The sequence below is a fragment of the Mobula birostris genome, chromosome 13 (assembly GCF_030028105.1).
Source record: "Mobula birostris isolate sMobBir1 chromosome 13, sMobBir1.hap1, whole genome shotgun sequence".
Taxonomy (NCBI): domain Eukaryota; kingdom Metazoa; phylum Chordata; class Chondrichthyes; order Myliobatiformes; family Myliobatidae; genus Mobula; species Mobula birostris.
This window is the reverse complement of record NC_092382.1, coordinates 8650627-8722715: the sequence shown is the minus strand read 5'-3', so window position 1 is coordinate 8722715 and position 72089 is coordinate 8650627. Positions and strand designations below refer to the sequence as shown.

Here is a 72089-nt window from a genome sequence, read left to right as displayed (position 1 = left end):
GGTTTGCTGAACACCTACGCTCCCTCCGCCAGAGAAAGCAGGATCTCCCAGTGGCCACACATTTTAATTCCACATCCCATTCCCATTCTGATATGTCCAACCACGGCCTTATCTACTGTAAAGATGAAGCCACACTCAGGTTGGAGGAACAACACCTTATATTTCGTCTGGGTAGCCTCCAACCTGATGGCATGAACATTGACTTCTCTAACTTCCGCTAATGCCCCACCTCCCCCTCGTACCACAACCGTTATTTATATACACACATTCTTACTTTCTCTCACTCTCCTTTTTCTCCCTCTGTTGCTCTGACTATACCTCTTGCCCATCCTCTGGTTCCATCCCGCCCTTGTCTTTCTCCCTGGGCCTCTTGTCCCATGATCCTCTCATATCCCTTTTGCCAATCACCTGTCCAGCTCTTGGCTCCATCCCTCTCCCTCCTGTCTTCTCCTATCATTTTGGATCTCCCCCTCCCTCTCCCACTTTCAAATCTCTTACTCACTCTTCCTTCCGTTAGTCCTGACGAGGGGTCTCGGCCCGAAACATCGACTGTACCTCTTCATAGAGATGCTGCCTGGCCTGCTGCGTTCACCAGCAACTTTGATGCTTAATGCAGAGATTGATAGTTTCTTGATTGTGTCTGACATCAAAGGTTACAGGGAGAAGGTGGGGAACTGGGGCTGAGGAGGAGAAAAAAAAGGATTAGTCATGATTGAACAGAGGAGCAGACACGATGGGCCAGATGACCTAATTCTGATCATACGTCTTGTAGTCTAATATATCACTGGTCTATGATGACAAACACCATGGAGTCTAGGAACGGACAACATCAACAATAACAATTATGAAAGTGAGAGGTGAGCCTGAGAGTGTTTCACAACAGCATTCACTGACTTCCCGAATCGACATCTGTCTGAGATTTTGCAATTCTTCATCAATTTGGGATTTTACTTTAACGAGATCATGTTTATTTTTACCCCAGCTGTTGGAAGACACGTCAGCCTTGTGTAGTATTGAATATTCAGTGTGCTGGAGCAAGTGTAAATGAATGACCGCGGAGATTCATCAGCTTAAAGTTTTCTCACCGAGATCGCAGGCAGCTGCAAGAGGTTGAATCTCACACAACATGCTTGAAATATTTTACCGTGTGAGAAAGATATGGTTCATGGTCATTGCCGTCATTGGTGTTCCTGGTAAGAACAGAGGCGAATTAACATTTACTCATCCATGTGCGCGGTCTTTGGACTCGTTCGGTTACTGACAGCGTTGTGATGCCGGTGTATCCGTGAGTGCGATGCAGCCATTGTGACAAAACCCTGTGTTCCTTCAGCGATTCCCTTCCAGTTTAATCGGTAGCCTCGACTGAAAGTAGACCGGCATTTGAAACAGATGTAGAGTGGAAGCTCGGGGGCATGGATACATTTAGCGGATTCACGGCCGGCAGTTTTGATTTATCAACGGAAAGCCGCTGTGAAAGTAAATTCTCATCATCCACTGTGCTTGTCACCTCTTGCGGGCTACATAGTGTTATTCTGTATCAATAGCGGAACGTATTTTAAATTTTAAAGAAACTGATGCAAGCTCGAAGGGAACAAGGAAAGCGAAACCCCAGTGAGATGGAGGGGAGAAAAGTAGACATCACTTCTGTGTTAAACGTGGAACTATCGGGAGATGTCAAATTTCAAATAAGCTGCATGTGTGTTTTACTGGACCAGGTTTTGCTTCCGCACCCCATTATCCATGAAGTGAAGTGAGAGTTCAGAGCCAACACAGCGGTGTCCTGTAGAGGTCACTCCGCTCTGGAAAAAACAAGCACCGAAGCAATTACAGTAATGCTGCAGTACTGGAGCAATCCTTAAAGATGCAGACGTTTTAAAGAACTCATCTTGTCTTTCCTTTGGAAATTGGATGGTTAAGCACTAACATGCGCAATACATGACACAAACCCGGCAGACCCTTTGGAAACGAAATTGAGAACTTTCTGAACGGACATGGTCTGAAGGAAACCCGAAGAATAGCAGCGCAGATTTGAAATGAACAGAGGGTCCCTGTGGGGTGGGGGAGGCAAACGGGGAGTCGAGCAGGAGTCGAAGGGGAGAAAGAGACTTGATTTGAAATTTGTAGTTTGTAAGTGACAGGAGCAGAGGGAGCAGTCTATCACTGTCCGGGGAGAGTGCCAGAGCGGAGGTGACGGGAACGCGGCAATCACCATCGTTGAAGAGTTTGCGGAGGTAACCTGGCTTTACACATCAGTCGAAAACCTGATGCTGGGAGATTTATACTGATTTCATCAAAGGGCCCCCGGCGATTAGATGACAATTCCTCCTTCCCAAACACTGGTCCTGTTCCGGTAACCAGTACCGTACCACTTCACCCAGCGTACACGCATTTTCGGCATCAGCAACTCACACTCTATAACTTTCAAACCTCCAGAGATGAGTTGTCTGCAAAGTTTGATTGTTCTCAATTCCCAGCTTATCTCAGACCTGAGACGAGCACCACAGCAAGACAGTAATTCACTTTCTTTCTTTCTTTCTTTCTTTCTTTCTTTCTTTCTTTCTTTCTTTCTTTCTTTATTGTTCCTGTTTCCCCAGTGAATTTAGTGGCGATTGTGATCCTGTCCCGTGGAAAGTGCGGCCTTTCCACCTGCACCACTCGCTACCTGGTGGCCATGGCAACGGCGGATCTGTTAACCATCATCTTTGCCGTCATATTTTGGCGGGTCAGTTATTATTACTTCCCCGGAACTTTCCTGGACATCACGCCCGTGTGTAGTGTGATCTCTGCCCTGGGACAGGCAGCCACAGACTGTTCTGTCTGGTTCACTGTCATGTTTACCTCTGATCGGTTCGTCGCCATCTGTTGTCAGAAACGGAAAGCAAAGTATTACACCGGGAAAACCGCGGCTGTGGTTTTGACAACAACCGGCGTTTCACTCTGTTTTAAAAGTGTGCCCTACTTCTTTCGATATCGTCCTGTGAAAGTGATTGACAATATACCCTGGGACTGTATTATAAAGCCCGGCTCCTTTACCGATCCCAGGTGGGTGGGATATAGATGGTTCTCTAAAGTTCTAACGCCATTACTCCCGGTCGTGTTAATACTCCTGTTCAACGCGCTGACAGTCAGACACATTTTAGTGACCAGTCAGGTCCGTAAGCGGCTGAGGGGGCAGAGTAAGGCGGAGAACCGCAGTGACCCGGAGATGGAGAGCAGGAGGAGGTCTGTGATCTTACTTCTCACCATCTCCGGCAGCTTCATCGTCCTGTGGTCGGTGAGTGTTGCCGAATTCCTTTATTATATCGTTGCCGGATTGGATCAGAATAATTACAGCGATTCGGAATACATATTTCAACACACCGGATACATGCTGATGATATTAAGTTGCTGCACAAACACGTTTATTTATGGGGTAACCCAGTCCCAGTTCAGAGAGCAATTCATCAGCGCAGCGACATATCCGCTCACGTCAATTATTCTATTAATTAATAAACAAGCTATCTAAGTTTTTCTTGGAGGCGGTCGCAGTACCTACCACGTTCACACGACAGCACTGGCCGTGTTTGAAGAATTGGGAGCGGGGAGAATGAAACTGGTTTGAACCCGATGGAGACACAGCACACGGACAGACTTTTCGGCACCGGCATTCCGCCACCACAGCCTCGTACCAATGATTAAACTCAACCCAGCTTTTGTTTTTGTTCTCACCAAATTCCGCTCTCGTCACCGCAACTCGCCTATCGATAATAATAAAGCGGGACAGGATCTGAGGACATCCCAGACCAAGTCGGCAGAAATGCAACTTATTCGTTACTTTAGTCTTTCGGATAAGAATGAAATAAAAAAGAAAGTCAACAATCTGCACGAACTTACTTGCAGATGGACTTCGCATCAGATGAACCTGTTATGCAAAATTATTTAACTGTGCAGAACTCATGCAATCTGATCATCGTTGTGCAAATTTCTGTGGAAAACCCCAATGCTACTCTGCTTTCTGATTTCTAATAAATTTCCATCCGAGCATTCTGAATGTTGAATCGCCTCAGCGTTCACTCCTGTACAATCGCCTGTTTATTACTACTTTCATTTTTTTTTCTCTGCTGAAACTGGTAAAACGTGAAGTATGAACATTCTTAATTGCTATGAACTTTCGGATTATTCGAGTGGTATTTAGTAGTGTGGCTTTCTGTACATTAATGATGCCGGGTAGGCCTAAGTGTGTAATGTTATTGTGAAGGGACTATGGGATGAAACCAGTTGTAGATATTACTGTTTGGACAATGTATGGCCCGTTCTTGAGACATACTCTTTCAATTTCATTTTTCACGTCGGTATCTTTCTGTTGTTTTCAACCTATTGATGTCTGTACGTTCTATGCGTTTAGGATGGCAATATCTATTAAGTATGTAGTTTTTGCATGTTTATCCTGGAATATTATATCCAGACGAGTATGATGTATAATGCATAGGTCGTAATATAATTAGAGCATAGAACATAGAACGTAGCAAACCTACAGCAAACACAGGCCCTTCGATCCACCAAGCTGTGCCGAACAGGTTCTTACTTTAGAAGTTACCTAGGGTTACCCATAGCCCTGTATTTTGTCCAACCTCCATGTACAATTGTAGGACTCCGACCCTTGAACTGATCAGAATTGTATTTATATTAATGTCTGGTATCTTTCATGACTTTGTATTTAAAGCAAAATTTTGGTGAACAATGCTTGCCACTAGATGGCGCTCGTGTAGGTCATCGGATTGAAGTAAACAGCAGCAGGATCCTGGAATGTGTTGGATCGTTTTTAGTTTCTCTTAGCGTTGTTTTTTTTTTGTTTTAATCGTCTTTTAATGTGTTGTTTTTTTATTGTGTAATTCTGATATTTTTGTGATAATCTCCTCTTAGGGAATTCCCTTTTCCACACAAGACTCAGATCCAGGTATTCGTTAGGAGTCTGTTTGTTTACGTGACCTGGAGAGTCGTCCCTCCGGAGAGAAACAACTCCGGTTACAGTCAGTACACGCGCCTTGTTTATTGTTGATTCTAACGGATTTAGTTATTCAACATTCCCATCTTTGGTCTTGTTCCAAGGAAGCTCGAGGGAAACACACCGAAGTCACGTGGCCTGGTGGTGTACAGCTGCAAGCTGGAAGACAGTACCATGTAGTCTCATGTCTACAGCGGGAGGCTAAAGGGCAACGCCAGGATTCTCTGCTGATGCAGGCATTCAGCAATACAGACACTCAATTCTATATTCTCGCAAAGGTAGTTACCAGATCCTGTTGGCCAAAATCCACCACAGTCCCCTCCTTTTTGATCATTCTGATCAATTCTCCTCCTCGGGACGGGGACGGGGGTGGGGGTGGCGGTGGGGTTCATATGAAGGGGAAAAGGACACTTGGCCAGACAGGTTTCCTCATCATACTCCAGATCGCTGGTCTGTCGCTGGTCGGGCAGCTCGGGTCCCCTGGTTCACTGAGGAAAGATACCTTTGGCGGAAGTGTGCGCGAAGGAAGATGTCAGGAGGGGCACCGCGCATTTTAATAAAGTAACCACCACCATGATTAAGAACGGGATTAGGCCGTAACGGGGAATTGTGGCCCACTGCTCCCCCAGGAGTCCATGAAAGGACCACCACCATCCTTTTTTGGCGAGTATGCCATCTACGGCCATCCTATTCTGCAAACTACTTCAGCTGTGATGGCTTCCGTTTGTTGCTGGGTTCTTTCCAACGTTAGCATATTCGTCAGTCATACGCATTAACGTATTAGGTAGTACGTGTGATATGCTCTCCTGTTTCCCCCTCCCCCACCAATGTTCTCTTCATTCCTGCCCATATCAGCAGGGGGTGCCAGCTTTGTTCGAAGTCGACGGGTATTTTCCTCTTGCACCGAATATCATCGATCCAATCGGCCTTCCCTTCGAGTTTGACCGCAGTTCGACTGACGAGAAGTACCTGGTACGGTGTTTCGCACCGGGGAGAGAGATAGAATTATTTTTTGAACGTTTGTACGTATACCACGTCACGTGGCATAAATGGATGAGTGTTTCCCTCCCCCGGCGGAGGTAGTCCCCACTCTACATGTTTCTGGTTCATTCAAAAAATCTCCCCAAAGGCCTTCGCTGCTTCAATGATCTTTTCATCTGTCCAAATCCGAGTGATGTTACCTCCTTCCAGTGGGGGATGGGATCCGGCAGGCATGGGGCGTCCCGCTTGGAGCACAAACGGGGTCAATTCGGTTGTCCTGATTTCGTAAGGTGTACAGGACGATTGGCAGCGCCTCGGGGTTTAACACAGATACTTGACCTGTTTTAGCCAGAGTATCTTTTAATACCCCGTTCAATCGTTCCAACAGGTCAGGGACCGTGCTTGATACGGGAGGTGTGATTCCCATCCCAAGCCCAGAGCCCGACTCAAGTCATTAATTAACCTCCGGGTAAAGTGGGTTCCCCTGTCCCTATTGTTTTGGTGAGGAACCCTGAAGCGGAGAACGATATCCTTCATCAGGGACTTGACCACAATTCCGGTACCATCTTTTCGGGTCGGAAAGGCCTCCAACCACTAGAAAACATCAACTGCCAATTATTCGACCCGTTCCCGAGCCGGCATGTACACAAAGTCCGCCTGCAGCTAGGCGAAAGGAGCCTCTGCCGGGGGAAGATGGTCGAATATAGCGGGCGAATCCCCTGTATTATATATTTGACAAATTTCACAACCTTGTACAGTGTGCTCGCCCGCTGCTGATAGACCTGGTGACACCCACTGTTTTGATACCTGGTGTATAATATCTGCTTTCCCTACATACCCCCGCCCGTGACTTACGCGAACGAGGGTGGGTCGGAGACTCTGGATGCAAACCGGCCGCCAGCAGGGCGGCGCCACGCAGAGTCAGGAGCACATTTAGTTTTCCCTGCGGTGGGGCAGATCGTCGGGCCGCTACTGGGTCCTGTGGGGTGGGTCCGGTGGGCGGTGTAACTTTACACACAGCTTGGACAGGTCTTTGTAGGTGCTCGTCTCCCGCAGCGGCCTGCTTAACTGCTTTATCTGCTGCCGCGTTGCCGCCGTCGCGCTATCCGCGGCATCAGTGCGTGCGTCGCAATTCATTATTACTAAACGACTCGGCACCTGCACCGCCTGTAGCAGATTAGCCATCAAACTGGCGTGTTGTTTAGGCTTCCCAGATGATGTAATAAAACCCCTAATTTCCAGAGGGACCTAAAATCGTGTACCACCCGAAAGGGGAAAGCAGTGTCCGTATCGATCTTCCCGGCGGCCAAAATACAGGTTTTAGTGATAGCGAATAACTCAGCTGCCTGAGCAGATGTGCCCAGGTGATCGGTGGCCAGCTCCAATGTCTCGTAGGGTGTGACAATCGCACAACCTGCCGGGATCGTATGATCATTGAACTTGCAGGAGTCGTCTGTAAAAAAAGATTAATATCGGGATTATCTGGGGGTGGGGTGCTGGGGGCTGTTGAGAGGCCGGGGTTTGGTAGCTAACAGATCGGGCCGGCGCGAGGTGACCATCTCGACAACTTTCCTGTACGAATCCAAAGGCGTAACAAGAGTCAATGTAGTTCTTGCCGGCGGCCCGAACACAGGGCTGGGTTAAAACGAAAACTCAGCTGCCTGAGCGGATATACGTAGGTTTTCGGCGACTACCTTCAGTGTCTCGTCGGATGTGACAATTGCACAGCCTGCCGGGATGGTATGATCATTGAGTCTACAGGGGGAGCCTTCCGTAAAGAGAGTGACATCGGGATTATCCAGGGGATAGCTAAGAGATCGGGCAGGGGCAAGGTGACCACCTCGACTACTGTCACGCAGTAATTGGTTTCGGGAGGACCAGGGAGAGGCATTAAGGTGGAAGGATCTGGGGCTGGTGCTCTTTGAAAAGAGAGTTTCCGTTTACTTAGCAGCATCATTTATGGCCCGTTCGGCGAGCCGTGGTAAAATGCTGCGTGGCTGCTGAGATGAGTAGCGGCAGCGCTGCGTGGGGAGTCAGGACAGCAGGGTCATGATCCAAGACCAATGGCCTGGCCTACTCCACCACAAAGGCGACGGCGGCCGCAGTGCGGAGGCGGCACTGCAGGCCGCGGACACGGGGTGCGGAGGGGTCGAATAGTAGGCTACAGGCCGCCGAGGTTCACCGTGTTTTAGGTCAAGACAGCCCCAGCATAGCCCTGTTTTCCATGCACAAAAAACTGGAAGGATTCCCGATAGTTCGGTAGTCCTGGCTGGTGCGCTGGCCTGCGTTAACGCCTCTTTGGACGGTGAAGGATATTTTTCTTTTTTGCATTTGCTCCGTCCATTGGATGATTTCCGGCACAATTCGTATCAAATCCTCCCGAAGGGTCGCGTCGCAGATCCTGTATTCGGCGACCCGGTGCCTACCAGAGTTTGTCATGCCTAGAAACGTCATCATTTGCTTTTTGCTGTCTACTCAGGAACCCGTGTGACGGCAGAAGTAGGTTCGGCGCCCGCCTGCGATGTACACCCCAGGTAGGTGACTACTGTTTGTCTGTACTGGAACTGAGACAGGGAGGCTGGATAACCCTTGGCCGCCAGGTGATTTAAAACTATAATGGAGCCCTTTCTACATGCGGCCAGAGTTTGTGAAGCGAGTAGCAAGTCGTCGGCGTACTGTAACAGAGCGCTACCTTCAGAGAGGGGTATATCAGCCGGACTGATTCTGACCGCAGCGGCACATTCAGCCTGGCATTCCGTGTGTGCTTGAGGAAGTCCGGTCAGTGTACGGTGTTGGCCATTGTCACTGAAGGCAAGTAGGTCCTGGCTGTCTTCGTACAGGGGGATGGCGATGAGGGAAGAGCTGAAGCCGGTTACAGTGTACAAGCGGCTTTGGGAGGGATTCGAGTTCAGTGTAACATTGGTGTCCGCACAGCAGGCCGAATCCGTTGCACGACTTGATCAATGGCCCTCAGGTCCTGTACGAACCGTCATTGCTCAGGGCTTCTCAGTTTAGAGACCGGCAAAATAGGTGTGTTGCAAGGGCGCTGAGTGGGCCGAAGCACCCCTTGTTGTGGTAGGGTCTCGATCGCTGGCCTGATGCCCCTCAAGGCGTCCAGCGACAGGGGTACTGTCGGGTAGGTAGGCGCCTAGTCTGCTTTATTCACCCGGTGGGGGGTTACTATCTTGACAAGGCCTGCCTGATATTAACGTTGAGCCCATAATTCTGGGTTCACCTGCTGAATGACGGCAGTTCCTGACGAGTGGGATTGCGGAGCGGGCGGGGGATGATGACGAGAACATGTCCCTTCTGCTTGCCTGGGGATAACCATAATAATGCCGGCTTTGGGGTTCAGGAATCGCACCCTGGGTTCCCTTCATTGGGGCAGGTCGACCAGTAATCTCCTCACCATGGGGCCTAAGTCCTTTGGCATGAAATGGGGTTTCAGGGCTGAAAAGGCACTGGGCGTCTGTGTCTTTAGGAGTAATTGTGTCTGAGCATGGAAAAGGCCAGGGTCTTAATGGACTTCGGCAGCAAGTCCTTCTGGGCCAAACTCCATGACCCCACTAAACGAAATGGACCCTAACGTGCCTTCACATTCGGAAGTCACTTTATATCATCATGGTCGGGATCGGGGTCTCGGAAGGCGGCGGGACAGTGCAAAACCCTTGCCAAGGTGCAGGTATTCACAAAATTTCCCAAGAATCTCCGATTTCCTCACTTCCGCCATTATTCCCTGCCATAGCCAATTTCCCCCGGGGAGTCCCTCTATATCCCGGGCATATAAAGCCGCCTGCGTTTATGTGTGTCCCATTTTATTTTTTTGGAGTATCACAGAGCGAAGCTCGAGGTATCATACCGCGGGAGTGCAATGGATTACCACGTTCAATTCGCACAAAGCCTGGCGTCCTCGTAGAGTAACGGGTGAGTTATTGGCTATAACAAACTTTTCCTTAATCCCTCTCCCCCCTATTCTAATTTCGACGGGCTGGGAAAATGGATCCGTCATGGGGACTCCGGCTATCCGCACGGTTTTTACAGTAATAGTGCTCTCAGGCAGTGCCACAGAGGGGCTTACGGACAATAGAGTGGCGCCGGTATCGATCAGGACATGTACTGGTTTCTTAGCTATTTCTACATCCAGGAGTAGATCCTCCTGCGGGTTCACATGGAGCCTGACCATCGCCGCTTGTATCGTCTTCCCCTCGTGACCTCCCTACTGGGACCCGAAGGGCTCACGCAAAGTGAAATGTGTCACTTCCCCAGGGGTGTTCGCGGGCCATCCTTTCTCACTGCCCTCGCCTATCCCTTCCACCCACGCCGCCTCAGCTGTCTCTAGCCTAATGCCCATTCCGTCCACATTTCCGACACACGTACTGCCCCTTGTCCCGGGATCTTGGCCGAACTCCGGCCTTCCACTCTCATTTTTGTATGTACTACCCCCTTTCTCCCGTGATCTTAAACAACCCATTTCGTTCCATGTCGGTCAGGGTCTGGGTTACCACATCTGTTACTGGGTCTGCCAGTTCAAACTGGTCAATTAAAATGTATGGCCGAGCTCGGGTCAGGGGCAGTTCAGGATGGTTTGTACGGCCCACGGGGCATTTAGCTGGTCCAGAGGTATTTCCGCATTAAATTCCCAGGTGTATTTGACCGGGCTATGAAACCATTGACGGTCTCTCCTTTCTTTAGCGTGCACCGGGTAACCTCGCTGGAGTCTCCATGTTGTGGGGCTGCGACAGGAACAGGGCCTTTAATTTCGCACAACCACGTTTTCAGGGCCTGTCAGGCTTCCTCGCCGGCTGACGGTGGCCAGTCTCTCTCGGGAGTAGTCTTGGCATCGAGAAGTTGGGTTCCGCCACAGCCCTGGAAGTTCCGTATATGATACGGAGCAGCGCCCGTAAATCGCCAGGCGGCTGGGTAAATATTTGACAGTTCCGAGTAAGCCAATTATGAAACGCTACAGCTTCATAAATCAGGGCGTCTCTGATCAGACTGCGAACCTCAGGCGGGGTCCAGCATTTTAAAACAGGGATATCGTCCACGATTATCCGGGTGAATTGAGAGTTCCCCTCCTTTGTTATCCGGTGTAAGCTCTCCGCTCTCTGGTGGAAACTCGGCCCTCCGTGAACGGAGGGTCCGTCCACGCCCGTAGGCTCCGGAAGAAACGGGCACAGGGACGGGGCTCCGGTCCAGGGAAGTGAACATCCGGTACCGCCAAGGCGTGGGCTGGCTGCCCGTTCTGGGGTCTTTTTTGTTGCAGTCCCACTGCCATTGCAATAACCTCCGTGACGTCATCGGGCGCGTCACAGAGCGGCGAAGGCGCCAGCTGAGGCTACAAGCTTCCCAACGGGGCCGTCGGACTTACGCTAGAATCTGCCATCCGACTATTATGTTCCCATTTCTTTACTTTGGGGCGCCGGTGCCGCGATTCCACCTCTTCCCATTTAGTAAAACATGTCATTAAAATCCCAATTAGGATTCCACCCCCCCCACCCCCCGCCCCATAGTCTCAGTGTCTCCCTTCCAGTATCGGATTTTTCCGAAACCAAAAGAGCCCCCGTAGGGCCAATCTCCTTGAGTCAACTATGTAAATCACTGGAAAATGTAACAGAGTTACTTGTTGTCCCCTGTTTCCAACCAAACCTTATCTGCGGGCGAATCCGAGCAATTAGCGGGTCGCGCAACAATTACTTTGTGCTCTTGTGCTTTGAAATTTTCGTCTCTGTGCCCTTATTCATTTGGGATCGGCCGAGTGTCGTTCATAGGGGCGCCCCTTGTACTTTTCCGATCAAGTTGCCTTGACCAAGACTTACTGGCCCGGTTTCCCATTTTAACAGATACTTCTAAGTTTATTTATTTATTCATGTTATTAGTATTCTACGTTCTATTTCCTATGCTATCCACGCCTCGTAATCAACTGATTACCATACACGAATTCCTGGATCCTCTTAAATTCCTGAAAAAAGAAATATTTTGTCCATCAGCTCAGATTTCCCTCTCCCAGTTTCCTTCTTGTTCTCACCAGAACCCAGGAACTGAGCACCGGCTGGTCAGGGACGGCCTTACGCACGCTTCACCCTGGTCCTGGTCTTGATTCCCCTCTTTCTGGGAAGTCTCACAGGGAGGGATGAAGATTCCTTTCAGTGGGATTGGATATAAGGATATACAGGGATCCCATTCTCCCCGCCAGGTTATTAGGGAATGTCCTTTTCCACACAAGACTCGGACCCAGGTATTCGTTGGGAGACTCTTTAGGGAAGCCGATCCTCCAGGGAGCATCGACTCCGCACACAACCTTTATAGTTGATTGGAGCGGGTAAGGTTTCTTCAACATTCCCATCTTTGGAATTCCTCTGAGCAATCTAGAGGTAAAATACTTAAGTTACGTGGCCTCGTGTTGTATAGCTACAGGCCAGAGGTGGGGGTGATCAGCGCTCAGCGTAATGGAGCTTGCGATGTTGCTGCCAACACGAACTGACCGAGTCTTCCCGTCAAGAAGTCCAACATCCAGTTACAGAGAGGAGTGCTGTGTCACAACGGGAATACTTTACCCACCAGCCTCTGAGTTATGACTGTGTTAACGCAGACATCTCACCTTGCAAAAACTCATTTCAAGGAGGTAGCACCACACCCCCGTCCTCCGCAACCCCATATAACCCCCCCCCACCCCCGTCGACCTCCAAGGACATTTGATTATGAAAGAACACAACAATTTGTTTGATCACATATTGAAACTATTTACACACAGTTACATAAGTCTCAAACTCATAGCAATCTGTGTCAATGAATTTGTTAATTTTGCAAAGCATCAGATTCACAAGGGTTTTGTGAGACAGTTGCCTTCTGAATTCAGTCTTAATGTGACGCACCATGCCGAATGCCCTTTCTACATCACAAGTAGAATTTGGCAGCACCAAATTTTAATTGTGGTGTAGGGCATCAACAGAGTAGCTCCTTAGCAGCCAGCCAGCTAATTTAGATAACGTTAGCTATGCTAAAGAACGAATGACACCTGTTAAACTCACCTCAACATGTCTTTTACAGCCATTGAATGCACCATGGGCAATAGAAAAGTCACTGTTGCAAACAGTGCAGCGAGCAACACTGGTCTGTGAACAGCATCCTGGCGTAGGAACCATCATCTTCTCGGTGGGACAAGTCGTGTAGAAGGGCAACGCCGTGAGATCATCAGCGGAACCAATTGATCGGTAGAACAACTGGAAATGACTTAATGTAACTGGAACGTGATATTTTATTCTACCCAGTACCAACCACTCAATGCACAAGAAGACTGCTGAAGACCGTGACACTGCGTGTTATCATTTAGCCCAGTTACCTTTGTTCTCCTGTGCACCGAAATCATGGCGGCTGCCTTGAACTTTGAAGAGACATTGGACTCTTTCAGAGAGATTTCAAAGTTGCCCGTCAAGACTTATCTTACCGGGCCATATGGTCCCTTGGCACCTGACTAGGCAAGTTGTCCGGCTCTGCGGGTTTGCATGGGTTGTCCCTGGGTAGTGTCCTCTTCATCTCGGCTCTGGCCAGACAGGGTGTCTGTTTCTCTGGAAGAGAGGAGGCTTTACTTCGATGGCACATCATTCCATTGGCCCAATCGTGCACACAAACCATTCAGCCGATCAGAGGTATAGGGTCCACTTGTAATCCGATTGGTATTTGTACCTTGCCATATTCTCCGCGTGTCCCTGGTGTTACAAAGGTGTCTGTGTATTGTCTATGCGAACTGCCGCATCGTCTCCCTGAGGGCACGCTATCCGCTCTCTTGCTTTCTGCAGGTCTATTCCGGGGGTGTTATGAATGGTTCAGGACAGACAGATATGAAGAGGACAGAATTAGCAGGAACAGAGAAGCAGAACATACTGACAATTTACCTGAGCAAAGGAGGCAGGAACAAATACAGTAGTTGTTGGAAATATCGAATGGTTGCAGGAATTTGAAAATCACGGATGCCCCAGGGATTCTAAAAAGAGACACTGTTCGGATTTAAGCATTGCTTGCCAGGTATTGCAGTCTCAGAGATACACTCCCACCGGCTCTTTACTCTGCCTGGGAGCAACGAAACACCCTCACACAAACGGCAAAAACACCTCAGGTTGGTGTTATCGATAGAGTTTGGCGTTTAATACTGTCATCCCCATCCGCTCAGTACCAGTCCACAAGCTTCAGACTTCGGCTCTGCTCCTCTCTCTGCAACTGGATCCGCAGTTTCTTCGGCAGGAGTTCGCAGTCAATGCAGATCAGCAAAAACGAATTCTTCCTCGCTGAGAGTTGTGATGAAGCCCCAGGCTTATCTTGCCGTGGACTGTCATTTTCAAGAAAGAGTGCCTGAGTGACGTCAGCCGCCGGCTTTCTTGTCTCCTGTTTGATTCTTACTGAAGGCTGATTTATACTTGTGCGTACTAGCTTGCGCCGTAGCCTGCGCAAGAGGGCTACGCTGTTGTGAGTATTTATACTGTACAGTCTGGTCACCAAATTATAGGAAAGATGTCCACAAAATTGAGAGAGTAGAGAGAAGATTTACTGGAATATTACCTGGGTTTCATCTCCTAAGTTACAGAGAAAGGTTGAACAAGTTGGGTCTTTATTCTTTGAAGCGTAGAAGGTTGAGGGGGGACTTGATCGAGGTATATAAAATTATGAGGGGGATAGATAGAGTTGACGTGGATACGCTTTTTCCATTGAGAGTGGGGGAGATTCAAACAAGATGACATGAGTTGAGAGTTAAAGGGCAAAAGTTCAGGGGTAACATGAGGGGGAACTTCTTTACTCAGAGAGTGGTAGGTGTGTGGAACGAGCTTCCAGCAGAAGTGGTTGAGGCAGGTTCGATGTTGTCATTTGAAGTTAAATTGTATAGATATATGGACAGGAAAGGAATGGAGGGTTATGGGCTGAGTGCAGGTCGGTGGGACTAGGATAGGGTAAGAGTTCGGCACGGAGTAGACGGGCCGAGATGACCTGTGTCTGTGCTGTAATTGTTATATGGTTGTTATATGGTTATAGGTTACGGCGTAGTGTATGCGTAGGGTTTGCGTAGGCTGCGCCACTACGCCGTACCTACGGCATACATTTGACGCACATTATAAATCAGCCTTAAGAGAGAGAGAGAGGGGCAGAGCTATGGGACTCTGCAGCTTGTTTTGATTGAAGCAAGGACACTCACTCACACAAGGTCAGTCGCAGTTGGAGTTGGACAATGGAAGGAAGCCGGTGACTGAGGGGTCACAGCTTGGAATTTTCGAGAGCCCACAAGGGTAGGTTGGGTATCGATCCAGCACATCGATAAGCGGCTATCAAATTGTGTGATTCGGGCAACCTTGTGGAATCTACCTATGTGTTAACCCTTGCCTGGGTCGTAGTTCCCTTTAGAGGTACCCTTGTGATGAGCGACTATTGGTGATGATTCGTCAGTGGATTTGGAACGACGACGGGTAAAATCTACGGCGATTGTTTCCTGTTTTACCACCGTGGAACCTGTGGATTACGACATAAAGGCCTTCTCTCGACACTCACCTTGGATTACAAATATCTCTCTCACATCCCTTAATCCATGGATGAACTGAACTCTCATAACTTACCATCTCAAGATTTTAAGTCTGGTGCCCCTCCGAGCTCAATAGTTTGGGAGTTATATTGACACATCTGTATGCTCATAACACAGTTAACTTTTGATCATTCTTGTTTAAGTTGCTATATTAAGTAGATACTAATAAAGATAGTGGTTTTAACATCAACACCAGACTGCAGATGTGGTCTATGGCTGCTGGTTCATTTAACCCGTTACGGGTCCGTAACAGAGTTAACACAGACACACCTGAAGGTTGCATGCTTAGTCGACCGCTGCACGATCTGTCATCTTTGTATATCTAAACACGGCTACAAGATCTGTGCTATGTTCTTATGTAATTTTTGTTGTTAGAATCTCAACTGATGGCGAAAATCGCAAAATCTTGCAGAATTTCACGGACGCACATGTTTGTGAAAGTCACGTGAGCCCTTTTCCCGCTCCCTTTTCACCGCAGACCTGCCTTATTTCCGAGGCTCCGCCCCCAGCCCTGATGACGTAAATTACAGTCCTGACTTCCCTTCAGTTCTGTGTTGGAGCGGGTCGCCGGCGGCGGATCATCTGTAGGATCCGGATTGGGAGAGGATCATCACCCCCAGAGTGGGGAATCGGGAGGATGGTTCACTGTCCGGGCGTGAAGAGAACAAGTTCTCATTGGTGAGTATTGAGCCTGGTCCCGAGGGTGGATGTCTGATGTTGCGTAGTGAATGCAGTTAACTTCCCCGATCTGGCGGCCTCTCTGCGCTCGCTGGACAGAACCTGCCGGGGTCGGTCTGTGTTGTAGGACCTTCACAACAGACCGACTGAGATGACCGCCGCTCAGCCCCTCTTGTCCTGGTCCTAGGAGCGTGTTGGGGTGGTGATACCGAGACTGCACTCATCCATTGAGGTTAATCCCGGGAACGTTTCCTTCATCACCCAGCCCCGCATCGGGTCCAAACTTCATCTGGATCGATAGTCGGTGTCGACAATTGTTTTACGTCATTCCAGGGTGCGGGAAGCGGCCCGTCCACCTGTTGTGTTCTTGCAGACAGAGAAGGTTAAAGCGGGTAATCGCACCTTAGGGACACCGTTCCATCTGCCTGAGTAGATCCATCTTTCGCCCCTTCAGACAAGGCAGTGAGATCCAGATCTCTCACGGCCTCTCGTTTGGGTGGCCATCGTTGTGTTTATTTTTGTAGAATCCATGCCACTGTTCCGACTTGTCGAAGTACAGCCAATATTTCCGGTTTTGTAACCCCATTAAATGCGAAAAATAAGCCTTTTCCATTTATCTGGGCTTCTCAGAAGTTTGTAAACTTCAGTTAAGCCTTCCTTCAACGGGTGTTGCATATCATCCACACAGATCAACACATTAAAACAATAACAGAGTGTAACAAATCATTATGGTTACACGGACAGTGCAGTATACATCGAGTTAACTATGAGATCAAGAATTCAACTTATCACGCTGCGAACATTCCAGGTTTCCTGGAGCTTGGTGCTGTGTGTTTTCAATGTTATTTTAAATCTTCGACCCCGCTGAGAAGAGAAAATAGCGAGGGTTATGAGGATCTTGGATGCTGCCTGCTTTACTGATGCAATGGTAAATGCAGTCATGGTCCAGGGAGGAGTCTGGTTTCTGTCATGTCCTCCGCTGTGCCCACAGTGTTCTGCAGGTCCTTTCAGTCAAGGGTAGAGTGGTAGACTTATAAAGTCGTTATGTATCCGGATGGGATATTTTCTTTGGCTTTTTGATAAGGTTTGGGAAGGGGCAATGTACCTAAGCCAAAGTTAATGTTCAGTGATCGAGGTTTGTCATTTTAGGATCTTTTTCTATCCTATTATTCAGTAGCCGTGTTTTGCTGAATGACCACCAGTGACTGTCCTTGATCCCTCACCCACATGTTTCCATCTCCTCATTCACTCACATCTTCTGCATCCTCTCTCCAGCCCGTGTGTACCCACCTCAATGATGTACAGTATATTATCTAACATTTGACTTCATTGTGAAATATTATCTTGCATCTCCTATCTCACTGAGTTTTCCAGAAATCGCTTTTTGTTAGCCAGAACTACCAGAGGTTTAATTAAACGCAGCACCTGGTAGGGTAAGTCGTGCAAGCTACGAGCCACGGTTATGACCAGAAAAATTCTAGCATGGATAAAGCAGTAGTTGGTAGGTAGGAGACAAGGAGTGGGAAAAAAGCGCATCTTTACGGTTTGAAAGAATCCAGGGGAAATTACACGGGTACAGGTGGATGGGACATTGCAAGGAATGATACGGACGGGCTGAAAGACCTGCTTCTGCGCTGCAAGGGAATGAATCGAAATTGAGCATTTCGCTATAGCGTCCCAAATGCTTAGAGGAAATATCTTGTCAGGCCCTGGAGATTTATCCATCCAAATGCACCGCAAGAGAGCAAGCGCCTGTTCTATAAACTGTATACAATCCGTGACTTGACAATCCATCCTCCCTTCTATCGTCTCCTCAGTACATCTCGTTTGGCTCCTTGCAGAGTTCTGCACTCTGATCTTCAAAAGTTCTTTTGTCCAGTTAATCGGGCAGGAGGGGAACCACAGGTTTTTCTTTTTTATTTATCCTGCCACCAAGAAGTTTGTTATTCATGGAAATATTCTCATCCCAGTAGTTGTTTACGAAGCTTACAAGAAAGCTTTTTGGAATGAAAAGCTTTATCTATGTAATACATTTGTTGTCCTTGGGCCTCTTCTCAAAGGAGGGATGGAGGCACTGAGACTAGGAACTTCACTGAAACCTACCAGATACTGATGTCTCGATAGAGTGGATGGGTGAAGATGTTTTCATCAGCAGTAGAGTCTAGGAACTGAGAGCAAAACCTCACAATCCATTCAGCTGTATCTGGAAAAATTCTCCTCCAACAATCTATCCAGTCGCGGGGGCCGAACTTGATTGTATTGTCAAATGTAGTTTTACGTTATTCGAAGGTACAGAAATTTGATAGAATTTTTAATCGCTTAACTAAGCAAAGACGAAAACTTCATTAATATCACCACAATATAATGTACTTTTTAAATAACAGATAACCGACGTTTGAAGCAGAATTATCGTATTGAACAAAGTGCTTTATTTTGGAACAGCTTCTGCACTGCTGAAGTTCTGTAGAGTTGGAACTACCAGCAAAATTACTGGATGTACTTCGACAGGGTTAAAACTGCAACTGGTATTTTAGTTTCACCATTATAAAATGGCTGAGTGTTCAGTACTCACTGTGGTCATAATGAAACTCAGTAAATATGAGGTTGAATGTTGCTTCCTTTTTCGTTAAGTTCTGGTGGGCCTCTTCCTCAGTCACCAGGGAAACAGCCCACCAGAGCTTCAAGGAGTGTTGAGGATTTTTATCACTCTGTAGTCAGAGCCCCTTAGCGGAGAGACAGTGGCCTCAGGATTCAGTGTGGTTTCGAGGATTTACTGTCTGGAATATATGATGTCTGTGCTGGAATAAAGAGATGACTAATGAATGTTGGGATTGTATTTATGCAAATCTTTTTAGAAGGTCACAAACATCTTGCAGTCAGTCAATATTTGTGAATTAAAAGAAGAGAAAAGTCTCTATACTCTGTTCCCAAGGCTATATTTACTATTTAATACTAAAATATAATTTTCCTGTTCCACTACGGGAAAAGTTGTGGCTAACTGACCTGGTGTAGATCCCATTCAATAATAAAATAATCATCAATATAATCAATTTATCTGTGGAGACAAACAGAAAGGCAACAAAAGTTGTTAAAAAAGTAAAGGTAGAATACCAAAGTAAACGAGCCAATAATATTAAGGAGGTTTGTAAATGTTTGTACAGATACATAAAGTGTGAAAAAGAGGCAGGACTGGATATCAGAACGCTGCAATACCTTACTGGGGATGTAGTAAGGGGGCACAGTGAATGGCGGACGAACTGAATAAGTATTTTGCACCAGTCCTCATGCAGGAAGACACTAGCAGAATATTGGAAACACCAGGTGTCGGGAACATCAAGTGTGTGATGTTACCATAGCTAGAGAGATATTTCTTGGGAAACTGAAACGTCTGAAGTTAGATATCTCACCTGAACTAGATAGCGTGACCGAGAATTCTAAAAGCGGGGGCTGCAGATATGGTGAGACATTAATAATGTTCTTTCAAGAATCACTAGCTTCTGTAATGGTTCCGGAAGACTGGAAAATTGCAAATGTCACTTCACCTTTAAGAAAGGAATAGGACAGAAGGGAACCCATATGCCAGTTTGTCTGACCTCAGTAGGTGGGAAGATATTGGAGTCGATTATTAAAGATGTGGTCTCAGGGTACTTGGAGACCCGTCATTAAATAGGTCGTAGTTGGCATGATTTCCTCAAGGGAAAATCTTGCCTGACAAATCGGATGAAGTTCTTTGAAGAAATAACAAGCATGATTGACAAATGCGAATCGGTTGATGCTGTGTATTTGGATTTTCAGAAGATCTTCGTTACGCTACCGCACATAAGGTTGCTTAACAAGTGACGAGATCACGGTATTACAAGAAAGATTCTGACATGGATAAAGCAGTGGTTGATTGGCAGGGAGAAAAGCGTGGGAACAAAAGAAACCTTTTCTGAATTTCTCCCAGAGACTAGTGATATTCCACAACGGCCTGTGTTGGGACCGATTCTTTTACGTTATATGTCAAAGATTTGGACAATGGAATTGATGGCTTTGTTGCAAATTTTCAGACAGTATGAAGGTAGGTGGAGGGGAATGTGGTTTTGAGGAATTAGAAAGGCTACAGAAGGACATGGACAGATTAGGAAACTGATCAAGATGTGGAATACAGTGTCGAGAAGTGTATGGTCATGCTCTTTGTTAGAAGAAATGAAAGGGTTAGCTATTTTCTAAATACAGCAGAAAACGGAGGTGCAAAGGGACTTAAGCGTCCTTGTGCAGGATTCGCTAATGATTATTTTGCAGGTTGAGGCAAGGTGAGGACGGCAAATGCAATCTTAGCATGTATTTCAAGCGGAAAAGAATATAAAAGCAAGGATGTAATGTTGAAACTTTATAAAGCACTGGTGATGCCGCACTTGGAGTGTTGTGAACAAGTTTAGGCCTCTAAATGTCGAAAGAAATGTGCTGAAATTGTATAGGGTTCAAAAGTTGTTCACGGAAATGATTACACGATTGAATAGCTTGTCGTATGAATAGCGTTTGATGGCTCTGGGCCAGTATTCACTAGAATTCAGAGGAATGAAGGCTGACCTTATTGAAACCTATCGAATGGTGAAAAGCCTTGATAGAGTTGATGTGGAGATGATGGTTCCTCTGGTGGGTTAGTTTACCTCAGAATAATAGGCGCCCTATTAGAACGGGGTGAGCAGGAATTTATTTTGCCATGGCATGTCCAATCTGTGGATAATTTTTTTTTTTTTTTTTTTTGCACAGGCAGCTGTGGTGGCCAAATCGTTGTGTGTATTTAAGACAGAGTTTGATAGATTCCTGATTGTTCAGAGCATGAAAGGATAGATTCCTGATTGGCCCCTTAGCGGAGAGACGGTGGCTTCTGGATCCAGTGTGGATTCCAGTATGCTGTGAGCATTTACTGTTGGAATATACGATGTCTGTGCTGGAATGAAGAGATGATGAATGAATGTTGGGATTGTATTTTTTCAAATCTTTTTATAATGTCACAAACAATTGCAATCATTCAATATTTGTGAATCAAAAGAAAAGAAAAATCTCGATACTTTCTTTCCAGGGCTACATTTATTATTTAATGTTAAAAATATATCATTCCTGTTCCGCTACGGGAAACGTGGCAGCTAAATGACATGGTGTAGAACCCGCTCAACAATAATATAATCAACAATATGTCCAATTTATATGTGGAGACAAGCTGAAATGTATCCCGGGCCATTTTTGAACCACGGGCCGGAACACAACCTCGACCCCCGTCCAGACACAGGTTCCTCAGGTTACAATTCGGTCACGGGTTGGTGTAGGAGTGTTAGTGTTTGAACTGGGAATAGCTGAGACACCGCGGCACATTAGCGGCAGTAAAGAGTCCTGGGAGTGCTGGCCCATTCGTTATAATCCTGGGATGGGGGTCCAGGAATATGGAATTCCCACTGTTTGGATTTCCCCCGAGCTCACTGCTTCTACAGATGACATTGGGCATTCCTCCTTCCGCAATGAAGCAGACGACTCGGACAACAGTTTGCGAGGAATTCTGATTACACTATCCTGTGTGAGACAGGGGGTAGACTTGCGAAAATCTTGGGGGTGGGTTGGGATCCAGTGAGGACGGATCCTGGAATACCATACAGGTTTTGACACATATATAATGGAACCGTCTTTCAAGCTGCCCAGGCGTATGAAATGATGCGTTAGTATTAATGTTTTGTGCTCAGATGTTTGGCTCTGGAGTTCCTTTGGAAACAAGAAGAGAATGAGTTGCCATTCCTTCCCTCACAGTGAGAGGCTGTGAGTTAATGGGCTGTTCCATGATTGCAGCAGTAAACATGGACCCGGGGTTTAGTGTTCAATCCGTGTTTGGAAAGTCCCTCTTACTGTCCCCTGTCTGTCAGCTAGTGGGAGTCAAATAGAAACTAAAGAAGGAGAAGCTAAAGACAGACCAATTGATATTACAGAAGTAGCAGCATTACAATGGTGGGAACTACAGAGGCATGAGAGGGGAATTTGCCAGAATTGATTGGAAATGATGAGATGCCAGCAGAGCAGCAATTTGTGGGAAGTTGGAGGATTTGTCCTGACCGAGGGTCTCGGCCTGAAACGTCAACTGTACTTCTTCCTAGAGATGCTGCCTGGCCTGCTGCGTTCACCAGCAACTTTGAATGTGTTGCTTGAATTTCCAGCATCTGCAGATTACCTCGTGTTTGGGAACCTATATGCCAGTTTCTCTGACCTCAGTATTTGGGAAGATATTGGTGTCGATTATTAAGGATGCGGTCTCAGGGTACTTGGAGACCCGTCATAAAGTGGGCCATAGTCTACTGGATTTCCTCAAGGGAAAATCTTGCCTGATAAATCTGACGGAGTTCTTTGAAGAAATAACAAGCATAATAGACAAAGGAGAAGCAGTTGGTGCTGTGTATTTGGATTTTCAGAAGGTCTTCTTTACTCTGCCACATATAAGGTTCCTTGACAAGCGACGAGATCATGGTATTGCAAGACAGATTTTGGTATTCTTAAAGCAGTGGTTGATTGTAATGGGGCAAAGCGTGGGAATAAAATAAACTTTTCTGAATTTCTCCCAGTGACTAGTGATATTCCACAAAGGCCCGTGTTGGGACCGATTCTTTTACGTTATATGTTAAATATTTGGGCGATGGAATTGATGGCTTTGTTGCACAGTTTGCAGACAGTGTGAAGAAAGGTGGAGGGACATGTGACTTTGAGGAATTAGAAAGGCAACAGAAGGACATAGACAGATTAGGAAACTGGTCAAAAAGTGGAATACAGTGTCAAGAAGAGTATGGTCATGCACTTTGATAGACGAGATGAAAGGGTTAGTTATTTTCTAAATACAACAGAAAAATGAGGTTCAAAGGTACTTGGAGGTCCTTGTGCAGGATTCCCTAATGATTAATTTGCAGGTTGGGGCTGTGGTGAGGACGGCAAAGGCGATGTTAGCATTCATTTCAAGAGGATTAGAATATAAAAGCAAGAATGCAATGTTGAAACTTTATAATATCCAGGCCACACTTGGAGTATTGTGAGCAGTTTTGGGCTTCTTAACTTCGAAAGGAATGTGCTGAAACTGTATGGAGTTCAAAGGCTGCTCACGGAAATGCTTCCACGATTGATTGGCTTGTCATATGAACAGCGTTTGATGGCTCTGGGCCAGTGTTCACTGGAATTCCGAGGAAGGAAGGGTGACCGTATTGAAACCTATCGACTGGTGCAAAGCCTTGACAGAGTTTATGTGGAGATGATGGTTCCTCTGGTAGCAGAGTCTATGAGCAGATGACTCTACCCCAAAATAGAGGGGCGTCCTATCAGAACGGTGTGAGCAGGAATTTATTTTGCCATGGAATGTCGAATCTGTGGAAGTTTATTTTTCCCCCACAGGTAGCTGTTGTGACCAAATCTTTGTGTATATTTCAGACACAGGTTGATAGATCGCTGATTGATCAGGCCATGAAAGGGTGTGGTGAAAAGGTAGGAGACTGGGAATGACAGGAAACTTGGATCAGACATAATGAAATTGTGGAGTAGACTCGATGGGCTAAATGGCCTAATTCTGCTCCTATATGGTATGGTCGAATGGAGATAGAACATCCCATGGAACATAGAATAGTACATCACGGGAACACGTTCTTTGAAATCAAACCTGGAATCATTTTCCTGAACCGCCTTTTAATCCTCTCCATTTTTAACACATTTTTCTCATGTTAGGGGCTCAAACCTGCTAAGAATACTCTAAGGGTTGCCTCATCAGGACTTTATAAATTCTCAACAGTCCATCCTTTCTTTTATATTACAGTCCTCTTCAAATGAATGCAAAGATCGCATTTGCCTTCTCCACCATCAACTAAACCTGTATATTAACCTGTAAGGAAATTGCACAACCACTGCAACCCTCTTTGCAACTCAGTTGTTATTGGTTTTTTTTTTGAATTTTGGGCCCAGCCTGTCCATAATCTCCACACAATTCAAATAGGAAACCTGCTTACTATTCTCAAGTACCGAGGTGCAATGAAAACCCTGTTTAGCATCTCATCCATACAGATCAATAGAGCACAACAGGACATTCAGGTGATATAAAGTAAACAATAACAGAGTGTAACAAAGCATTATGGTTCCAGAGAAACTAAAGAGCAGGTAGCCATGTGGTGCAAGGTCGTAACAAGTTACATTGTGAGGTTAAAGTCAAACTTATAACGTCGGGGACCATTCACATATTTTCTGCTCCAGCTTGCCGCATTTCCATCTGTTATCTAACTCATTAATATCAATACCTGCAGCACCCCGCGAGTCTCATGCCTACGTTCGGAGAGACAACCATTTGCAAGCACTCTCTGGCTTCTGCACTCGCTTCATCCTGAATTCTAAGGACCTTTCCCTTTTGGACCAGCCTCCCATACAGAACTTTTTTCAAACGCCCTGTTAATATCAATGTAGGCAATGACACCCACATTACCTTCATCAAACTTCTTGATAACTTCCTCAAATATTTGAATAATTTGATTAGACATGACCTGTCAGGCTGACTGTCTCTCATCAGGCCCGGTCTTTCGAAATTTTATAAATTCTGTTTATTAAAATACCTTCCAATGACATACCCAAGACTGATGTCAGGATCCAATGACAGACCCAAGACTGACGTCAGGATCCAATGACAGACCCAAGACTGATGTCAGGATCACGTGCCTATAATATCCCTTCTTACCTTTCGAGCCTCTCTGGCCTAAATGAGCAAAACCAGCTATCCTCCCATCCTCTGGCATATCACTCATAGCTCTGTACATTTTAAATGTCTCTGCCAGTGTTCGAGCAGTTTCTGCACTGGCCTCCCACAGGGTCCGAGGTACACTTTGTCAGGCCCTGGGGATTTAACTTTTCTAATTCAGCAAGCACCTGTTCCGCAATCTGTATACAATCCATAACAAGATTAACTTTTCCCGATTTCTATATTCTCTGTATCTCTCTCCCAAGTAAATACAGGCAAACAAAAGGTATTGAAGATCTACCCCATCCCTTTCGGTTCCTTGTCTAGATAGCACGCTGATCTTTTCTGACAGTTAATTGGGCAGTGAGAAATATTTGGCTCAATAAATTATTCTGCCACCAAATTGTCTGTATCCCTGGAAAAGCGCCCATTACAGTTGTTGTTTACAAAGTTCACAAGAGTGATTCTGGAATAAAAAGTTTTATGTATGAGGAGCATTTGGTGTTTCTGGGCCTGTTCTCAATGGAGGGGTGGTGACTCTCGGAACAGGAACCCCAATGAACTCCTGAGGTCTAGATAGAGTGGATAGGGACAAGATGTTTTCAACAGCAGGGGAGTCTAGTAACTGAGGTCACAATTTCAATCCATTCAATTGCACCTGGGGTCCTTCCCTTCCATCATTCTGTCCAGTAGCCAGATCTGAATTGAACCTGTATCAATGCCTGCGGTCGATCATTGATATAAGCTATTTGCAGACTCAAGAATATAATGGCATTTTAACCACTTAATTGAACAAACAATTAAACTTTATGGTTATCAACATGAAGCATTGTGTGACATCTTTTGTAAATATCCCATAGTTGCCATCTGGAGTGGATAGGCCGCATCCAACAACGTGGATTTGATTTTGGAACAGCTTCTGCACTACTGGAAGTTCTGCAGAGATGGAAATACCAACAGATTTACTGGATGCACCTCGAGACAGGGTTAAAACAGACATTGGAATCTTAGCTTCCCCATTACAAAATGGCTGAGGGTTCAGTATTCATCTTTGTCATAATGAAACTCAGAGCATGTGAGTTGATCCTTATTTCCTATTTGCAGTTAGTTCTGCTGAGCCACTTCCCCCATCACCAGGGTAACAGCCCACCAGAGCTGCAAGGAGTGTTGAGCATTTTTATCACTCTCTGGTCACCGCCCCTCAGTGACCTCAGAAACCGGTGTGGATGTCTGGATGCCTTGAGCATTCACTGTACGGAATATATGATGTTTCTATTGCAATAAAGAGATAACGAATTAATGTAGGGATTGCATTTACGCAAATCTCTTCAGGATGTCACAAACATCTCGCAGTCAGCAATATTTGTGCATAACAATGGCAAAAACCTGTACTGAGTTTCCAGTGATTTATTTTCAATTTTATATTAAAAGCATTTTCTTATTGTTTCACTGTGGGAGATGTGGCGGTGAATTGCACTGATCCAGGTCCCGCTCCGCAATAAGTTAATAAACATATGTGCTCAACTCACCTGCTGAAGACAAGTTAAAATATATTCCCACCCACTGGTGACCCATGGTCCGGGTTCCCCACCCGGTTAAATCATTATCGGGTTCTAGCCCTGTTATGGGATGGAGCGGAGTGTTAATTTTAGAAGTGGGATTACACGAGACACTGCTGAATATTACCAACAGGAAAGAGTCCTGGGAGTGTTGGTGCTTGGGCTATAATCCTGGGATGGGACTTCTGGATTACGGAACTGGCACAGTGTTATCCAAAGAGATATTACATCTAAACATATCCTTACCTTCCTCGCTCGCTACCGCCTTCTTCCTTCAACAGGGATCACTCTCTCCACAATTCCCTTGTTCATTCATCCCTCCTCTCTAATCTCCCTCCATCCACTTATCCCTGCAAGCGGCCTGAGTCCTACACCTACCCGGACACCTCCTCCCTCACCTCCACTCAGACACAAAACAGTCCTTCCAGGTGAGGCAACACTTCACCTGCGAATCTGCTGGGCTTATCTATTGTGTCCCGTGCTCCCGATGCGGACTCATTTACATTGGTGAGTGCCGCCATAAACTAGGATTCCATTTCGTTGAGCATCTCTGTATTATCTGGCACATGGGGGATTTCGCAGTGGTCAAACAATTTAATTCTGATTCCTATTCCCACATCTCGATCGATGGCCTCCTCTTGTGCCAAGATGAGACCACCCTCAGAGTGGAGGAGCAACACCTTATATTCCATCTGGGTACCCTCCAAAATGATTGAATGAATATTAAATTATCCTTGCAGTAAACAATTCCCATCCTCCCCCCAAAAAAAGCCTCCTCTATTCCCCAATCTGAACTTTAACTTACCCTCACGAAACTATTATTTCTCCCTGGATCCTCCCCCCCCCCCCACCACCGCTTCCCTTTCTCCTATTGACAAGTCTCTGATTCTTTCATCTCCAGCCCTTGACCTGTCCTACAGTTGACTTCACCTGACACCTTCCAGCTCGCCTCTCTCCCCTCCCTTACCTTTTTATTCAGATATCTTCCCCCTCCTCCTCAGTAATGAGGAAGGCTCTTTGCCTGAAATGTCGACGGTTTACTCTTTTCCATAGATACTGCCTGATGTGTTGAGTTCCTCCAGTATTTTGTGTGTATTGTTTGGATTTCTAGCGTTTGCAGGCTTTCTCATATTTAAGTGTGGTAATTACCGTAACAATTGTTTAGGCTTTATTGAGATTATATCTGGAATATGGTGTTAAAATTCTGCTCCCCATACTAACACATTTCGTTATGTAGACCAAAGAACAAACTGCCGGAGGAACTCAGTGGGTCGGGCAGCATCTGTGGAGGGAAATGGACCGTCAACATTTCGGGCCGAGACCCTCCCTCTGGACTGAGAGTGGACGGGAAATAGTCAGAGAAAAGAGGTGAGGGGTGGGGATGGGGCAAGAGCTGGGGAGTGAGAGGTGGATCCAGGTGAGGGGGAGGTGGGAAGGTGGAAATAATGACGGGTGGGAGGTGAGTAGTTGGGGCAACACGGGGTTGCCGAAGATGGATTTTAATTCCATGGAGGATTATCAAGGAGATTAGAGAGTATTTGTTTTAGAGATTCAGCAGACTGATCCCTGGAGGACGATGATGATCACTGATCGCCTTGACATGAAACAGGTCGGCAGATGTGTGCAGACTGAAGGAATCGAGGAAATGAAGATTGGGCAGGAACGTATGGCTGAGATGGAAGAGCAGCCGTCATCTTGTTGATGGTTGGAGGGGCTGACTAGCCAACTTCTGCTGTTTCTCACTTGATGTTTCAGTGTTCCTGTCCAGTGAGGCCCCAGAGGAATGTGAATAGAAATTAGTGTTTATGAACATAGAATTTGGTTGAATGAAACTTGCACAATATCCATTCAGGTCTGAATTGTGTGTCAGATGGGGATGGAAATCGAACCCATAACTCTGAGACGGGTTGGAGTGTGGAGAGCGATGGGGACGGCGAAAGTACCATGGAAACATTAAAAGAAATGTAGCTGGTGTAAATATGAAATAATGTATAAAATGCGGCAGGTAGGTCAAGCATCGTTTAGAGCATGGGGGGCATCACTGGTACAGTCAAAGCTATTTTCCCTAACGCAGTCTGCAATGCCGTTGATGCCCAGTCAAATAGACCAAGGATTGTTCCCCAGGGTTGGGGAGCCCAAAGTCAAAGGGCACAGATACAAACGAGCGTAGAGATCAGAGAGACCTGAGAGGTAATATCAGTACACAGAGCGAATGAGTATCTGGAACAGGCTGTGTAGTGTTTGCATCGTTGGTTATCTACCTCGGGTTCAGTATTTTCACCGTGTCTGGAAGTTCCCGCTCCTGTCGCCTGTCTTTGAGCAGCTGGAAAATAAAGAAATATTCAAGTTGTTCGAGACCTGAAATCAGATCCGAAAATGTTTGAAACCATTCCGACACAGGGAGTTGGAGCTGAAGCATTAACTTTTATCCTCTTTATCTGTAGTGTTTCTTGTATTTGCAGCATTTTCAAACATTACGTTGAAATGATTTAAGTCTCCTGGGAAATAGACTTGTGTAGGACGTTCAATTTAAATTCGTTCCCTTTCAGCACAGAAAGAGGGCTTTCGGCCCATCTAGTCTGTGCCTTCCTCTGCCTGAACCCATCCACATGCACCCAGACCATATCCCTCGATACCTCCTTCATCCATGTACACATGCAAACGTCTCCTAAATACTGCATTTGAAACCTGCATCCGCATTCGTGCCACCCTCTGAGTGAAATAGTTCCTACTTCGATTCCCTTTAGATATTTCACTTTTTACTCTAAGCCTATGACCACACTGAACATGAAGCGCAAAAGCCTGCCAACATTCACCCTATTTACACCATCATAGGTTTGTTTACCTCCAACAGGGGTTCCCAACCTGGGGTCCACAGATCCTCCCGTAAATGGTAGGGGTCCATGACAAAAAAAAATGTCTGGGAACCCCTGCTAGCATCTCCCCCCTCATTCTCCTGCGCTCCAAGGAATCAATAGATTATCCTGCAACCAGCTTGTCTGCTATTCATGGAAATGTGTACATAACAGTTTCACAAGAGTGATTCTGGAATGAAAGGTTTTATGTATGAGTGGCATTTGGTGTCTCTGGGCCTGTTCGCAATGGAGGGGTGGCGACTCTGGGAACAGAAACGTGAATGAAATCCCGAGGACTGGATAGTGCGAAAGGGGCAAGATGTTTTCAACAGTAGGGGAGTGTAGGATCTGAGTCACAACCTCAATCTATTCAGTTGTATCTGGGGACCTTCTCTTCCATCCTTCTGTGCAGTAGCAGGATCTGAATATCACCTGTATCAATGCCAGGGTTTGATCGAGGTTATAGGGTATTTGCAGACGCAAGAATATAATGGAATTTTTAACCACTTAATTGAACAAAGAAGAACACTTAATGGTTATCACCACAATGCATTGTGTGATGTCCTTATGTAAATATCCTATAGTGACATTTGGAACAGACCGGCCGCATCGAACAATGTGTTTTGATTTTGGACCAGTTTCTGCACTGCTGGAAGTTCTGTAGAAATGTAAATACCAACAGATTTAATGGATACACCTCGAGACAGGGTTAAAACAGCCATTGCAATTTTAGCCTGCCCATTACAAAATGACTGAGAGCTCAGTATTCATCGTTGTCATAATAAAACTCAGAGCATGTGAGGTTGAGTTCTTTATTTCCTATTTTCAGTTGGTTCTGCTGAGCCACTTCCTCCATCACCAGGGTAACAGCCCACCAGAGCTGCAGAGTGTTGAACATTTTTTATCACTCTCTGGTCACTACCCCTCAGTGGCCTCAGGAGCCGGCGTGGAGGCCCGGATGCCTTGAGCATTCACTGTCTGGAATATATCATGTTTATATTGCAATGTAGAGATAACTAATGAATGTAAGGATTGCATTTAAGCAAATCTGTGCAAATCTGTTTCGGATGTCACAAACAGGGGTCAACAGGGATCACTCGCTCCACAATTTCCTTGATCATTCATCCCTCCTCACTAATCTTCTTCCAGATACTTATCCCTACATACGGCCTGAGTACTACACCTACCCGTACACCTCCTCCCTCACATCCATTCAGAACCCGGAACAGTCCTTCCAAGTGAGGCAACACTTCACCTGCGAATCTGCTGGGATCATCTATTGTGTCCCGTGCTCCCGATGCGGACTCATTTACATTGGTGAGTGCCGCCATAAACTAGGATTCCGTTTTGTTGAGCATCTCTGTATTATCTGGCACATGGGGGACTTCGCAGTGGTCAAACAATTTAATTCTTATTCCCATTCCGAAGTCTCGATCGATGGCCTCCTCTTGTGCCAAGATTAGACCACCCTCAGAGTGGAGGAGCAACACCTTTATATTCCATCTGGGTACCCTCCAACCCGATTGCATGAATATTGAATTATCCTTCCAGTATACAATCCCCCCCCCCCTCCACACACACACTTCTCTATTCCCCACTCTGAACTTTCATTTCTGCTCACCAGCCTATTACTTCCTCCTGGATCCCCTCTTTCCCTTTATCCTATTGACAACTCTCTGATTCTTTCTTCTCCAGCCCTTGACCTACCCATCACCTGAATTCAGCTATCACCTTCCAGGTCGCTTCTCTCTCCTCCCCGACCTTTCTATTCAGATATCTTCCCCCTCCTCCTCAGTAATGAAAAAGGCTCGTGGTCCAAAAAGACTCGTGGTCTGCCTGTTGTGCTGAATTTCTCCAGCATTTTGTGTGTGTTGTTTTGGATTTTCAGCATTTGCAAGCTTTCATCATGTTTAAGTATGGTAATTACCATAACAATTATTTGTGCTTTGTTGAGATTGTACCGGGAATATGGTGTAAAATCCCGCTCCCCATACTAACACGGGTTATACAGACCAAAGAACAAACTGCCGGAGGAACTCAGTGGGTCGGGCAGCATCTGTGGAGGGAAATGGACCGTCAACATTTCGGGCCGAGACCCTCCCTCTGGACTGAGAGTGGACGGGAAATAGTCAGAGAAAAGAGGTGAGGGGTGGGGATGGGGCAGGAGCTGGGGAGTGAGAGGTGGATCCAGGTGAGGGGGGAGGTGGGAATGTGAAAATAGTGACAGGGGTGGGAGGTGAGTGGTTGGGGCAACACGGGGCTGCAGAAGATGGAAATTATTTCCATACAGGATTATCTAAGAAGTTAGAGAGTGTTTGTTTTAGAAATTCACCGGGCTGATTGCTGGAGGACGCTGAAGTCCCACTGATCGTCTTCACATAAAACACAGATCGGTAGATGTGTGAGGACCGAAGGGGTCGAGAAAATGAGGCTGAGATTGGAGAGCAGCCGTCATCTTGTTGATGGTTAGAGGGGCTGAATGGCCACCTCCTGCTGTTTCTTACTTGATGTTTCAGTGTTCCTGTCCAGTGAGGCTCCGGAGAATGTGAATAAGAATTAGTGTTTATAAACATCAAAGTGATTTCAATGAAATCTGAACAATTCTTGTTCGGGTGGGAATTGTGATTCATACCTGGATGGGAATCCAACCCGTAACTCTGAGAACCGATAGATGGAGAGATGGGGACGGGAAGATACAGAGGGAAAAATTTCAAAGTTAGCTGGTGTAAATATGAAATAATGTGTAAAATGCTGCACAAAAACTCAAGATGCTGGGGATCTGCACCAAAAACGGGACATGGTTGAAGTCATTCTGACGAACGGTTGTGAACCCAAATCGCTAACTTTGTTCCTCGGGAACTGGGCCTGTGTTTAGTCACTTGTTTTAAAATACTTAGAGGAAGAAACCACATTTCTCCCCTGCAAATTATCCTGGTACCACATTCCCTGTTATTCCCGGAAATGTGTTCAGTACAACTGTTGCTCACGTGCTTCACAACAGTAATCCCTGTAATGAGAGGCTGCATGTACGACAAACATTTGATGACCCTGGACCTGTACTCTATGGAGTTCAGAAGTACAGAGGTGGACGGGTTCTTATTTAAACCGACGGAATGCTGAACAGCCTGGATCCAGTGGACATGGAGGGATGTTTCCAACAGATGGGGAGTCTGTGGTCTGAGAGGACAGCCTCCGAATAAAGAAGTTTCCCTTTAAAACTGAGATGAGAGAAACTTCTTCAGCCAAAGAGCGGTCAATGTGTGGACTTTGGTGCAACAGATAGTGATTGAGGCTGCCACTGGGTATATTTACGGCAGAGGTTAATATATTAATGATCATTTTTGTTAGCCAGAACTACTAGAGAATTAATTGAATACAGCACGAGGCATGGTGAAAAACAGCCTTTACAATTTTAGTTTCACCGTTACAAAATGGCTGCACTGTTAACCTTTGGCATAATGAAACTCGCAGCATACAATGTTCAGCTTGTTATTTCCCTTTTCGGTTTCTTTTGGTGAGCCACTTTCTCCGCTTCCAGGGTAACAGCCCACCAGAGCTGCAAGAAGTGTTGCATATTTGTTTTTATTTCTCTTTGGTCACCGCCTCTCAGCGTAGAGACAGTGGCCTCGGCAGCAAATGTAACAGAATGACAGTGGGAGGAAAGGATGCTGTGAGTATTGACTGTATGGAATGTATACACCAGGGTCCCACTGAGCTCAGAACTAACAAACCGGTGGGGGTGGGGGGGACATTTACACAGTTTGGGGTGTTGCTGATATTTTGCAATCAGTTACTATCTGTGCATTAAAATGAAGAGGAAAAAAACTACAGTTACAGGAAATTTAAAGTAAAAAAAGAGAATGCTGGAAATATACAGCAGATCGCAGCACCTTGGACAGTCTAATTCTGTAACTGGGTCTTACACATTTCTCCTTTCACAGAAGTACCCTAATGTACTGAGTTTAAAGCAGTTTCTATTTTATAATTTTACATTTTGTTCCTGCTACACTGCAGGGAAACATGACAGCCAACTGTGCTGGGCAAGATCCCGCCCAGCAATGATATTGTGATCAAATGTGCTCTGTTGAGCTGATGGAGACAAGCTGAAATTCCAAACAGCAGAAGAAGACAGCAAAAAGGAAAATATCGACCAGTTAGCCTGACCTCAGTGGTTGGGAAAATGTTGGAGTCAATTGTTGAGGATGATGTGATGGAGTACTTGGTGACACAGAACAAGATAGTATATAGTCAACATGGTTTCTTTCAGGGAAAATCCTGCCAGTCAAACCTGTTGGAATTCTTTGAGGAGAGTACAAGTAGGATAGACAAAGGGGATGCAGTGGATGTTGTATATCTGGACTTTCAGAAGGCCTTTGACATGGTGCCACACATGAGCCTGCTTACCAAGTTAGGTGCCCGTGGTATTACAGGAATGGTACTAACATGGTTAGTGCATTGGCTGATTGGTAAGAGGCAGCGAATGAGAATAAAAGGATCATTTTCTTGTTGGCTGCCAGCGACTAATGGTGTTCTGCAGGGGTTGGTGTTGGGACCACTTCTATGTATGCTGTATTTAAATGATTTAGATAATGGTATAGATCAGAGTCAGAATCAGGTTTATTATCACCGACATGTGATGTCAAATTTGTTAACTTAGCAGCAGCAGTTCAATGCAAAATATAATCTAGCAGGGGAAAAATAATAACCAAAATAATAATAAATAAACGAGTATTACAATTACGGCATACATATATTGAATAGATTTTTTTAAACAGTGCAAAAACAGAAATACTGTAAAAAGTGAGGTAATGTCCAAAGATTCAATGTCCATTTAGGAATCGGATGGCAGAGGGGACGAGCTGTTCCTGAATCGCTGAGTGCGTGCCTTCAGGCTTCTGTACCTCCTATCTGATGGTAACAGTGAGAAAAGGACATGCCCTGTGTGCTGGAGGTCCTTAAAAATGGACACTGCCTTTCTGAGACACCACTTCCTGCAGATGTCCTGCGTACTTTGTAGGCTAGTATCCAATATGAATCTGACTAGATTTACAACCTTCGTTTGGCCCTGTTCAGTAGCCCTTCCATACCAGACAGTGATACAGCCTGTCAGAATGCTCTCCACGGTACAACTGTAGAAGTTTTTGAGTGTATTTGTTGACATACCAAACCTCTTCAAATGCCTAATAAAGTATAGCCGTTGTCTTGCCTTCTTTATAACTGCATCGATATGTTGGGACCAGGTTAATCCTCAGAGATCTTAACACCCAGGAATTTGAAACTGCTCACTCTCCCCACTTCTGATCCCTTTATGAGGATTGGTATGTGTTTCTTCGTCTTACCCTTGCTGAAGTCCACAATCAGCTCTTTTGTCTTACTGACGTTGAGTGCCAGGTTGTTGCTGCGGCACCACTCCACTAGTTGGCATATCTCACTCCTGTACGCCCTCTCATCACCACCGGAGATTTTACCAACAATACCTGTGTCATCAGCAAATTTGTAGATAGTACTTGAGCTCTGCCCAGCCACACAGTCATGTGTATATAGAGAGTAGAGCAGTGGGCTAAGCACACACCCCTGAGGTGCGCTAGAATTGATCATAAGCGAGGAGTATATGTTATCACCAATCGGCACAGAATGTGGTCTTCTGGTTAGGAAGTCGAGGATCCAATTGTAGAGGGAGGTAAAGAGGCCCAGGTTCTGCAACTTCTCAATTAGGATTGTGGGAATGATGGTATTAAGTGCTGAGCTATAGTCGATGAACAGCATCCTGACGTAGGTGTTTGTGTTGTCCAGGTGGTCTAAAGCCGTGTGGAGAGCCATTGAGATTGCATCTGCCATTGACTTATTGTGGCGATAGGCAAATTGCAGTGGGTTCAGGTCCTTGCTGAGGCAGGAGTTCAATCTAGTCATGACCAACCTCTCAAAGCATTTCATCACTGTCGATGTGAGAACTACCGGGCGATAGTCATTAGGGCAGCCCACATTATTCTTCTTAGGCACTGGTATAATTGTTGCCCTTTTGAAGCAAGTGGGAACTTCGGCTCGTAGCAGTGAGAGGTTGAAAATGTCCTTGAATACTCCCGCTAGTTGGTTGGCACAGGTTTTCAGAGCCTCACCAGGTACTCCATCGGGACCTTCTGCCTTGCGAGGGTTCACTCTCTTTAAGGACAGCCTAACATCGGCCTCTGAGACAGATATCACAGGGTCATCAGGTGCAGCAGGGATTTTCAAGGCTGTAGTTGTGTTCTGCCTTTCAAAGCGTGCATAGAAGGCATTGAGTTCATCTGGTAGCGAAGCATCGCCGCCATTCACGCTATTGTGTTTCGCTTTTAGGACGTACAGACCCTGCCGGAGTTGCTGTGCATCCGAAGTCGCTTCCTACGTCTTTCGAAATTGTTTTTTCGTTCTTGAAATAGCCCTCCCCAAACCATACCTGGTCCCTGCACAGGCCTGGGTTGCCAGACTTGAATGCCACAGATCTAGCTTCAGCAGACGACATACCTCCTGGTTCATCCGTGGCTTTTGGTTTGGGAATGTACAGTCAGTCTTTGTGGGCACACACTCATCCACACAGGTTTTAATGAAGTCAGTAACAACTACAGCATACTCAAAGATGAATCCCTGAATACAGTCCAGTCCGCCGATTGAAAGCAGTCCTGTAGGGGCTCCTGTGCTTCCCTTGTCCAAACCTTCTTGGTCCTCACTACTGGTGCCGCAGTCTTCAGTCTCTGCCTGTACTCAGGGAGTAGAAGTACAGCCAGGTGATCAGACTTCCCGAAGTGAGGGCGTGGAGTAGCACGGTAGGCCTATTGATGGTGATGTAACAATGGTCCAGTGTGTTGTTTCCTCTGGTATTGCATATCATCTGTTGATGGTAGTTGCTTGGTGATGTTTTTCAGACTGACCTGTTTAAAATCACCCAAAACGATATTTTGTTAAGCAGATTTGTCCCTCGCCATTTATGGAATTCCCAGCAGTTCAATATTGTAGTTAAAATTGTGAAGTGTTACGGATTTGCAAGAAAACATGCTTCTTTTAATGCTACATCTCACAATAATATTTAAAATATATGTTTAAAATCCGGCAGTATTTTTAGCGATCGGTCAATAACGTTGGTGTCTATTTCCCAGTTAGAACCCCAACACTTCTGGGATCAGCAAGAGTGAGATGCAGAGATATTTCGTGTTGCAACTCGGGGCTTCATTATGGCCAATTCTCTGTTTCCACAGCAAGCGTTACTAACAAGGCCATAAACCGAGCACTGTCAAAATGACTGTGGGGTAATCTAGACAGAACGTGTTAAGAACACTAGCTGTGAAGCACATTGCAATCGATGCACGTTAATTGCGGTTAGCCAATATTTTGGAACATGGCCTATAGCACGGTCTCATCAAGGATGATGAGTTCGGAGAAGGACATAAAGATGCGGAAGGTGCTGGCGTGGAGGGCTATGATTGAGATGAAGGAAATCTGGATGTCGAACCTGACCAGAGGGCTTAAAAAGAGGATTTTCATAGCAGTCATAGAGTCCATTCTCACGAACGGATGCGAGACATGGACACTCACCAAGACTATACTAAAGTCTGTAGATGGTTGCTATACACAAATGCTCTGAATGGCTCTTGACGTGAGTTGGCAACAGCACATGACGAACGTCGAGCTCTATGACGACCTACCGATGCTCACCACTAAAATCCAGGCGAGAAGACTGCAACTAGCGGGGCACTGTCTACGCCACCACGAGCTACCTGCCAGCCTAGTCATCATATGGGAGCCCAAGCACGGGAGGATGAGCCCTGGGCGCCCTCCCAAGACTATGGTCAACATGCTGCTAGAAGACAGCGGCGCGGCTAATGTGGATGAACTGAACACACTGATGAGGGACAGGGAGAAGTGGAGAGTCCGTTATCGTGCCCGACGCCGGCCCCCTCGGCCTGAGTCGACGTAGTGGTAGTAGTAGTAGTAGTAGTAGTAGTATTAGTACTAGTCGTACTATAGCATGGCTGAATAGAATGAACAGAACTCCTTCACCAGGACATTCTCTAATAACGAAAAGAAAATGAATAGCACACAAAATCAATTTGCCTCACCAGGGGGAATATATAGAGGGGCGATGCAGCTTATGAGCCTGAGAAGCCATTACTTACAAAATCCAAATATTCTGGTAGCTTTTTATTTCCAGAAAAATAACATTAACAAATTGATAGATCGTTAACGCTGTTGCTAAGTTAAAGAGTGAATTATATCTATAGGCTTCAATGGGTACATTTAATGTCAGAGAAATGTATGTTTCTTCGCAAATATCCACGAGAACAGAGGAGTGCCCCAAAGTATGAATGACAGTCAAATGTTAGAAACTCAAAGACAACCCGCAGCTCCTCTCACTCACGCATAAACAGCAGCAAAACAACGACCGCCCCTCCCCACCAGCAAAAAAGCATCCGCACACTCCACCGAGCACTCAAGCGTTTGGCAAAGCATCAGTAAAGATACAGACAAAGCCTACTCTTTCACCCGGTAATTCGACATACCACAGGCTCTCTCTGTCCCTAATAAGGGATAAAAAGAGATGTCCCTGTTTCGCAGCGAGAGGAGAGACATAACAAACAACTCGCTGATTTCCGATGTTAAAAAAGTCAGTTGTGTTGCTTTTTCCGAGCTCTGTGCCCAAAGAACTCGAGTCCCTGGCACACAGTCATCTTGTTGCTTCTGATCCTCCATCTCCCACGACACACCAGTCATCAGAGGGAATGCAAATCATCCTTTCACTGTCAGGTTGAACGTTGTAAACATTATCTCCAGCACAAACTTATCCAGCCTGGAAATGTCAAAATTATCCCCAGCCTTGTCTTCAGAAAGTAGGAAATACTGCACAATATTTATTAATTTGAAGAACCCAGTCAATAACCGAGGTTTGAATTTGACTTCCACAGGTTCTGAACCACGATTAGCACCACTACAATTTGAATGCGCAAATTCCTAGTTTGGTAAATTAATGGACCGCGTGCAAAAGGAAAGGTGAACTCAAATACTCAAAGTTCACAGTCCCATCTGCAGCCTTTCATTGATTCCTGGAGGCAGATTTCGTTACAGTAATCGCTGTCCCCCTCCCTCTTCAGTGGATCATCAGATAATAAACAAGTCATGCATTAAAATTTAACCAAATGCATTAAATGTAATCATGATGCATGGTATCGCACTAGTCCACAGGATGAGCTGTTTTTTTTTAATATATATGAAGGTCAGATGTAAAGGTTGGTGAAGGTATAATCACTGTTAGTAGGCACAGATTTAATAAAGGCGAGGAAATGGTGCAAATCGTTTCATCAAAGCAAATTGCACAAAAATTAATCCACTGAGACTTTAGAAACCTTCTAACATCGCTCCTGTATTTAACTTCATGGAAACTTGCCAGTGACATCCATGTTAAAATGAAAGGAGAATCAGGTGTGATTAAGAAATCTGCGCAATTCCGCAACAAGAGGAATGGAAGTCGCATGGTCAGCAGGAGTGTTATGGGTTTCGCTGTTGTTACAGACGTCCGTTGATCATCACAGCGCCACCAGTGGTGGGAGGGTCAAAGCAGTGGGTACTGTCTGCTCAGACTCTCCAACCTGCATTGAAATTCCACCGATCCACAATTCGGTATGACACCACTCCGGGTCCATGCCACAGGACTGGTTCCTGAAACTTGTTCTTGCTTTGAACAGCGTGAGCAGATCAGCCGGTAATGCGGCCAACGTGGGTACTCCAGGGATTGTGTGATTGGGGGTGTGAATGTGTGCAGAAGGATCAGGCCATATCATGACTGCATTGGATATGAACATGTTACTGTCAGTGTGTAGCTGAATGGACATGGCAAAGTTCTCCTTTGTGCCTTAATTGATGTCTGACCCGTCTGCTAATTTTACTTGTTACAGAGAACCAGAAGCTGCCCACACTTATCCTCAAAATGGCTGAAGCAGCAAGTAAGGGAGGGGTTCCAGAAGCTACAACATCAGGAAAACAGATGGGTATGTAGGAATCATTTTGTTGACACCAAATTGGGCAATCTCATATTCAGCATCTGCTCTGTACCTGACATGTATATCTCAACTTCCCACACCGGTTCAAATCAATCATCAGAATTTCTTCAGATATAACCACTGCATCCAGATTTGTCTCATAAACAAATGTGGAGATGTCACAGTTATCTCCATAGTCAAAATCGTCATCTGAACAGCGCGGGTCCTGGCACTAATTCCAGTGACCCACAGGTCACTCCCTGCCATTTGGAAAACAACCCATTTATCCCTACTTTATGTCATGTTGACCAACTAATTCCGTATCCATATAAATACTTTATCCCCAGCACCTGGTGGTTGAAGTTTCCCGATGAATCTCCAATGTGGGATGTTACTGAAAATCCAAATGCTCCACATTCTCTGGTCTCGCCTTAACTATTCTGCTAGTTGCATCACCAAGAACATTCCAGTGGATTCAGTCAGCTTAATTTCTCCTTTACAATTCATTGGTGGATTTGTTCGATCCTTTCAACTTTCTCCTGTCATAGTGTTTACTATGGCTGAACATTATTCACACCACTGAGGTCAAACTAACCAGAATACTGTTCCTAAATTTTACTCTAACTTTTTCTTATGCAATTTTAAGTATATCAAACCATTCAAACTGTCTCGGTTTACCTGTGCCTGTAAGGTTTTCGGGACACCATTTAGAGCAGCATTTACCCGCTGAAGGCAATTTTTTGAAGTAGGTAAATGCAGGTGGAATTACTGAGAACTGAGTGTCTCCAAAGCTGATCCATGTTGCAACTGCACACAATACTCGAACTACGACTCGCGAACGACCCCTACAACTCCAAAATGACATACCAATTTACCTATTCAACTGAGACGAGACAACCTGCAGAATCGGGAATTCTAAGCAACGCACACAAAATGCTTGAGGGGCTCGGCGGGCCAGACATCAGCTACGGGAAAGAGTAAAGTGTCGACGTTTTGGAAAGGGTCTTGGCCCGTAACATCGACTGTAGACAGATTTCCACAGTTGCTGCCTGAACTGTCGAATACTTACAGCAGTTTCTGTACGACTCTACTCACAGTTTGACTTATAAAATCCAATGTACCAAATATTTCTTTACAACCCCAACTGCACGTGACACCACTTTCAATAAACTAAAATCCCTGGTGTCATATCCATGTTCGTCAGTGCACTACTCACTACCCTGACTTTCACTGTGTAATTCCTTCTCTGATCTGTCCTTCCAAAGTGTAACACGTTTTTGTGTCTGTTTCAGATTGTGTTCGGCGACGTGCTGCACAAAAACCCCGTCTTTAGGATCCAGAGAGAAATTTGCTGTCCAATAGGTGTTCGATAATGTCTTTAATTTCCCCCATTTTCCTTCACAGGTCCGAGCTCAGTGATCACCGAGCTCCTGGCAAGCTGTGACGATTTCCAGCTGTTGCTGTTGATGGATTTCTACCAGGACAGGCTGGAGCAGGCGATGCTCCCGGATCCCAGTACAGATCCCTGGTGGCCGCTCAATGCTCACAGCGAGTGGAGCAGTTCACAGTTCTCTGACGCTGGAATAAACGAGTTTAAATGGAAATACGGCAGGAACTTTAGTTTCGGGAAGACTGTACCGTGTGACGGCAGGATGTCAGCGAGGACTGGGACATCATCAGTGGTGAACGGAGTGAGCCTGGCGTTAACGGCCGAGAATCAGTTCAGTGGAGAGGAACATCGGGTGAGTGGGAGGGAGAACGTGTTTGAATTTTCGCACATCACAGCACTGATGGGTGTCGGAACTCTGATTAATAGGGATATCAAAGCATAAGAACAAATCACAAATAAATAAATATAATTGTTAAAAATGTTAATCTCAAGCAATGATTGAAAAGGTTGTAAATACCTCTGGCGGCGGCTCAATGATCAGAGCGAGGGGAGTATCTCACAATTCTGAGGTTGCAATAAACGAGTTTAAATGGAAGTACGGCAGAAACTTTTATCTCGGGAGGACTGTACAATGTGACGGCAGGATGTCCGTGAGAACTGGGGCGTCATCAGTGGGTGCCACAGGAGCTGGAGTGTGTTCTGTTCTGGGTGATGATAATTGTGTTACAATCTGTAACTGCAAGGCTTATTGAGAAAGTAAGGAGGCATGGGATCCAAGGGGACATTGCTTTGTGGATCCAGAACTGGCTTGCCCACAGAAGGCAAAGAGTTGATGTAGAAGGGTCATATTCTGCATGGAGCTCGGTCACCAGTGGGGTGCCTCAGGGACCAGTTCTGGGACCCTTACTCTTCGTGATTTTCATAAATCACCTGGACGAGGAAGTGGAGGGATGCGTTCATAAGTTTGCTGATGACACAAAGGTTGAAGGTGTTGTAGGTAGTGTGGAGGGCTATCAGAGGTTACAGCGGGGCATTGCTCGGATGCAGAACTGAGTTAGAAGTGGCGGATGGAGTTCAACCCAGATAAGTGTGAAGTGGTTCATTTTGGTAGGTCAAATATGATGGCAGAATATAATATTAAAACATAGAACATAGAATAGTACAGCATATTACAGGCCCTTCGGCCCACAATGTTGTGCCGACCCTCAAACCCTGCCTCCCATATAAGCCCCCACCTTAAATTCCTCCATATACCTGTCTAGTAATTCTTAAACTTCACTAGTGTATCTGCCTCCACTACTGACTCAGGCAGTACATTCCACACACCAAACACTCTCTGTAAAAAAACTTCCTCTAATATCCCCCTTGAACTCCCCACCCCTTACCTTAAAGCCATGTCCTCTTGTATTGAGCAGTGGTGCCCTGGGGAAGAGGCACTGGCTATCCACTCTATCTGTTCCTCTTATTATCTTGTACACCTCTATCATGTCTCCTCTCATCCTCCTTCTCTCCAAAGAGTAAAGCCCTGGCTCCCTTAATCTCTGATCATAATGCATACTCTCTAAACCAGGCAGCATCCTGGTAAGTCTCCTCTGTACCCTTTCCAATGCTTCCACATCCTTCCTATAGTGAGGTGACCAGAACTGGACACAGTACTCCAAGTGTGGCCTAACCAGAATTTTATAGAGCTGCATCATTACATCGCGACTCTTAAACGCTATCCCTCGACTTATGAAAGCTAACACCCCATAAGCTTTCTTAACTGCCCTATCTACCTGGGAGGCAACTTTCAGGGATCTGTAGCCCTGTATCCCCAATTAATTGTAAGACACTTGGCAGTGTGGAGGATCAGAGGGATTTTGAGGTCCGAGTCCACAGAACACTCAGAGCAGCTGCGCAGGTTGACTCTGTGGTTAAGAAGGCATACGGCGTTTTGGCCTTCATCAATCGTGGAATTGAATTTAGGAGCTGAGAGGTAACGTTGCAACTATATAGGACCCCAGTCAGACCCCACTTGAAGTACTGTGCTCAGTTCTGGTCACCTCACTACAGGAAGGATGGGGAAGCCATAGAAAGGGTGCGGAGGAGATTTACAAGGATGTTGCCTGGATTGGGGAGCATGCCTTATGAGAATAGGTTGAGCGAACTCGGCCTTTTCTCCTTGGAGTGAAGGAGGATGAGAGGTGACCTGATAGAGGTGTATAAGATGATGAGAGGCATTGATCTTGTGGAGAGTCAGATGCTTTCTTCCCAGAGCTGAAATGGTTGCTACAAGAGGACACAGGTTTAAGTTGCTGGGAAGTAGGTACAGATAAGATGTCAGGGGTACATTTCTTTTACGAAGAGAGTGGTGAGTGCGTGGAATAGGCTGCCGGCAACGGTGGTGGAGGCGGATACGACAGGGTCTTTTAAGAGACATTTGGATAGTTACATAGAGCTTAGAAAGACAGAGGGCTATAGGTAAGCCTAGTAATTTCGAAGGTAGGGACATGTTCGATACAACTTTGTGAGCCAAAGGGCCTGTGTTGTGCTGTAGGTTTTCTATGTTTCTATGCAAACAGTGTGAATCTGGGAATACTGCCATGTTGTAATGTGTAATCACTGAATAAACCTCCACTGGAAAAGGCAAAGGAAAGGCATCAGGTGTCAGCCGGTAATCCGCTGTAACTTTGGACACTGGCGGACTGAGGAGATGAATCACATCTTCTTTTCTGCGACTGTTCACTCTGTTATAAAAACCTTCTGACTTCTTTCTTCCTCTGTGATCGTTACTTGTCTGGTTTCTGTTTTACACCGTCAAATCCGATGAGGAATTATTTATGGATTTGGAGCCACGTCAAAGAAGCGGTCACAGACTAGCCAGGATCTCATTGAAACATAGAAACATAGAAAATAGATGCAGGAGTAGGCCATTCGGCCCTTCGAGCCTGCAACACCATTCAGTATGATCATGGCTGATCATCCAACTCAGAACCCTGTACCTGCCTTCTCTCCATACCCCCTGATCCCCTTAACCGCAAGGGCCATATCTAACTCCCTCTTAAATACAGCCAATGAACTGGCCTCAATTGTTTCCTGTGTCAGAGAATTCCACAGATTCACCTCTCTCTGTGTGAAGATGTTTTTCCTCATGTCGGTCCTAAAAGGCTTCCCCTTTATCCTCAAACTGTGACCCCTCGTTTTGGACTTCTCCAACACAGGGAACAATCTTCCTGCATCTAGCCTGTCCAATCCCTTTAGGATTTTATACATTTCAATAAGATCCCCCCGCCCCCACAATCTTCTAAATTCCAGCGAGTATAAGCCTAGTCGATCCAGTCCTTCATCATATGAAAGTCCTGCTTTCCCAGGAATCAATCGGGTGAACCTTCTTTGTACTCCCTCTATGGCAAGAATGTCTTTCCTCAGATTAGGGAACCAAAACTGCACACAATACTCCAGGTGTGGTCTCACCAAGGCCTTGTACAACTGCAGTAGTACCTCCCTGCTCCTGTACTCGAATCCTCTCGCTATAAATGCCAGCATTCCATTCTCCTTTTTCACCGCCTGCTGTACCTGCATGCCCACTTTCAATGAGTGGTGCACAATGACACCCAGGTCTCGTTGCACCTCCCCTTTTCCTAATCGGCCACCATTCAGATAATAATCTGTTTTCCTATTTTTGCCACCAAAGTGGATAACTTCACATTTATCCACATTAAATTGCATCTGCCATGCATTTGCCCACTCACCCAACCTATCCAAGTCACCCTGCATCCTCTTAGCATCCTCCTCACAGCTAACACTGCCACCCAGCTTCTTGTCATCCGCAAACTTGGAGATGCTGCATTTAATTCCCTCATCCAAGTCATTAATATATATTGTAAACAACTGGGGTCCCAGCCCTGAGCCTTGCGGTACCCCACTAGTCACTGCCTGCCATTCTGAAAAGGTCCCGTTTATTCCCACTCTTTGCTTCCTGTCTGCCAAACAATTCTCTATCCACATCAATACCATACCCCGAATACCGTGTGCTTTAAGTTTGCACAATAATCTCCTGTGTAGGACCTTGTTAAAAGCCTTTTGAAAATCCAAATATACCACATCCACTGGTTCTCCCCTGTCCACTCTACTAGTTACATCCTCAAAAAATTCTATGAGATTCGTCAGACATGATTTTCCTTTCACAAATCCATGCTGACTTTGTCCGATGATTTCACCGCTTTCCAAATGTACTGTTATCGCATCTTTGATAACTGACTCCAGCATTTTCCCCGCCGCTGATGTCAGGCTAACCTGTCTATAATTCCGCGGTTTCTTTCTCCCTCCTTTTTTAAAAAGTGGGGTTGCATTAGCCACCCTCCATCCTCAGGAACTAATCCAGAATCTAAAGAGTTTTGAAAAATTATCACTAACGCATCCACTATTTCTTGGGCTGCTTCTTTCTGCACTCTGGGATGCAGACCATCTGGCCCTGGGGATTTATCTGCCTTTAATACCTTCAATTTACCTAACACCACATCTCTACTAACATGTATTTCCCTCAGTTCCTCCATCTTTCTAGACCCTCGGACCTTACTATTTCTGGAAGATTATTTATGTCCTCCTTAGTGAAGACAGAACCAAAGTAGTTATTCAATTGGTCTGCCATGTCCTTGTTCCCCATGACAAATTCACCTGTTTCTGTCTGTAGGGGACCTACATTTGTCTTAATCAATCTTTTTCCTTTCACATATCTATTAAAGCTTTTACAGTCAGTTTTTATGTTCCCTGCCAGTTTTCTCTCATAATCTTTTTTCCCCCTGTCCTAATTAACCCTTTGTCCTCCTCTGCTGGACTCTGAATTTCTCCCAGTCCTCAGGTGTGCCGCTTTTTCTGGCTAATTTGTATGCTTCTTCTTTGGAATTGATACTATCCTTAATTTCCATTGTCAGCCACAGGTGCACTACCTTCCTTGATTTATTCTTTTGCCAAACTGGGATGAACAATTGTTGTAGTTCATCCATGCGACCTTTAAATGCTTGCCATTGCATATCCACCGTCAACCCTTTAAGTGTCATTTGCCAGTCTATCTTAGCTAATTCACGTCTCATACCTTCAAAGTTACTCTTACCCAAGGGGCCTCGCACAATAATATTGCAATCTAACTCTTCCTCATTGCTCAACACCCAGTCTAGAATGGCCTGCTCTCTAGTTGGTTCCTCGACATGTTGGTTCAGAAAACCATCCCGCAGACGTTCCAAGAAATCCTCTTCCTCAGCACCCTTACCAATTTGGGTCACCCAATCTATATGTAGATTGAAGTATCCCATTATAACTGCTGTTCCTTTATTGCACATATTTCTAAATTCCTGTTTAATGCCATCTCCAAACTCACTACTACTGTTAGGTGGCCTGTACACAACTCCCACCAGCGTTTTCTGCCCCTTAGTGTTATGCAGCACTACCCATATCGATTCCACATCCTCCAGGTTAATGTCCTTCCTTTCTATGGTGTTAATCTCCTCTCTAACCAGCAACGCTACCCCACCTCCTTTTCTTTCACGTCTATCCCTCCTGAATATTGAATATCCGCAATGTTAATTTGGTGGAGCAGATTCACTGTGAATGTGCCTCCATGTGCTCTGCACTCAGAATGTACAGTCCATGTCCAGACAGGATCAGCACCCGTCCGGGTGACTGCTCAGTGTGATCCCGTTACAGAGCACATCATTTATTTCTCATTCTCTGTGTGAATCTGTCAGTCCCCAATAAGTTCACTGTTACTCTTCACAGAAAATCTCTGATCTTGCTGATAAGGGAGAGCGGGCAGACAGTTCTAAACTCCTCCTGAGCCTGGTGATGGAGAAAGGCTCCCGCGCCTGGAGGGTGATGTGGGAAACGGTTGTGAAAATGCGGAATTGTGTCCCAACGTTTGACGAAATACTGAAGGAAATACAGGAATATGGTGAGAAAATATCAGAGATTAATTTAAATTTTGGATCGCATCACAGCACACTTTACAATTTTACAAAAATGATTTCCTCAATTTGTTTAAATTTAATCAGGTTGTGATCCTTCCCATCGGCCAAGTCCCGCTCAACTTTCACTAAAGGGTCTCAATGAGCTGAACGGTGAGTGAACGTGCATTGAACATTGCAGAGTATAACACAGGAATAAGTCATTAGGCATATCATATTGTGCCAAACCAGCTAAGAAGTAAATCAAATGTACCCAAACTCTAATCTCTCCTTCCTACACCATGTCCATATGCACCTATCCTCCTTACATCCATTTGCCTGTCCAAACGTCTCTTAAAAGCTTCTAATAGTTTGCCTCTATCAGCTTATAAGGCAGTGCATTCCAGGCAGCCACAACTCTCTGATTTAAAAAAAAAAGCTATCCCTCACATCCCCTTCATTCTACACCCTCTCACCTTCAATATATTCCCTCTGGTAATAAACACTTCAACTGTGGAAGACCGATTCTCTCTCTCCAATCTATCTAAGCCTCTCATAATGTTGTCAACCTGTGTTAGAGCTCCCCTTGGCCTCCGATGGTCCAGAGAAAACAACCAATTTTTTCTCCAGCCTCTCGTGATAGCACATACCCTCTAAACCAGGCAGCTGTCTGAAGCCTCAACACCCCTCCGGTAGTGGGGTGATCGGAACGGTACGCAATGGCCCACATGTGGCCGAAGGAGAGTTTCTAAAATTGAAACTTGACGCCTGTTTCCACCAACGGTTGTAAATTGACTTAGGTAATGTTAAGTATCTCAAACCGTTCAAACTGTCTCGGTTCATCACTGCGTGTCAGGTTTCTGAGGCACCATTTGCCCGTTGAGGGCAAGTTTCTGAAGTAGCTAATCGCAGGTGTAATTACTGAGAACTGAATGCTTCCAAAGCTGATCCAAGATGGAACTGCACACAATAATCCAAATTAGACCTTGCGAATGACCCATTAAACTCCAACATAACATGCCAATTACTCTACTCAGCCGAGAAGAGATAATCTGCAGATTCCGGTAATCTAAGCAATGCACACAAGCTGCTGGAGGAACTCAGGGGGTTAGGCAGCAGCTGTGGGAATCAACGTTTCGGGAAGCGTCCCGGCCTACAAAGTCGGCTGTATACACATTTCCTTAGTTGCTGACTGCCTGCTGAAATTCTCCAGCACCTTGTGTGTCTATCCTCAACAGTTAGATTTATAACATCAAATGTATCAAAGCTTTCTTTACGACCCTTTCTCCACATGACATTACTTTGAATTTAATTAAATTCCTTTGTGCTGTATCTACTTTCCTCACTGCACTGTTCAGTGCCCCGTCCCTCGCTGTGTAATTCCTTCCCTGACTTGTCCTTCCAAATTGTAACACATTTGTGTGCCTATTTTGGATTGTATTTGGTCACCTGCTGCACAGACACCCCGTCTTTAGGTTCCAGAGAGAAATTTTCTGCCCAATAGGTGTTGGGAAATGTCTTTAATTTTCTCCATTTTGCGTCACAGTTCGGAGCTCAGTGATCACCGAGCTCCTGGCAAGCTGGGACGATTCCCAACTGCTGCAGCTGACGGATTTCTACTGGGACAGGCTGGAGCAGGCGGTGGAAGGAGGGGTGCACGGAGTGAGCCTGGTGTTAACGGCCGAGAATCAGTTCAGTGGAGAGGAACATCGGGTGAGTGGGAGGGAGAATGGGTTTGAATTTTCACACGTCACAGGACTGATGGGTGTCTGAACTCTGACTCATTGGATAATAAAGCATAAAAACATTTCACAAATGTATATAATTCTTAAAACTGTAAATGAGAAGCAATGATACCCCCAGAGGCAGCTGAATGTTCAGAGCGAGAGGAGCAGATAACAATTGAATGAGGTTGCAATGAATGTATTTAGATGGAAATAGAAACATAGAAAACATAGAAAGCCTACGGCAGAATACAGGCCCTTCTGCCCACAAACTTGTGCCGAACAGGTCCCTACCTTAGAAATTACTAAGGTTACCCATAGCCCTCTATTTTTCAAAGCTCCATGTACCTATCCAGAAGACTCTTAAAAGACCCTATCATATCCGCCTCCACCACCGTTGTTGGCAGCCCACTCCACGCACTCACCACTCTCTGTGTTTAAAAAAAACTTACCGCTGACATCTCATCTGTACCTACTCCCCAGCACCTTAAACCTGTGCCCTCTTGTGGCAGCCATTTCAGCCCAGGGAAAAATCCTCTGACTATCCACACGATCAATGCTTCACATCATCTTATACGCCTTCATCAGGTTGACTCTCATCCTCCGTCGCTCCAAGGAGAAAAGGCCGGGTTCACTCAACCTGCTCTCATAAGGCATGCTCCCCAATCCAGGCAACATCCTTGTAAATGAGGCCACCAGATCAGAGCACTGTACACCAAGTGGTGTCTGACCAGGGTCCTATATGGCTGCAACATTACCTCTCGAATCCTAAATTCAAGTCCACAATTGATGAAGGCCAATATACCGTATGCCTTCTTAACCACATGGACAACATGCGCAGATGCTTTGAGCGCCCTATAGACTCGGACCCCAAGATCCCTCTGGTTCTCCACACTACCAAGAGCCAACATATTTGACCAACCAAAATGAACCACTTCACACTTACCTGGGTTGAACACCATCTGCCAATTCTCAGCCCAGTTTTGCATCCTATCAATGTCCCGCTGTAACCTCCACACTATCCACAACACCACCAACCTTTGTGTCATTAAATATGGTAGGAACTTTTATTTTGGGAAGACCGTGCAGCGTGACGGCAGGATGTCAGTGAGAACCGGGACATCATCAGTGGGTGCCACAGGAGCTGGAGTGTGTTCTGTTCTGGGTGGAGATCACTCTGTTACAATCTGTAACTGTAAACAGTGTGAATCGGGGAATACTGTCATGTTGTAATGTGTAATCGCTGAATAAACCTCCACTGGAAAAGGCAAAGGAAAGGAATTATGTGTCAGCCGGTAATCCGCTGTATTGTTGGACACTGGCGGACTGAGGAGATGAATCACATCATCTTTTCTGCAATTTATCTGAGACTGTTCACTCTGTTATAAAAACTTTCCTGACTTCTTTATTCCTCTGTGATCGTTATTTTCTGATTTCTGTGTTACACCGTCAAATCTGGTGAGGAATTATTTATGGATTTGGAGCCAGGTCAATGAAGCGGTCACAGACCAGCCAGGATCTCATTGACTGGTGGACCAGGTTCACGGTGAATGTCCCTCCGTGTGCTCTGCACTCAGAATGTACAGTCCGTGCCCAGACAGGATCAGCACCCGTCCGGGTGACTGCTCAGTGTGATCCCGTTACAGAGCACATCACTTACTTCTCATTCTCTGTGTGAATCTGTCAGACCCCAATATGTTCACTGTTACTCTTCACAGAAAATCTCTGATCTCGCTGATAAGGGAGAGCGGGCGGACAGTTCTAAACTCCTCCTGAGCCTGGTGATGGAGAAAGGCTCCCGCGCCCGGAGGGTGATGTGGGACACCTTTGTGAAAATACGGAATTGTGTCCCAAATTTGGACAAAATACTGAAGGAAATACAGACATATGGTGAGATAATATCAGAGATTAATTTAAATTTGGATCGCAGCACAGCACACTTAAAAATTTTACAAAAATCATTTCCTCAATTTGTTTAAATTTAAACAGGTTGTGATCCCTCCCCTCGACCAATTCCCGCTCAACTTTTACTAGAGGTCCTCAGTAAGTTGAAAGGTAAGTGACCGTGCATTGAACATTGCAGAGTATAAGATGGGGATAAGCCATTCGGCCTATCACATTGTGCCGAACCAGCTAAGAAGTAAATCAAACATACCCAAACTCTAATCTCTCCTTCCTACACCATGTCCATATGCGTCCATCTTCCTTATATCCATGTGCCTGTCCAAACGTCTCTTAGAAGTCTCTAACAATTTGCCTCTCCCACCTTACCAGGCAGTGCATTCCAGTCATCCATGACTCTCTGATTTAAAAAAAAAACTATTCCTCACATCCCCCTTAATCCAACCCCCTCTCACCTTCACTGCAGGCCCCTAGTGATAGACATTTGAACCCCAGGAAACCGATTCTCTCTGTCCACTCTGTCTAAGCCTCTCATAATTTTGTCAACCTGTGTCAGATCCCTCGGCCTCCGATGATCCAGAGAAAGCAATTCATTTTTCTCCAGCTTCTCATGATAGCACATGCCCTTTGAACCAGACAGCATCCTGGTAAACCTCTTCTGCTCCCTCTCTAAAGACTCAACATCCCTCCGGTAGTGGGGCAATCGGAACGGTACGCAATGGCCCAGATGAGGCTGAAGCAGAGTTCATAATGTTGAAACCTGACCTCTGTTTCCACCAACGGTGGTACTTTACGTCGGGCGGTTAAGTTGTTGAGCCACAAAGATCTGACCAGGTAAATGTTGGCACTGTGACAGAGAACACAGTGAGACACAGGGAAACGTGTTTGCTAGAGGGAGAGTTTTCAAAGGACACTTTGAGGAAAGAGGCAGAGAGCTGGCGAGTTTGACTAAAGTGGTCACACCGCTCTGGGACCTGCAACCACAGATCTCCACCGGAGTCTGGCTGGAGAAGGGGGTGATCCAGAGAATAGAAAAATAAACGCACCAAAAAGTCAAAACCTTCTCTTGCCAGCCACTGCCCCCTCCTGAACAGCCTCATCCTTAACCATTTTCTAAACTCCCCCAGTTCCTGCAGATTATCCTTTCTTAGAGTTGGGCGTCCGCTGAAGTTCCAGTCACAGAACAGTAATAATAGCATCACTTTAATTAGAAAAGCAGGTAACATCCCAACCGGTCTGTTCAACCACAGAGCAGCATATGAACACCGCTGTGTTCACATCTGCACTCCCCAGTACAAACACTGTTACAGTGTTAGAGAGGGTGAGATTGGGGGACAAATTCCTCAGCTCAGTCCACAGAAGCTGAAATTCATGACTGCCGGTGTTGTGTGATGGACACTGTGGAAGGGTCAAAGATGGGAATTAGGACAGAGAAACCGAGCGTTGTGGGATCGCGGCATGGAAGGTGCTAAGAACTGAAAATGTCTATAAATAATATTGCAATTAGTTGAATTGTGACCGTCTGGATGGGAAGCTCACTGCATCCATAAGCCCATCATGTCAGTGAAAATAGAGCCCGGGGCAGTGCATGAGCTCAGAGATTGTGAGGCTTCATCATTGCAGACTGAGTTGGATCACTCAACTGCATATTTAACAGAGGAGAGAGCGTAGGAAAGACAAATATCACAAAATTTATTAATATTGCATCAGCGCATGTTTTAACTGATTATTCGAAGCACTTAACAGAAATATAAGGAATCTCGGCCAGAACGCTGGTTCAGTCTCTCTCATTTACAATAACAAATCCCAAAGATAATAATTTAAATATGGGATCAGAGACAGACGAATCAGGAAGTTTACAAACTACTAACGTCTCTGTCACCTCTGTTAAAGCTGTTCTAGTCCACATCCGGTCAATGAAACCCCTCAGTTTCCCTGCACCATTGATTTGGTAAATCGCTACAAGATTCTTCTTCACTATTCCTCATGTTGTTTGCCGAGGGAACAGACACGACAGTGAAATTCCCACAACCATTTCTGAATACGAAACAGATACACTCCTTGATTATTGAAGAGCATCATACCTACCACTGTCACATTCTCTAAAGTAAATATGTACACAATCAATGTTTTCCTATGCTCCCAATCACAGCCAAATACATTGAATGGAGACCCACACACGCCTGACAGGGTCCTGTCACATTGTGAGACACCACACAACCAGGGCAGGGTCCAGGCACATTATGAGTCCCTACACATCGCTGGCAGAGTCCTGGCACATTGTGAGACCCCACGTGACTCTGACAGGGTACTGACACACTGTGAGACCCCACACACCCCTGACACGGTCCTGACATACTGTGAGACCCCACACACCCTTGACAGGGTCCTGACACATTATGAGACCTCACATACCACTGACAGGTTCCTGACACACTATGAGACCCCACACACCTCTGACACGGTCCTGACATACTGTGAGATGCCACACACCCCTGACAGGGTTCTGACATACTGAGACTACACACACCCCTGACAGTGTCCTGACACACTGTGAGACTACACACACCCCTGACAGGGTCCTGGCACACTGTGAGACCCCACACACCCTTGACAGGGTCCTGACACATTATCAGACCTCGCATACCACTGACAGGTTCCTGACACACTATGAGACCCCATACACCTCTGACACGGTCCTGACACACTGTGAGATGCCACACACCCTTGACAGGGTTCTGACATACTGAGACTACACACACCCCTGACAGTGTCCTGACACACTGTGAGACCACACACACCCTTGACAGGGTTCTGACATACTGAGACTACACACACCCCTGACAGTGTCCTGACACACTGTGAGACTACACACACCCCTGACAGTGTCCTGACACACTGTGAGACCCCACACACCCTTGACAGGGTCCTGACACAGTGTGAGAGCTCACACACGCCTAACAGGGTTTCTGACTCACTGTGAGACCAGATCTTATCAGGGAGATTAATGCAAATGTACCCTTAGGAGGCAGCTAGGGACTGTATAAAGGAAATAGAAACAGTATATAACGTAGCGAAAGTGAGTGGGAAGTTAGTTAATTGGGAAGCTTTTAAAATCTAACAAAAGGCAACAAAAAGCATAAAGGAGGGATGAAGGCAAATGAATTGAAATTATAGACTAACACACATAGAATGATGGAGAAACCCAACAGACCAGGAAACATCTATGGTGAAAGTACAGTCAACGTTTCGGGTCGAGAACATTCTTTTGCATAACTGTGGCGGACTGGAAGTCTCTACAAAGGCCAGCCAAAACTGCCCAACGCATCACCAGCACCCCTAGCCTTCCTTCCATCAGGCACGTATATACAGGAAGGCTTCAGAAAATGGCCAGCAGCATCAGGAATGATCCCACCTATCCCGCCTATGGGCTGTTTGCCCCTCTCCCACGAGGCTCCTGTCTGAACCACTTGAAGTCAGAGTGGCTCCTGTATCATAGGTATCTACATTGATTGTGTTTTTCATTGCGTTCTTAGTTTGAGTTTTTGGTGCTGCATCAGATCCGGAATAACAACTATTTCCTTCTCCTTTATACTTGTGTATCTTCAATCTTGAATCTGTTGAGCATTTGCAACACACACTCCTTAAGAGACACGAGACTGCAGATCTGCCGTCTCAAGCCATTTTCTGGAGGAATTCAGTGACCTGAGCAGCATCTGTGATGATGGAATGATGGAACGGGGAGGGGGGGAGGCGGAATTGTCTGCGTTTTGTGTCAAAATGCTGACTATCTCAATCTCCTGAACAAGACACGGACATTTTCTCCCCCAACCGCCCCTCCCTCCACCCCCCAATGTGCACGTGCTGATCAGCAAAGCAACTTCTTTGCATTTTGAATCAGTGACCCTGGGAGGGAAAGCTGTGATTCCCTGATCTGTTCCTTTGACAGAATGCCCATTTTCCTTTTCTCCATCTCCATCCGCTACATCAACACTGGGGATTAAAAGTTTCTTCCACAGGAACCATCATGTCTGTGGCGGTACTTGGGTTTGTCCAGTACGGGACAGTCGGGGGTCAGTAAACTACCAAGAAAAATAAAACGTTCACAGCACAATTAATGTGGAAATGTGATGATCTGGTGTTTATCAAGATCGCGCCTCTCTGTCTAGTTTGGGGTCTGTTAATCAAAATTTACTTCACTGTACGAACATCCATTGATTAATGCAATTAATGCAATAGTGTTGAGCTAACTCTTGCGTACTTAAATACTTAATTCTGAGTTGAGGCATCTAACAGTTTGTCCACTGTCTGTTCCCATGGAAGATGTTCAACAGAAGCACAAGGAGACTCTGCGGGCACAAACTGAAACACTGAGAGTGAACACGATCCTGATGAGGGAGAAGGTGAAGGTTTTCCAGCTGGTTGATCGATACGCTGAGCTCACGGTCATTTCTACTGTTCGAGATCGGACACTGGTGGAACATGAGCTGCTGGCAAGAGGCAGAGACCACGAGGAGTGGAGAGTGAAACATCTCCGCAGAGAGCTGGAGAAACTCCGGACAGATCGGTTGTTCCAGAGCAGCTTTTCCCGGAGTAACTCCAAATCTGGGAGTTCAGCAGCAGTGGCTGGAGTTGCGGGGATTGGAAAAACAACAATGGTTCAAAAGATTGTTTATGACTGGGCCACAGGGAAAATATACCAACAATTCCAGTTTGTCTTCAGTTTCAAGTTCCGGGATTTAAACTCTATTAACTGCAGAATAAACCTGAGGGAACTGATTCTGGATCAGTATCCTCACTTTGGGAATTTACTCAGAGAGGTCTGGAAGAACCCAGAGGGATTGCTGTTTATATTGGATGGTTTGGATGAATTCAAACACAGAATCGATTTTGCTGACAGTCGGAGAGATACAGAACCCAAGCACCAGTGCTCAGATCCAGAGTGGTGGTGTGAAGTGTCTGACATTGTGTACGGTTTAATCCAGGGCAAGCTGCTCCCAGGGTGTTCAGTGCTGGTGACCACCCGCCCCACTGCGTTACATTTATTGGAAAAGGCTGATATCTGTGTCTGGGCTGAAATCCTGGGATTTTCTGGTGAGGAACGGAAGGAATATTTCATCAGGCATTTTGAAGATCAGACAGTGGCAGCAGCTGTTTTCAAACACGTGAAGGAGAACGAGATCCTGTACACCATGAGCTACAACCCCTCCTACTGCTGGATCCTCGTTCTGGCACTGGGCCCCTTCTTCACACAAAAAGTCAGGGACCCGCAGCGAGTTCCCAAGACCATCACCCAACTGTATTCCTACTATATTTACAACGTCCTGAAAAACCACGGCCGTGAGATAGAGAACCCCCGTGATGTGTTACTCAGGGTTGGTCAGATGGCCTTCAGAGGAGTGTTCGATAAGAAGATTGTGTTTACAGATGGAGATTTGATCAACTACAATCTGCAGCCTTCCCAGTTCCTGTCCGGGTTCCTGATGGAGCTTTTGGAGAGAGAGGATTCTGTCCGGAGTGTGGTGTACACATTCCCACACCTCACCATCCAAGAGTTTATAGCTGCAGTCTCACAATTCCTGAATCCACATCCCGGGGATATTGTGAAATTCCTCACTGAAGCCCACAGCAGGACAGATGGGCGATTTGAGGTATTTCTCCGTTTTGTTGCTGGTCTCTCCTCCCCAATGACAGCTCGGGGCCTGGAGGAGTTTCTGGGCCCATTTCCTCATCAAACAACCTGCCGGGTGATTGACTGGGTGAAGGAGGAGGTTAAACGCCAGAGTGGAAACAGCAGTGAAGCTGGTAAAAGGAGCCTCCTGAACACATTGCACTACCTGTTTGAGTCTCAGAATAGTGGACTGGCTCAGGCCGCACTGGGATCTGTGGAAACACTTTCATTCCGTGAAATGACACTGAATCCGGTTGACTGCGCGGTCCTGTCTCATGTCATCAGATTCTGTGATACAATAAAACTGCTGGACCTGTTTCGCTGCCACATTCAGTGTGAAGGAATCCAGCGGCTGGGACCCGGGCTGTACAAGTGCCAGGAGCTGAGGTATCAGAATTTATCTCTCAATCTGAACTGTGAAACTGTTCCATTGTGTTGTTTCAATGTAAGGAACTGTGACAAATGCCCAGGGTTCGGTCAGTAAATCCCCAACGACGGGACGGTTCTGTGGTTCCTTGTGAAGGGATGTTGGAGACTTCATCAGATCAGTGAACAACGACCATTGGTTTAATGGTAATAAATCACAGGAATGGCCGTGTTTCTCGCTGCCTGTGACACGTCCATCGACAATGTTCCTTCTCACTGTCACTGACACCCAGAGTGACACTGACTGCAGCAGGTGGGTCAGAGATTCACACCCCATTCCGGAGAAAGACAAACGACCGTACAGACTCTACATCCACTTCTCGGTGTTTGACGGGAGACCATCACCGGTCTGTCCCAGCTTTACAACGTCTTCCCGGTCAGAGAAAAGAGACCATTAGCGGACCATCCCAGTGAGAGGGAGAGACTTACCTCTGTGAGATTATCCTCCTTCTGCCCTTCCCCGTGTGTGACTATCACCATCAGTCCACCTGTGTGACTATGTGCACGACCCCGCCCCAGATGTCCTCTGCTGATTATGGGCTCTTCAGCATACAAGCGACCTACCTCAGCATCCGATCCTCCTAAGGGATTTCTCTTCCCCAACCCTTTCCACTTCGCCATCCCCCTTCCTCCTGTGGGATCTTTCTTCCACATCCCCGCTTCAATATGTGGAATCTTCCTTCACCATCCCCTTCCTGCCAAGGTATATCTCTTCCTCACCCCGTTTCTCCTGTCGGATGGCTGTTCCCCATCCCCCATTCTCCTGTGGGATCTCTCTTCCCCATCCCCCTTCCTCCTATGGGATCTATATTCCCTATCTCCCTTCCTCCTGTGGGATCTCTCTTCCCCATCCCCCTCCCTCCTTCAAGTTCAGTCTTCCTATCCTTTTTTCTCAGGTGGGGTCTGTGGACATTTCCCCATTGACAAATCTTCACTGTGGGACTTACTCCCCTTCAACCCTGTATCTCCCGACCCGCTCACGTCAGGAACACTTTTCTAACCATTAGGGAATGGGACAGAATATGTGGAGTTTACAGGGTCACACCGACAGACTAAATTACTGACATTCGGTGAATACCCTGGAGCTGGGCAGTGAGGGACATTGACAGTGATGGGAACTCCGATCAGTGATTTACTGAAGGGTTTAATGTTTCCTGAAATATCCGAGTGAGAGAAATTCCCTCAGACCCACGGTTTGAATCACTTTGTTCATCAGTTTGTCTGTTTGTGTTTAGACTTGGGGAGAATGAACTGGGAGATTCAGGAGTGAAACTGGTGTCTGCGGCTCTGAGGAACCCGGAGTGTAAAATACAGAAACTGGGGTAAGTACCAGACTGTGGGAGATTGTGTTTACAGTCACTGGGTGTCTGACACTGAACATTAATGTGATCAGTAATTGTGTTACTGATAAACAGTGGGGATCTGTACCGTCTTCTGTCTCTATGTGTCCTTCACACTCACTCTCTTTTATCTGCAGGCTGGACGAGGTTGGTCTCACAGATTTTGGTGCTGAGGATCTCGCGTCTGCTTTCAGTACAAACCCATCACTGACAGAGCTGGATCTGAGTGGTAATAAACTGGAAGATTCAGGAGTGAAACTGGTGTCTGCGGCTCTGAGGAACCCGGAGTGTAAAATACAGAAACTGCGGTAAAGGCCAGACTGTGGGAGTTTGTGTTTATAGTCACTGGGTGTCTGAACATAGAACATAGGACATAGAATAGTACAGCACAGCACAGGCCCTTCGGCCCACAATGTTGTGCCGACCCTCCAACCCTGCCTCCCATATAAGCCCCCAACTTAGATTCCTCCATATACCTGTCTAGTAGTCTCTTAAACTTCACTAGTGTATCTGCCTCCACCACTGACTCAGGCAGTGCATTCCACGCACCAACCACTCTCTGAGTAAAAAACCTTCCTCTAATATCCCCCTTGAACTTCTCACCCTTTACCTTAAAGCCATGTTCTCTTGTATTGAGCAGTGGTGCCCTCGGGAAGAGGCACTGGCTGTCCACTCTATCTATTCCTCATATTATCTTGTACACCTCTATCATGTCTTCTCTCATCCTCCTTCTCTCCAAAGAGTAAAGCCCTAGCTCCCTTAATCTCTGATCATAATGCATACTCTCTAAACCAGGCAGCATCCTGGTAAATCTCCGCTGTACCCTTTCCAATGCTTCCACATCCTTCCTATAGTGAGGTGACCAGAACTGGACACAGTACTCCAAGTGTGGCCTAACCAGAGTTTTATAGAGCTGCATCATTACATCGCGACTCTTAAACTCTATCCCTCGACTTATGAAAGCTAACATCCCATAAGCTTTCTTAACTACCCTATCCACCTGTGAGGCAACTTTCAGGGATCTCTGGACATGTACCCCGAGATCCATCTTCTCCTCCACACTACCAAGTATCCTGCCATTTACTTTATATTCTGCCTTGGAGTTTGTCCTTCCAAAGTGTACCACCTCATACTTCTCCGGGTTGAACTCCATCTGCCACTTCTCAGCCCACTTCTGCATCCTATCGTGTCTCTCTGCAATCTTTGACAATCCTCTACACTATCTACAACACCACCAACCTTTGTGTCTTATGGATCCTTGTCAAATGTCTTACTAAAATCCATATAAATCACATCCACTGCACTACCCTCATCTATGTGCCTGGTCACCTCCTCAAAGAACTCTATCAGGATTGTTAGACACGATCTGCCCTCACAAAGCCATGCTGACTGTCCCTGATCAGAGCATGAATCTCTAAATGCCCAGAGATCCTATCTCTTAGAATCTTTTCCAACAGCTTTCCCACCACAGACGTAAGGCTCACTGGTCTATAATTACCCGGACTATCCCTACTACCTTTTTTGAACAAGGGAACAACATTCGCCTCCCTCCAATCCTCCGGTACCATTCCCGTGGACAACGAGGACATAAAGATCCTAGCCAGAGGCTCAGCAATCTCTTCCCTCGCCTCGTGGAGAAGCCTGGGGAATATTCTGTCAGGACCCAGGGACTTACCTGTCCTAATGTATTTTAATAACTCCAACCCTTCCTCTCCCTTAATATCAACATGCTCCAGAACATCAACCTCACTCATATTGTCCTCACCATCATCAAGTTCCCTCTCATTGGTGAATACCGAAGAGAAGTATTCATTGAGGACCTCGCTCACTTCCACAGCCTCCAGGAACATCTTCCCACCTTTATCTCTAATCGGTCCTACCTTCACTCCTGTCATCCTTTTTTGCTTCACATAATTGAAGAATGCCTTGGGGTTTTCCTTTACCCTACTCGCCAAGGCCTCCTCATGCCCCCTTCTTGCTCTTCTCAGTCCCTTCTTAAGCTCCTTTCTTACTTCCCTATATTCCTCAATAGATCCATCTGAGCCTTGCTCCCTAAACCTCATGTATGCTGCCTTCTTCCACCTGACTAGATTTTCCCCGTCACTTGATACCCATGGTTCCTTCACCCTACCATTCTTTATCTTCCTCACCGGGACGAATTTATCCCTTACATCCCGCAAGAGATCTCTAAACATCGACCACATGTCCATAGTACATTTGCCTGCAAAAACATCATCCCAATTCACACCTACAAGTTCTAGCCTTGTAGCCTCATAATTTGTCTTTCCCGAATTTAAAATGTTCCTGTCCTCTTTGATTCTATCCTTTTCCGTGATAACTATAAAGGCCAGGGAGCGGTGGTCACTGTCTCCCAGATGCTCACCCACTGAGAGATCTGTGACCTGACCCGGTTCATTACCTAGTACTAGATCTAGTATGGCGTTCGCCCTGGTCGGCCTGTCCACGTACTGTGACAGGAATCCATCCTGGACACACTAACAAACTCTGCCCCATCTAAACACTTGGAACTAATCAGGTGCCAATCAATATTAGGGAAGTTAAAGTCACCCATGATAACAACCCTGTTATTTTTGCACCTTTCCAAAATCTGTTCCTCTGTATCTCTGCTGCTACCAGGGGGTGTATAGAATACCCCCAGTAGAGTAACTGCTCCCTTCCTGTTCCTGACTTCCACCCATATTGACTCAAAAGAGGATCCTTGTACATTACTCACCCTTTCTGTAGCTGTAATAGTATCCCTGACCAGTAATGCCACCCCTCCTCTCCTTTTTCTGCCCTGTCTATCCCTTTTAAAGCACTGAAATCCAGGAATATTGAGAATCCATTCCTGCCCTGGAGCCAGCCAAGTCTCTGTAATGGCCACTACATCATAATTCCATGTATGTATCCAAGCTCTCAGTTCATCACCTTTGTTCCTGATGCTTCTTGCATTGAGGTGCGCACATTTCAGCCCCTTCTACCTTACTGTCTTTACACCGTTTATTCTGCTTATCTTTCCTCAAAGCCTCTCTGCATGTTAGGTCTGGCTTTACTCCATGCACTTCTTTCACTGCTCTATCGCTCTGTGTCCCATCCCCCTCGCAAATTAGTTTAAACCCTCCCGAACCATGCTAGCAAACCTTCCTGCAAGAATATTGCTCCCCCTCGAGTTCAGGTGCAACCCATCCAATCTGTACAGGTCCCACTTTCCCCAGAAGAGATCCCAATGATCTAAAAATCTAAAACCCTGCTCCCTGCACCAACTCCTCAGCCACGCATTCAACTGCCATCTCCTCCAATTCTTACCATCACTGTCAAGTAGCACTGGCAGCAATCCTGAGAACGCCACCCTTGAGGTCCTGTTCTTCCGACTTCTGCCTAGTTCCCGAAACTTACCCTTCAAGACCTCATCCCTCTTCCTGCCTATGTCGTTGGTCCCAACATGTATCACGACTTCTGGTTGCTTTCCCTCTCGTACCAGGATGTCGTGCAGCCGGTCAGAGACATCCCGGACCCTGGCACCCGGGAGGCAGCAAACCATGCGGGTGTCCTTCTCACGTCCACAAAATCTCCTGTCTGCTCCCCTGACTATAGAGTCTCCAATGACGACAGCTCTCCTCTTCTCCGTCCCACCCTTCTGCACCACAGGGTCAGACTCAGTGCCGGAGGCCCTGCCACCGTGGCTCACACCTGGTCGGTCGTCTCCGCCAACAGTATCCAGGATGGTAAACTCACTATTCGGGGGAATGGCTAAAGGGGTGCTCTGCACTACCTGTCTGCTCACCTTTGCTTTCCCCCCTCTGACTGTCACCCAACGACCTGCTTCCGACAGCCTAGGTGTGACTACCTCCCTGTAACTCTCATCTACGACTGCCTCATTCTCCCTTATGAGTCGAAGGTCATCCAGCTGCTGCTCCAGATTCCTTACATGGTCTTCCAGATCGCCCAGCCGTATGCATTTCTGGCAGATGTGACTCTGCGGGAGAGGGGCGTTCCCCCAAGACTGCCACATCTCACATGAGAGGCACATCACCATCTCAGGAGACATTGTAAAAACTATCTGCGAGCTAGCTTGTCCTCCGCCTCTTCTCGCCGAAGACTCTCGTGTCGAAGCCTCAAAGCTCCACTCCTTCACTGGCCCACTCACGCTCTGGCCGCTTCTCTTGAGCTATCCCTCTATTTATCTGTTTGAGCTTTTCAAAATGTTTGGTCACCTGACAATCAGCTGCTTTCTGCTGAGTCTGAGCTATTCAAATCTTGATTGTCTAATCAACGGCTTACTGCTGATCTATTCAAATCTTGATTGTCTAATCAACGGCTTACTGCTGATCTATTCAAATCTTGATTGACATGATTGCACAGACCAACTGCCAAAACTGCCAGAACCTCTCGAGTCAAAGCCTCAAAGCTCCATTCCGTCACTGGCCCACTCACGTCTGACACTGAACATTAATATAATCAGTAATTGTGTTACTGATAAACACTGGGGATTCGTACCGTCTCCTGTCTCTCTGTGTCCTTCACCCTCACTCTCTCTCATCTCCAGGCTGAGTAATGTCGGTCTCACAGATTCTGGTGCCGAGGATCTCGGCTCCGCTCTCAGTACAAAACCATCACTGACGGAGCTGAACCTGAGTCGTAATAAACTGGGAGATTCAGGAGTGAAACTGGTGTCTGAGGCTCTGAGGAAATCAAAGTGTAAAATACAGAAACTCGAGTAAGTACCAGATTGTGGGAGATTGTGTTTACAGTCACTGGGTGTCTGACACTGAACATTAATGTGATCGGTAATTGTGTTACTGATAAACACTGGGGATTTGTACCGTCTCCTGTCTCTCTGTGTCCTTCACCCTCACTCTCTCTCATCTCCAGGCTGGACAATGTCGGTCTCACAGAATCTGGTGTCGAGGATCTCGCCTCCACTCTCAGCACAAAACGATCTCTGACGGAGCTGAACCTGAGTGATAATACTATAAGAGATTCAGCAGTGAAGCTGGTGTCTGTGGCTCTGTTGAACCCGGAGTGTAAAATACACACACTGCGGTAAGTACCAGACTGTGGGAGATTGTGGTTCCAGTTACTGGGTGTCAGACACTCAACATTAATAGAACATAGAACATAGAAAACCTGCAGCACAATACAGGCGCCCAGAAAGCTGTGCTGAGCTCATCGCTACCTTAGAACTACCTAGGTTTTACCCATCGTCCGCCATTTTTGTAATTTCCATGTAGCCATCCAGGATTCTGTCAAAAGATCTTATCGTTTCCGTCTCCACCACCGCCACCAGCAGCCCATTCCACACAATCATCACTTTCTACGTAAAGAAACTTACTCGTGATATCTCCTCTATACCTACTTCCAAGCACCATAAAACTGTGCCCTCTCATGTTAGCCATTTCAGCCCTGGGGAAAAGCCTCTGACTATCCACATGATCAATGTCTCTCATCATCTTATACAACTCTATCAGGTCACCTCTCGTCCTCCGTCGCTCCAAGGAGAAAAGGCCGAGTTCACTCAACCTATTCTCATAAGGCCTGCTCCCCAATCCAGGCAACATCCTTGTAAATGTACCCTGCACCCGTTCTATAGTTTCCATGTCCTTCCTGTAGTGAGGTGACCAGAATTGAGCACAGTACTCCAAGTGGTGTCTGACCAGGGTCTTATGCGGCTGCAACATTACCTCTCGGCTCTTAAACTCAATCCCACGATTGATGAAGGCCAATACACCGTATGCCTTCTTAACCACAGAGTCAACTTCCGTAGCAGCTTTGAGTAACCTATGGACTCGGACCCCATGATCCCTCTGATCCTCCACACTGCCAAGAGTCTTACCATTAATTCTATATTCTGGCATCATATTTGACTTACCAGAATGAACCACCTCACACTTAACTGAGTTGAACCCCATCTGCCACTTCTCAACCCAGTTTTGCATCCTATCAATGTCCCGTTGTAACCTCTGACAGCCCTCCACACTATCCACAACACCCTCAACCTTTGTGTCATCAGCAAATTTACTAACCCATCCCTCCACTTCCTCATCCAGGTCACTTATAAAAATCACTGTGTTGGGGTCCCAAAACAAATCCCCAAGGCACACCACTGGACACCGGCCTCCACGGAGAATATGAGCCGTCTGCAACTACTCTTTGCCTTCTGTGGGAAAGCCAGTTCTAGATCCACAAAGCAATCTTCCCTTGGATCCCATGCCTCCTTACTTTATCAATAATGTGATCAGTAATTGTGTTACTGATAAACATTGGGGATTTGTACCGTCTGCTGTCTCTCTGTGTCCTTCACATTTCCGCCCCTCTCTCATCTCCAGGTTGCACAATATCAGTCTCACAGATTCTGGTGCCGAGAATCTTGTCTCCGTTCTCAATAAACTCCCATCACTGACGGCGCTGGACCTGAATGCAAACTTCCTCCATGTTGAATCTGTCCCCGCTCTCCGCCGCCTCATATTGACCCACCCGAGTCTGACGTGGATCGGGTGAGTGTTTGTGTTCATGTTCAATGTGATAAAGTATCAGGGGATCCGCGGGGTTTCTGCTGATATTTGTCTGTGAATGTTGTAGAATGATGAACTCCAGTCCCCTCTCACTGACACTGCTATTTATTTCATTTTTATTCATCTATCTCTTTCAGCATGTGGAACAATCATGCAACTGGCGGGAGGGAGGAACTGGAGTCTCTGCAGAAACTCAGACCCGGAGTGAGAGTGCAATATTAGATCTGAATATGTGAACATCCGCGCCCACGGGATGGGGACGTCTTGGCCGATTTCCCGTCCTCCCCTTTAACGTTCACGCTCCGGGTTTAATTCCAAATGGTTCTAAAGGAACACGCTCCAGCAGAGCGCTCTCTGACTCAGAAGTTGTCCTGCAGTGACGTCCTTCTGCCTCCTGTATGGTGCAGCTGCTTCTGCCGTTTATCTGGGTCCGAGATCTTCCCCAAGTAGGACCCCGGGGAATTACATAGAAAGAGAACGGTGGTGGGGGGGGGGGGAGGCTCAGTCTGGGACACCGGTGTCCCGGGGTGGGATTATTCGGGGAGAGAATCCTTCTGCTCACTTTGCTGAGGACGGTGCATTCGGCAGTCTGGCTGATAAAATGATGTTAACTCGACAAATATCTCGGCGGTAACCCTCGATCTGCAGCGATATCGGACATGGCCCTGAAATGTGATTTTATAATTATCCCCGATGCAGAGTGACGCTGAGAAACGGGACTGATTATTCAACGTGTCATTCGTTGTCGCCGGTCAGTTAATTGTGTGTGACTCTGGGTGAGTCGGAAGCAGGTTATTTATTCCCGCACCGTCAGCAGCTCACACATTGTTTAATTTACATTTGTCATGATGAAATCAATAAATCTGTAACTTCCTGTCTTGGTGTCGGACTTGAGTCTCATTTGAGGTTTCTGCTGCCCCCTGCACCCTGTGCAATGCAACAGTGGGTCGGAGCTCCTCACACTGACACAGTAGCGTCTCAGCTCCAGACTGAGGGAGGTCGGACTGCGAAAGTCTGGGTGCCCAGGATCTCATCTCCACCCAACCCACTTCCTGGCTAACTGACCCTCTCCTGCCCCTCGCAGACAGTTAAAATTGACGTGATTCCACACTGTCAACGATTAATATCAGACGTGAGTCCACTGAGGTCCCAAGTACGGGAGGGATGGGGGATGGAACATCGGCGTTAAACACGGAGTAAAGCTCCCTCCACACCGTCCCATCGCACACTCCCGGGATCAGACACAGAGTGAAACTCCCACCACACCGTCCCATCACACACTCCCGGGGTCAGAAACAGAGTGAATCTCCCTCCGCACTGTCCCATCACGCACTCCCAGTGTCAGACACAGAGTGAATCTCCCTCCGCACCGTCCCATTACGCACTCCCGGGGTCAGACACAGAGTGAATCTCCCTCCGCACCGCCCCATCACGCACTCCCGGGGTCAGACACAGAGTGAATCTCCCTCCACACTGTCCCATCACACACGCCCGGGGTCAGACACAGAGTGGAGCTGTGCTGACTGAGCTGGGAGAAATCGAGGCAAAACTACTGGATAAAGTTCGTGGAATACTTTGGAGGTGGCTCTAAAAGTCTCTTGGACAACTGAGTGAGTGACGGCGTTGGTGTGGAAGCTCGGTGTGGAGTTTTACTGCCGGTTTGGACTGGGTTTCTCGGCGGCTGCTAACTGCGTAGCTCCCAGCTGCGGCCGCTGGCAGCTCGCCAGGAAGCCGGTTCGCTCCAAAACCGGAGGCAAACGCCGTCGTTCCCCCCCCCCCCCCCCCATTGACATCGGGGCAACGTTCCTCCTCCTTTATCTCCCTGATTTTCGTCCGGTGTCAGAGCCGGAGCATCTGAAAGGACGTTTCGACCTCTCCCGGCCTGGGTTTCTGCAAGTCCAACGGAGCCTTTCCTGGCGCCGAGCCAGCGAGGAACTGTCGACTGCAAACTTTCCCGGTCAGTTATTGGATTCGCTCCAGGACTTCTAACCGACACCGCTGTAAAATTCGCGGACTAGAAACAGCTCCAGCATGCCGGACCGGTCTCCAGGGAGTCGCGGGCCTGCGGGGAGTTACGCAAGGGCGGCTGCCTCCCCGGCCTCGGACAACGCCCTGTTTCGGTCGGTGAAGGTGGAACGCGGGGTACAGTGTATTTTGCGCCCGGGAATGACACTAGAAAAATGTGCGGAGGCCATGGTGGACCTTGTGGGGAAAGGCGGCATTTTGGCCACCGAAAAGGAGCTCGGAAAGGCGGTGTTCTATCTGGCGAATGAAGAGCTAGTGCACCGGGCCCTAAGCAGGGGACTCACGGTAGACAACATCTTTTTACCGATGTAGCTGGTGACGGCCCCCACGCAACGTATCGTGCTTGGGCATGTTAAGCCTTTCATTCCGAATGAGGACCTGCTTCCCCCACTGGCCCGTTTAGGGTAAGGTCGAAGATCACTGCCATCCGACACAAATTTAAGAGACGCACCCTCCGCACTGTAATCTCTTTCCGGCGTCAGGTATTCATACAGCTGGAAAGGGAGGACGATGTTGAGGGCCGGTTTACTGTCCGGCATGAGGGAGTGGATTATCAGGTGTACTGGAGCTCCGAGCGCCCGCGGTGCCATGCGTGCAGGGAGGTGGGGCACTTTCGGAGGGACTGTCCTACCACCCGGAAACCGAGGGACCCCACTTCGGGCACCAGTGCCCCAGCTACCTCTGCCCCTGATCCTACTCCTGTGCGTGCACCTGCGCCTGCATCTGACCCTGCCCCCGCCCCTGATCCTACCCCGACCCCTCACCCTGCCCCTACCCCTGTCCCTACTCGTATGGTTGGGTCGGTCCCTGCTCCTCTCCCTGTGGTTCTGGTGGGGGACGGGGTGGAGTCTGTGCGGAGTAAGAAGGCAAAGAAGAAATCCAAACACACTTAGAAGTCGGCCTCTGAGGCCGCAGAGCTCACGCCCATTTGCCCTGAAGTGGAGCGTGGGGCTCGGGAGGTGCGCAAGCAGACGGGGAGATGGAAACAGAGAGCACCGCCCCATTGGTGAATCCTGCACCTGTCTGCTCCTCAGGCGTGAAGAGGAGAAGGGGATGTAGATGCGGGGGAGTCCCAGGAAGAGGTGGGAGTCCGGGCGGATGTTAGTTCGAAACCTGAGTCCCCAGATGTAGCCACCAGTCCTGGGGTAGCTGGTGTGGTTGTGCAAAAAGCTTGTGACAGCCCTGTTTGCACAAATGAGGCAGCCCTGGAGGCCTCCACCCAGGACTTACTAGTCAGCGCCTCCCTGGAGGCAGGTGAACCGAATAGTGTAAGAGGAGACGAGACAAAGCTCTCTCACTCTCAGCACCAGGCTGCTTGTGAATCCCTTGGACCAAAGGTGCCGGGTTCCCCTTTATACCTGCCTCCTGGGGAGGACGATATTCTATGCACGTCGACCCCAACAATAAATGGCTTGCAGGGAGTCCCTGGGGATTGTCCCTCCACCGTCGCAAATGTGGATGAGGCTGATGCGACGGTGGAGCGGGCAGGTAAGAGCGAGGTACCCGCTGCGCAGTGTGGGTCACAAGCGCGGCCATCTATTGGAACATGCGGGAAGGACGATGGGGAATCTATCTGCAGTGAAGGGTTGGAGGGGGACTCCTTCGATAGTGAGACAATGGACATCCTCACCCCTCCTGAGAAATCCCCATTGATACCTGTAGAGGAAATTAAGCATATCATTCTCACCTCTGAGGGTGCCAAGCACCGGCCTCACCTAGCCTCGCTTCGCTGGCCCAGCATGCCGAGGCTGGTGAAGTCCCTGCGAGTCATCCTCAGACGGAAGGGAAAGGGGAAGAGGAATGCGGTGTCGGGGAACGGCAGACGGCAACTAAAATCTTTCCTGGATGACCTGGTAAGGGACATCAGAGGGAGAAGCAGCCTCCCTCCTACGGGGGATGGTGAGTCACAGGGTGGCGTTGGTACCGCTCGAGCCCGGAAAGCAAAAAGTATCCTTGCTTTCTTTCCGGACAGTGTGGTGGAGGGCGCCTCCGCTCTCACCGAAATGGACACAGCTGCTGAGGCCTAGTGTGCTCCCGCCATGAAGCTTACCATAGCTAGTCTCAATGTAAACGGCAGCAGGGGTCCTCTTCGCAGGCATAACAATCTCTCAGTTCTCAGAGATGGGCGGTATACGGTGAGTTTCCTGCAGGAAACCCATACCATCCCTGGGGACGAGTCTGCTTGGCTCCTGGAGGGGCGGGGCGGGGTCTACATGAGCCACCTCAGCTCCAACTCTAGCGGGGTGGCGATCCTGTTGGCTCCGACCTTCCAGCCAGAAATCGAAAGGGTCCAAGACGTTGTGCCCAGCCGTCTGCTCCACCTGGCTGTGTGCTTGGATGGTGTACCATTGCACTTTATCAATGTGTACGCTCCGAGGTGCGGGGTGATGCAGACGCGCCTATTCTGTCAGCTGTCCACCCTGCTGAGTTCCATCGGTCCTGGGGACTACGCCATCCTCGGGGGAGACTTCAACTGTACCCTCGAGGCGGAGGACCGCTCGGGCCTCCAACGCGACCCAGCATCGGCAAAAAAGTTAAAGGAGCTAGTCGGCTTCTTTGACTTGGTGGACAGCTGGCGGAATCTTCACCCCGACTCTAGCGCCTTCTCGAGAAGGTCTAGAGAGGGAGGTTCCAGGATAGACCACCAGTCTATCTGTCGGGCTTCTGTCTCCCGTGTGTCAGCGTCCTCCATGCGGCCAGTGTCGTGCTCGGTCATCACCTTGTGTGGATGGAATTTATTCCACTACACCCTCGGGTGGGATCCGGGTATTGGCATTTTAACAACCGGCTGCTGGAGGACAGCCGATTCCGGGATTCGTTCCGAGCGTTCTGGGTCTCCTGGAAGGAGAGGCGGAGAGAGTTCTGCTCCCTACGGCTGTGGAAAGCCCACATCCGGTTTTTGTGTCAGGAGTACACTAGGGGGTCGACAAAGAGGCGGGGCTCTGAGATTGAGCAGTTTGAGAGAGCATTGCTTGACCTGGAGTCCCGCCTCGGTCCGACCGCTGGAGACCAACAGCTGTGGCAGGAATACCAGGAGAAGAAGGACGCACTAAGGAACCTGCAGCTCCAGCGGTCCCGAGGTGCGTACGTGAGGTCACGGATCCAAATGCTGCAGGATTTGGACCATGGCACACCCTTCTTCTACTCGTTGGAGAAGTGGCGGGGAGTTCAAAAGCAGCTAGTGGAGTTGCTGGCTGCCGATGGCTCCTCCATCACGGACCCCGAAGGAATTAACGACGAAGTCCATTCATTCTATCGGTCCTTATTCTCGCCTGATCCGTCAAATGCTGAGGCGTGTAATGAGGCCTGGAAGGATTTGCCTAAGGTCAGCCCAGAGGACGCAGTGCGTCTGGATGCCCCCCTGACTCGGGAGGAGCTGTCCACTGCCCTTCCGCAACTCCGGAGGGGTAAGTCCCCTGGCTTAGATGGACTGAGTGTTGAGTTTTATCGGGCTTTTTGGGATGTCCTGGGGGATGATTACAGCCTTGTTCTAGGGGAGAGCCTAGCCACCGGAAAAATGCCCCTCTCATGGCGAAGATCTGTTGTGGTCCTGCTGCCCAAGAAGGGAGACCTCCGCCTGCTAATGAACTGGCGGCCGGCCTCCCTCTTGTGCGCGGACTACAAGATCTTCGCCCGGGCAATGGCTAACCGTCTGGGTTCGGTAATTGGACAGGTGGTCCATCCTAACCAATCTTACACAGTCCCGGGCCGCTCCATCCTGGACAATGTCCACTTACTACGGGACCTGATCCACCTGCTCCAGGAGACTGGGTCCCCGGCAGCGTTTCTTTCTCTTGACCAGGCGAAGGCGTTTGACCGAGTGGACCACAGTTTCCTAGTGGGCACCCTGGAGGCTTTTGGGCTCGGACCACACTTTGTGGCCCGAGTTCGGCTCCTGTACTCTTCCGCAGAGTGCCTAGTTAAGATTAACGGATCATTGACAGGACCTATTCCCTTCCGAAGAGGAGTGCGTCAAGGGTGCCCCATGTCTGGTCAACTGAATGTGATCTGTGTCGAGCCATTCCTCAGCCTTCTTCGGCGAAGGCTGACAGGTCTGGTTCCGCGCGAACCGGACATGGAGGTCGTCCTCTCGGCCTACGCCGATGACGTACTCCTCATGATGACAGACCCCTGTGACCTGCGGAGGATGCGCGAGTGCCAAGATGTTTTCTCGGCGGCATCCTCCGCCAGGATCAACTGGGCGAAATGTTCCGGACTCTTAGTAGGCCAGTGGCAGGTGGACTTCCTGCCGGAGGAGATGAGAGCTTTTGAGTGGAGCACCAGACGCCTTCTCTATCTGGGAGTCTGCCTGAGTCCTTCTGGGGAGACCTGGCTGGCGAACTGGCAGGACCTGGAGACAAAGGTCATGGCCCGGCTGGGGCACTGGTCAGGCCTTCTCAGGGTGCTTTCCTATCGAGACAGAGTGGTGGTCATAAACCAGCTGATGGCCTCCATGTTGTGGTACCGGATGGTCACCTTGGCCCCTCCTGCCCCTTTTGTCGCGAGAATGCAGATGAAGCTAGTGGACTTCTTCTGGGGTAACAGGAAACACTGGGTCTCTGCAGCGGTTCTGAGTCTCCCAGTAGGAGAGGGCGGACAGTCGCTGGTGTGTGTACGCACACGGCTGGCGGCTCTCCGCCTCAGGACTCTGCAGAGATTCCTGTACGCCAAGCACCCTCCCAGGTGGCACGTGTTGGCGACTTTCTTCCTCCGGAAGGGCCGCTGTCTTCACGAAGATATGCAGCTACCACCGGCGGGCGTCAGCCGTGCAGCTTTGCAGAGGCTGCCCGGCTTCTATCAGGATCTACTGAGAGTCTGTAACATGGTTGCCTCAGGCCGGGAATCCCCTCCTCTGGCAGAGGGCGGGGTCCTGGCCGACCCCTGCCCTGCCCCAACGGATGTCGGTGCGGCTCAGGTGTGTGGATCGACTCAAGTTGAGCTGCTCGTCGGGCCCAGGCCCCGCAGCCTTACCCGAGAGACGAATCCACACAACTTGAGCCGTCTTTCATCGACACCCACAATCCCATTCAGGGATGCAGGCAGGAGGTACCTTTATGGGCTGCTGCTCCACACCCTCCACTTCCTAACATTTGTCCACCGTCCCGACACGTCATGGCGGTCGGTCTTTCCACCGGGAGGTGAGGGGGGTCCCCAATGGAAGTCCCTTTACAAGGGAGTCCTTCCCATGCACCTTGGGGATCTCGGTTGGAGGGTGCTGCATAAAGCGGTGCTTTGCAATAAGTTCTTTAGTTTGTACACGGATCTCCCAGCCGCGTGTCACTTCTGCGGGCTGGAGGAGACCGTGTACCATATGTACGTGGAGTGTGTGAGGCTGCAGCCCCTTTTCGCGTATTTGCGTGGGCTGCTTCTCGCCTTCTGGTTGCATTTCAGTCCCACCCTATTCATATATGGTCATCCAGTAAGGAGGGGGGCACAGAGGGATGAGGATGTCCTTGTCAACTTGCTCCTGGGGCTGGCGAAAATTGCCATCCGTGGCTCCTGGAAAAGGGTGCAGGAGGTTCTCCCCGGGCGGACTGCCTGGCTATGTTTAGGGGGTATGTTCGTGCCCGGGTGAATATTGAAAAGGAATACGCACAGTCCACGGCGACCGTAGAGATGTTCCGGGACCGTTGGGCTCCGCGGGGTGTAAATGCCATCATTGATGAGGATGGCAATATATTGGTTTAACATGTATTGTCTGTTTGTACTGTAGTAAATGTGTTAGTCACTGGTTTTGTAAAAATTTATAGCACCGACATTTGTAATAAAGAATTTTGTTTAAAAAAAAAGGGGTCAGACACAGAGTGAAGCTCCTTGCACATCGTCCCATCACACA

The 72089-nt window shown here is 47.3% G+C and overlaps 2 protein-coding genes across 5 annotated transcripts; both read left to right on the top strand.

Moving 5' to 3' along the window:
* The first annotated feature begins 1126 nt into the window (after positions 1–1126).
* Positions 1127–3505, top strand: LOC140208352 (probable G-protein coupled receptor 139). The gene is made up of 2 exons (XM_072276955.1): positions 1127–1193; positions 2595–3505. Exons 1-2 carry the CDS (start codon positions 1127–1129, stop codon positions 3503–3505), a joined length of 978 nt encoding a protein of 325 aa, XP_072133056.1.
* Positions 3506–16091: 12586 nt separating this feature from the next.
* LOC140208327 (NACHT, LRR and PYD domains-containing protein 3-like) lies at positions 16092–64711 on the top strand. 4 transcript variants are annotated; one of them, XM_072276913.1, is made up of 15 exons: positions 16092–16205; positions 39262–39354; positions 40750–41087; positions 46490–46661; positions 46762–46827; positions 48200–48366; positions 50096–50267; positions 50367–50432; positions 54603–56337; positions 57612–57698; positions 57854–58024; positions 62263–62433; positions 62589–62759; positions 64043–64210; positions 64366–64711. In XM_072276913.1, the coding sequence occupies exons 2-15, from the start codon at positions 39294–39296 to the stop codon at positions 64448–64450; spliced, it is 3630 nt and encodes a 1209-aa protein (XP_072133014.1). In that variant the 5' UTR covers positions 16092–16205; positions 39262–39293; the 3' UTR covers positions 64451–64711. The 4 variants fall into 4 exon arrangements, with proteins under 4 accessions (XP_072133014.1, XP_072133013.1, XP_072133015.1 ...); XM_072276912.1 differs by lacking the exon at positions 16092–16205 and adding an exon at positions 30245–30658; XM_072276914.1 differs by lacking the exon at positions 16092–16205 and adding an exon at positions 31408–31483.
* Positions 64712–72089: the final 7378 nt, after the last annotated feature.

Coding starts and splice junctions, on each gene's coding strand:
- LOC140208352 (XM_072276955.1), top strand. CDS start 1,127: ATGCTTGAAATATTTTACCGTGTGAGAAAGATATGGTTCATGGTCATT. Junction 1,194..2,594: donor TGCCGTCATTGGTGTTCCTG/GTAAGAACAGAG, acceptor CTGTTTCCCCAG/TGAATTTAGTGGCGATTGTG.
- LOC140208327 (XM_072276912.1), top strand. CDS start 30,361: ATGAATGTAAGGATTGCATTTAAGCAAATCTGTGCAAATCTGTTTCGG. Junction 41,088..46,489: donor TCAGTGGAGAGGAACATCGG/GTGAGTGGGAGG, acceptor TACTCTTCACAG/AAAATCTCTGATCTTGCTGA. Junction 64,211..64,365: donor CCGAGTCTGACGTGGATCGG/GTGAGTGTTTGT, acceptor TATCTCTTTCAG/CATGTGGAACAATCATGCAA.